Source organism: Dysidea avara, chromosome 7 (assembly GCF_963678975.1).
Source record: "Dysidea avara chromosome 7, odDysAvar1.4, whole genome shotgun sequence".
Lineage (NCBI taxonomy): Eukaryota > Metazoa > Porifera > Demospongiae > Dictyoceratida > Dysideidae > Dysidea > Dysidea avara.
Window position 1 is genome coordinate 25,983,233 of NC_089278.1, and position 71,393 is coordinate 26,054,625.

Genomic DNA, 71,393 nt, shown 5'->3' on the forward strand with positions numbered 1-71,393 from the left:
CGGCATTACAGTATTTGCTAAAAATTAATGAGGAACATGGCAAAATAATTGCAGCTATGATAAAATAGCTAGACTATTCATAATAGCATTTTAACTGAAATACAGTCAATTGATAGAGCCAGCTATACACACTACTTGGTGTGGTCACAGCTCTTATATCAAATACTTTGTTCCTGTTATGCTGTTGGCCAGCGAGATGTAAATGAATATAAAGGTGCATAGTATGGTATCGTAATATTGTCAGCATGATTTATAATCCAATATTGGCAATAGTATACATAATGTGTAGGTCTTTAATATAGAGAGGGGGGAGGGGCATGTGCATTTGTTAGCATTAACACCATTGCATGCAGCCATTTCTTGGCCACCACCTTTGACTTTCATAACTTTTCACTAGCTATTGAAGGGCGCACCCTTTTTAGAGCTTAATTGGTTGTTTTTTTGATGTGGGTTTTATTTCTTTTTGTAGTCTGTAGCTAGCTGACTTTGGGGTCTGTAGCTGGCTTTGAGGTCTATAGCTGGCTTTAGGGTTTGCTATTGCCTACTTTTCTTCTGATCTACAGACACAGTGATGATTATAATAACAATCAGTAAAAGGTTGGAAAAAGTTGACAACTAGAATATGGAGTGCAAATAATACGTAGCTACAGATACAAAATTCCAATACGTAACTGTATAACTACAATAGTTACTTAACTACAAAACTACACTGTGTATATAACTACAAAGTACAATACTTAAACAAAGTCTCCCAATTCACCTTCTGAGGTGAGGGCATACTGGCAAAGAACCATCTTAGCATTGTAATGCCACAAGTTTTAGTAGCAACTGATGCATAGCAAACTTTGGTTGTAGACCATTAACAGTGGTTCTGTCAGCAACTGAAAAAAGGATGGTTGGGGCAAATGGTGACCAGACACCAAAAACCTCACATAATATACAAAGGGGATAAAATTTCCTCCATTCTTGTACACAGATTCTGTCCTTAGCAGCAGTATATAGCAACTGCCTAAGAAGCAGCAGAGGAAATGAAAACAGTGTTGCACCTGACAGAAAGGTCAAAATACACAGGATGACAAAGAAGAAAATCAGGGTGATAAAATAATATCTCCTGCTGTGGTTTCTGTTGCACACATACTTTGCTACAAGATCACCTCTGGGAACAAGATATTATTAATATTATTATATCAACTGCTGATCATTCTTTTCCAGGTCATGATCATGATGTTGAATGCACAAGGGACTATGAGAACAGCCCTAGGAGATGGTCAACAAACTGGTCAATAACAGACAAACAAGTACAAAGACGTGATAATGGAAACAAAGGAATCCCAAGCCTACATAGAATAATCAAATATCATTATACACTACTCTAATATAACAGTTACTCCTCATACAAACAATATCTCTTTAACCCGTACATTATAGTGTATAGAAACAGTGTCCCCACCGGTAATACTATAACACATTAATAGTCATGGTGCAAGTACAGTTAAAAAAAAGAAATGTAAGTACACAGAAAGAGAGAGTGGGCTCTTCTCCAGAAAATAGCACAGTATAATGCATTCAAGAACCTCACCAAGCAAGACACCAAATCATGGGAAAATTACATGATCCCAGAAAGGCTGGTTTAGCAGAACATTATGAGTCACACAAGCCTAAACTGAAAATATAATTGTATTGCTTTATTTGACCTTTTCGTAATATTATTGTAATAGTCTAATAGAGAGTCCATTTTTTTTAGGAATTCTAATAAAATGCACACAGAGTGTTCTAGAATTTCATTGATGGTTCTATGAAATTATGAACTTTAATTAATTTTATAAATTTTAGCTAAAATTTTATTAAATGAGGTGAGCAGTCGTGATAGCAGTGACTCATTGGTTAAGGATTTGGGTGTAGGGGCGGATCTAGGGGGTGGGCTTTGGGGGCTGAAGCCCCCCCCCCCCCCCCCCCTTCACTTTTAGGCTTTACGTAAGGCCACTCCAAATAAATTCTCTGTTTCCCGTCCACCGCCCGCATCTAGTTACTGTCAGCTCTAAATATTCCATTATTCCGTATTCTTCCATTATTGTCCGGTTATTCTTGCATACTGACAGGCTCAGTAAAAGCCATCTCGAAACAGGGTCAGCTCACGTGTCAGCAGTGCTATCAAGTCGGCACAAACTTCACGTTTGTGTTATTTTTGCAACTTAAAAGGAAGGAACAAGTGTAAGCATGCTTTTATGCAGCTTTTTATGGTTATGTCAGGCAAATAATGGCTTGAAAAGCTGCCAATCTTATAATGAAATAATGGAAATGGACCGCCCGCCCGCATGCAAATATGCTTGAATCCAGGACGGGAAACAGAAAATTTATTTGGAATGGCCTAATCAATATGCTGAGGATTATAGTGAAATTTTGTCTTAGCATAATTATATGATCACTAATAATACAAATACCCATAAACCCACCTTATAAACATCTTTCCTAGACATTATTAGTGGATTTATGCTAAAGGTTATGCAACAAGGACCCGGATCCAGGGGCGGATCCAGACTTTTAAAAAGGGGGGCTCCACTTTAGAATTGAAACTTCAACCTAGCTGTAAGTTGAGGACCAAAAAAAAAAAAAAAAAGGTCATCACCTGCTGACAATAGTTGCCCCTCACCATAGATGCCCTCACCAACTATATTTATAACTAGATACATAGCTTGAAACACTGCTCCTCAAAAGACCACTGTGACTGCTCTATTAGAGTATCTCGATTAGAGTATCTCAATTTGACTGCATGCTCTATTAGAGTATCTCGAGTAAGATATAGGCTCTTTCAAAAGGGGGGTTCCATGGAACCCTTTGAACCCCCCTGGATCCGCCCCTGGGATCAGCATTGGAGGTATACAAGATCGAGATACTCTAATAGAACAGTCACCAAACTACTCTAATAGAACATTCAGTGTAAACAAAAAAGTTGGTTCTGTTATGGAATTTTTCCAAATCTGCCTGCGCCTATACATACAATGAAGTGCATTGGTCTGCATAAAAGGCTTGTTCATCTACTTGTGTAGATATTACTGGTACCAGTATAGGTACACAATTTCCATTGAAAATGCTCTCGGATTCAATCTCGTATCATTCAAATTTCAAAATTTTCCAGGTTTCAACATTATTATTCTATCATGCATGTAGCTAATTGTGAGAGGGTGTATCATGTGCTTGGTTGTCTGAATCTAGCTACCCAAACCATTCCATTAACAAATGCTGCAGAGAGCCATATATATCTAAAGGCAGTATATAAAATATCTACAGGCAGAAATATGCATTTTAGCTATGTGGAAACTATGATGTCTCCAAATTGCAGTATTTTAGCATCTATTTTTCAAAAATTTCCTGGGGGCATACCCCCAGACCCCCTAGTTCTAGTATGCGAAGGTGTGCTTTGCATACCTCCATCCAAGAGATTAGTACCTCGAGTTAGCCCCCCCTTTTATAAATCCTCGATCCGCCCCTGCCTAGTCGTCACAGTTGTGTGTGTTGAATTTTTGTAGTGTTCTTTGTTGGCTGACACCTTGTAGCGTTACATTATTGTGTATACCTTCTATAAAAGTTTTACGTATTTTGATCATTCAGTTTTGCAACAATCGCGGGAGAAAAGTTTCGCTGATTGCATGCTCAGCGCACAAAAAAAAAAATAATAATAATGCTCAGCGCTTCTAATCGATAAGCGCCTGAGACTGCTTTTATTTATTATTTATTTATTAAACAGCACAAGTGCTGAAGGTCTGTAGGACACCTGGTCCTACAGCCTGCTCAAAGACTTTAGCTACTTAAGGTGTGTTTGAAAAGTTGGAGAAAGGAGAAAAAATCCATGACTGGACCTAGACTACGTTCCTTCTATGCTTCCAGTCAGCCTCATGGCGATTCTCGAACAAGACGACAGAATAAAATCAGCAGTGCAGGATTTTGGGGGATAGGACTTCGAGTTAATTGAACCTGCTCCAGAAGATTTACTATGTAAAATATGCCACTTCCTGTCACGTGACCCAGTGCTAAGTACTTGTGGTCAGAGTTTCTGTGAAGGTTGCTTCAATAAATCAGATATAATTAATCGTGACAAGTGTCCCTACTGTCAGCAACAGGATTTCAAGGTGTTCCCAGACAAGAGAGCTTTGCGTCAAGTCCTTGACCTTCAAGTGTATTGCCCCAATAAGAAAGGAGGTTGTGAATGGAGTCATAAACTGCGAGCACTAGAAAAACATTTAGAAGAGTGTCCACAAGCAGTAGTGGAGTGTCCGTATGATATTGTGGGCTGCCAGAGTGTTGTTAGGAGGGCAGAGAAGCTGAACCACTTGAAGGAGATGGCAGAACAGCACATGGAATATAATTTGAGTGCTTCACTAGGAAATCAGAGAGAGCTACAATGTACAAAACAGCAGCTGAAAGCTACAGAGGAGGAATTGAAACGTACCCAGAATCAATTGGAGGAAACAAACCAAAGCCTGGAGGGTGTTAAGCAAGCAATGGAGGCAAAGTTGCAAGCTAAAGAGCAGGAGATAGCAGATGTTAAAAAAGATCTTGTGCAACTCAAAGAATTTCTAACTGTCAAGGAAAGAGAGATTGCAGAAAACAAAGAAAAACACAAAGAAATTGTAACTAGGCTTGACAATCAATCACGACAACTTGAAAATGAGATAGAAAAGTTGGTAACTGTACAATATTATACTATACACAAGAACCAAGCCACTTGGTCAATCCTTCTAAACACACTGGCCACTGCAAGTGAATCAGGCAAGCAAGTATTACCAGTCATAGTCAGGATGAATGGCTTTTTATGGCAAAGAAAGATAGTGCGGTGGTCAACAATTGGTGGTATTCTGGTGGATTTTATAGTCACAATGGAGGTTATAAGATGTGCCTTGGAGTGGTAGCTTGTGGCTACTATACTAATCCTGAGGAGATTTCAAAAGCTGACTATGATCGTGGCTTTGTTACAGTTAGCTTGTTCCTTATGAGAGGAGAACATGATGATCGGTTGGTGTGGCCCAAACCAGTTAGCACGGTGACATTTCAACTTTTCAACTAGATTTTTGATGCAGATCATCTCGATCCATTTGTATGTCGGTTTGATGGTCACACAAAAGGCAACCAACGGGTCACGTATGCACCGATATCACACTGGGCCTGCCAATCTGCTTACCAACTAATAAGCCATGATCAATTAGGGTATGATGGTAAAAAACAATACCTTAAAGATGATTGCCTTATGTTTAAAGTGTACATATAAACCATTGGTCTTTCATGTTTACAGTGGTTTCTTTTGCAATTACGAAATATCTGTTAATTACAGTTCATCAATTATAGCTCACGTGATAGACAAAGACTATTGTGTTGGGGGGTTTATAGGCGCAAATAGCGTAAAACGTGTAGCTAGTGAATCGAAATGGATGCAAAGGTGATCCTCCTTATATCCGCCTGCCTAATCACTGTAGTACGGGCGGAGATGTTCACAGCATTGGCGCATATGAGAGGCTTGGCGCACCTGGAGGGCGAGCTATTCGAAGGTCTCAAGAGTTACATCGCTGCGGAAGAGACTAGACTACAACAGTTGAAGAAATTTGCCAGTGAAGTGGAGTTAGCTCAGACAGGTGTACAAGCGAGCAGTGTTGAGCAACACTTGAATGATCCCATCAACTCTGTGCTATTGATCACTCGCTTCTACAATGGCTGGAAGAAACTTAACGAAATCGTCTACCAAGACAACAGTATAGGTATGGTCAGATAGTGTGCGGTACAATAGTCAAGGTGGTGTATATCATTTAGATATTGTTTGTTTGTTTGTTTGTTTGTTTGTTTGTTTGTTTGTTTGTTTGTTTGTTTGTTTGTTTGTAGATAGATAATTAGTAACTGAATATATTTTGGGCAGAACTTGAATATGACAATGACCTACTATTGATTTTTTTTTGTCTGTCCAATGAATCGAACAAAAAATTCCAAGTCTAGTGGTGTGCCCTACTCTTTGACGGTGAACGACAATTGCAAACCCCCTTTTAAAACTATGAGTAACAAACACTAATTGGACTGATCCACACCGATCCCCCATAGGCCATAGCACATTCATTCACCATTGTGACTTAACAAAGAATCACATGAATGTTTTGTTATGTGTATCCTTTATAGTATTAAACTTAGACAGTTTGCTATCTCAAACTTGGAAAAGAATGCTCTGCAATCAAAATGTATTCTATCATTTGATTGATCGATCGACCAAATGACAAAAAGAAAATACAGTGTGGCTGGCAAGAGTACAAAGGATTGGTTTTAGTGTATACACGCTAATGTTTACCACATGAGAGAATGTGAATTTTACACATGAACTATACCAGAGTCCATGTTTTGACTACTGTACATATTGTACACGCCACCTAAGAATGTATAATTTCCCGGACAATAATACATGGCACGTGCCTGTATAAAACCTTGGACAAAGGTTATTGAGATGTGATTGATAACTTGCATGGGAATACATCTAAGATGTTTCCATTTTGAAAGACAGTCTAATAATTAAATGTAATTAGTACTATTTGTTTACAGTATACAGTGCATGTATAGTCTGTAACCATAAACAAACAAATTGTATGGTTGATGGATGAGGAAGTACTTGTGAGAGTTTGTATTGCTAGTCAGTTTTCTGTTTAACAATTTCATATTAACCTGTGATGCAGCTGTGTGAATTTGTATGTGTTCCCAGGACTGAGAATGTCTGTATGTCCATCTGTCTGTGTGTAAATGTGTTGTTCAAGGTCCTCACTTAACAACCAAGTTGTTAATGAGACATCCTCATTAGCACGTGTACTTTGTCACTGCAGACCACCTTGATGATGGACTTTGTTCAATACTTGTTCATCACAATCTCTATGAGAGTTTAGTTTACTGAGATTGTTAATGTTTGTAATATGCCTTGATGGCCATACACAAGTTGAATGGTGTAAATGGATCAGATACAACTCAGCACAAAGGCTTATAATGGTTGTGCTGAAGCAGGGGATGTATACTAGAGTGCATGTTTCCGTGACACGCAACATGACTGTATTCACTTACTAACTGTTGTTGCCTTTGCAGATTTGATGGCCAATATATCACTTAATGATTATCAGATGCCGAAGGAGGAGGATTACAAGGGATCATTTACTGCCCTAAGAAGATTGCAGGATACTTACCGGCTTAAGCCAGTTGAGATCAACTCTGGTCAACTAGGTGGACTGAATATGACTGCTAGGGATTGTTATAATGCTGGTATGTGTAGTATGGTGTGTGTGTGTGTGTGTGTGTGTGTGTGTGTGTGTGTGTGTGTGTGTGTGTGTGTGTGTGTGTGTGTGTGTCCATCCACCATAGTTATGTACTCTCCTGTATTCCATGTAGTGGTATATCACAGCAAATTTATTCAATGTCTGTCTGCTGTGTAACAGGTAGAGAAAACTTTTTAGCTAATGAATGGAAACACACTCGTCAGTGGATGCAAGAGTCACTAAAGAAGAGCATTGAAGATGAAGAGCAAGCAAAAGATGTTGATATAGTGGACATTTATGATCACCTTTCTTATTCAGAATACAAGGTACGAGCTAACAGTGATAGATTATCCATGACTACATATTTATATTGTATCTGTTTATATAATATGATGTTATTCTGTACAGTTGGGAAACATCAAGAAGGCCATACAGTATTCCAGAGACTTGCTACAGAATGGTATGACCATGTACTGAATTATATGTAGTACAGTATACTGTATTTACGTTAAACGCCACAATGTTTATTACCTTAGTTTCAAAAATTGATGTGGCAAAATTGCCCACTACTTGATCTAAAATGATATTTAAGCCTTTAGTTTTGAAATTGATTGTGGTACCACTCAAGTGTGGCTACTATTGAAGGTGTGGCATTTAACCAAGGAACCAAGGAATTACGAGTGTTACAATTAGGTAGCTTTGGTCAGTTTCAAAGGTATAAGTTCATAGTTCACAAGTTTTGTGGATTTAGTTTACTTATAGTACACCCTTACATACGCATGCTCTGGATGCTATGGCAATCTGTTGGCTTGATCAAAGTGTCCTTACATGTATTAGAGAGGCTTTTGAGTTTGAGTATGTGTACAATAATACTAATAGGACCACTAGACAAGTGTATGGGTTATCAAGGCATTCAGGATATAGAAAGTTGTAGTGGTGATTCAGCTGGGCCTGTAGCATTTGTGTTTTAGCAGTTGTCATGTTTCAGTTAAACGTCTTTTCACAAGTTTCTGGTATGCACCATGGTTTTTCTAGGGAGAGTATTTTGCCTCTTATGAAAGAGTCTTTTGCTTCATAAAGTCCCAATATCAGGTGTTAGGAATTCGAAGTATAAATGTAACACTAACATTTATTATGTAACACTAACCTTTAGTACTGTCAAAATTGTGTAAAAGTGTCTCCAATTTAATCTCATGATAGCTATTGTACAAAATTTCCTGGGTTGACCCCCCTTCCTTGATATCAGAAACTCCTTTTGTTTTGTGTGTCCCCCCCAAAGTCAAAGGTAGAAAAATCACAAGCTTTTTGTTGCCGCTTTTATTGTTTTGTAGTTGGTTTGTAACCATGGAAATTTTAACAGTGAAATCTTTTACCCTAAAAACTACCTTTGCATATAATTTTTATTGTCCCCTGAGGCTATATGATTTGTGTACCTCTGTATAACAATGACATCTGCCTAAGATTTTCTGGCCATATTTAGCCAGTGGCAGGATTTTATATACAAGTGGCACATTTGGGCAATAGCTATTTTGGGCAGGCAACCTTATTATTCAGTGACCCAATTAGAGCTGGCTTCACTGTAGGGTATCACTTGCTTAATACAGTGATTATCTACACAGAACCAGATCACAAGAGGACTCTGGATAACCTCGGTTATTTTCAGGCTGAGCTCAACAAAAATCCTGACCAGTATGAGAAATATGTGGATGACGATTACCGAGAAGACACTACTGAAGAGCATGACAGATATACAGAATTGTGTCGACGTCCTGACTTTGTTGTAAGCCCACTGTATAGCTAGCACACACCTTATGTCTTGTTTATAAGACATGTACCCTTTAACCGCTAAGGATGTCATGTAGAAGAATATTTGTACTTCAGCAACCATTTGATAACTACGATATTCTTTTAGCATTAAGCTAAGCCAATGTATACACAGATTTTGACAGCATAATTTAAGGATATGGTAGGCTGATAGTAGCATTGAACATACAATACCATCATAGTACAGGGATTGTTGTTAGGCATAGCATAACAAACGAACGGGTTCAGGTACTTGACACATTTTGCTTTAAAATATTCATGTACTGTATACGTGTACAAAGTTTCAAGGGATGTAGTTTTTGTGTATTTCGCAGTTGCTTTGCTGTCCACAACATTTTCATCCTCAAAAATTCTGAATTTGGAAGTTACATGCTAGGATGTTTTGTAATATGCTCAGTGACTGTTCTGTTGCTGTACCATATATGAACAGATTTTTGAGGAATGAAATTTTTGTGAGTTATATTGTTGTGTATCACTGAGGTTACCTTATTATATTGCATTAAGCTTACTAGTGGATAAAAGCACAGAAAAAGAAAACTGAGCTATTGCAAGTGTGTAGGTCTCAAAGATAATTTTGCAATAAAATGATCATCATGACCTGACTAATTCAGCACATTTTGTATCTGTGACCACCATATAATATTTATAATTATTTTATTTTACACAGCCACCAGAATTACATAGGAAATACATCTGTTTTTACTACACTAATCATCGTAACCCTCGTCTGTTGCTGCAACCAGCCAAAGTGGAGATAGCTAACCTCAAACCTCGTGTGTGGATGTTGCGTAGTATCCTGACAGAGACTGAAATGAACCGACTCAAAGAAATAGCTGGACCCAAGGTGGGTTTAGTGGACAGGTGTGCTCACTGCACATGCAATACATACATGCCAGAAAGGATTATAATGGTTGGCTGGAAGTTATTTACCTGCCAAATAACTCAAATCCTCTATACCTACTGGATTGGTTAAGAATTGCCTAACAATTTGCACTAAAAAGGGTTGGTGTACTCTTATAAACCACTTTAATAGGACAGGCAAAGTACTTCTGAAAAGGTGTACATACCTCAAAGTTTTTTTTGTAAACAGATAGGATTGGACCTTGCTTTTTATGCAAGCCTGCTACAAGTGTCATTAACATGTTCAGTCTAGGATTTAAATGTACGTTAGGATCCAGCACATAGCAACATTGATGGATGGATGGTCCGCAAGTAAAGTAATGCACACCATTGCAAACATTTTATAGCTCATTTTGCAAGAAATTAGTGATGTATTTATAGTGCGAAATAATGTCTTGTTGAAGATGTAATAGTGAGGGTGCTGAAATAGCTTTGTGAAGTAGGTTTTTGTACAATCTCAGAAGCATGATGTCATGAACTCCAAAACTTTAGGAACATTTCCCCCAGACCTTACTAGCTATGTACAGTGTCAGACCAACTTAATTAATAGTCTGTTAAATTATCGAAAAGTTGTTGTAATCCTCTCTGTTAATCACACGCACTGCACACATGCACACACTCGCACGTACACACCACACACACACACAGACACACACACAGACACACACACAGACACACACACAGAGTCACCATTTCCACATCAGGTGTAATAATCCCTAATAAATTTCCAATGTATAATTATAATTCTGCCTACTATTTGTTAAATAAATGAATATGTATATGAAATTAGCTAAATCGAGCTACTGCCAGGAATCACCGTACAGGCCGGTTCGAGCCAGCAGACTATCGGATTAGTAAGAGGTAAATTAGCTCTTCTCTCTTAACTGTTAGCTTCTGCGTGCAACTGCCACCAATCCTGACACCGGGAAAGATGAACCTGCTGAGTATCGTATTAGCAAGAGGTGTGAGCGCTTGTGTGTGTAGACTACCTTCACTCCTTCATGTGATTTGTCTGCTTTGTGGAATAAATTCTGTCAGTGTTGGTGATCAATTAATATCAAATTTCAGAGCATATTAATGAGGCAGTTTTCTTTGGTCATACGTTCATACATACATCATTCAGTATGCTACGTACCATGTAAAACTATGTGTGTATGTATGTTAGTACTCTAGTGTTTAAACCCTCAGAAAATATGTATCTGTCATGCATTAGAAGTATTAACACTGCTGATGTAGATGTGTTCTCAATTTTGTACTTAGCTACATCGTGCAACAGTACATAACCAACAAGGAGAATTGGAATTTGCTTCATATCGTATCAGCAAGAGGTATATATAAACACATAGGCTCAAAGTGTCAGTGTGCTATTTGCTGAGCAACATTTCTCTTCAAAAATCCATCTTAAAATCCATGAAGTTGGGACATAATTTAGGTGTTTTTTTTCTTGTTAGGATATAAAATGTTTTTTTTCCTTTCCCAGTTGCGGAGGGCTTTGGTTCGTAGTCCTGAGGATGGCTCTCTCTCAGAAGCTTCATACAGAGTCAGCAAAAGGTTGAGAAATAGACACATACATTTTGTAGAACAGTGAAACCTCATAAGTGGTCCAGCCATAACTAAGGTGCACCATACTCCATGACTTCATTGATAATAATGCAGTTTGCCAAGTTATTTAAAGCTTAGATCACAAAGTTGGGAAGGGAAATGCTGAAGTTTTTTTTTTTTTTGTTTGCTACCCAGTTGGAAAGGGCTTTGGTTCATAGTGCTGTGGATGCTAAACTCAGACCAGCTACATAACAGAATCAGGAAAAGGTTGAGAAAATACCCCACGTAGTTGTAGAACAATGAAACCTCAGTACATTGTTAATAAATAAAATTAGCCATGTCAAGAGCATATGTAGGTCCCTAACATAGCTAAGGTGTGTATCATGGCTTTGTTAATCAGACCACCTCATTACTGAGGCCTTATTTTTGGTTCTGTACGTGGCAGTAGTAATGAGGTTTCATTGTGTTGTGGGATCTCACAACTCTGTATCTATGTACGTATATATGGATTGAATGCCTGCATAGGTACTTGTGTACATATGTACGTACGTACATTCTATAATTGCATCTATAAAGCCAAACAAATGTACTTGTCCATACATACATTGTGTATGACCCACGTTTGTACTCGTACATAGTATGTGCTACAATTTTTTACCATTTTCAAGCATGTGTTATGAAAAAATAATACGCTAAAGAAACCTGCCTCGTGAGATAGTGTTTGACTTGAAGCAAGACCACACTGACACTATTTTGTCTGTAAACTGTGTATGTGTATGTAGTCCACTTGGGACAATATGATAGTTTGTTTTTTTTTGCTTGTCATTTATGACTCTAAGGTATTTGCACTGTTACGTTAAAGCCTTACAATAAAATGCAGTGCCTAGTGGATTACTGCACCAAACCTTGGTGATGGTGGTTAAGACAGTTTCTATCCCAGCAGCCCAAAGTTTGGGGTATCTTGGCTCACACCTCTTGCTATGGCAACACACATACTGCACTGGGAGTGACAAAATGGTCATAACTGTCTTACTGTATCAAGTTATCTGTTTGATCTGCAAACAAAAAAGTTTTTTCTAGCATGAAGTTAGTAAAAGGATACAGAGAATAAATGGACAAGTGAAATTGACAGTAGATGAAGTAACTCTGTGTAGCCATGTGTGAGACTGTCACAGCTGATGCAGTATGTGTAATATCCTTCTACGTTACCGTTCAAACGTAACATCACACTCTCCCACACTGCTTGATTGCGAGTAATTAAGAAACTCACTAATTAAAGGGCGTGGCACCCATTTCCTTCTTGAGTATTCATCCTGTTTCGTACGGGATGAATACTCACAAAGGAAACAGTTGCCACGCCCTTTAATTAGGGAGTTATTTAATCACTCGCAACTGAGCGAGTGCGACGTTACGTTTGAGCGGTACTGTATCTTCCTGTGATGTTCTGGTAGCAGTAGTAACTACAATGTGTGTTTACTGTAGATTAGTGTTAACTTGTTATGCATTTTCTATAGTGCATGGTTGGGAGCAAGTGATGATCCACTTGGTTATGTGAAGAAGATAGACCAGAGGATTGAGGACATCACCAGCCTTGATATGAGCACTGCTGAACAGTTACAGGTGAGATATTGTTATTTAGTTTGTCATGTAGCGTGCTAAATAAATACAGCAGTACATGATTAAGCCACCAACCAACAAGTTAACCTACCAATGCATGGAACTTAGTATTTCTTATTCAAATATGTGACCTGCTAAATACAAATCTGGCTAGTTAACGTTTTTTGCAAGTTTCTTTAATTTTTGTCTGGGGAGATAAAGTATCCTCATCTGTTAAAAACTTTTGTGATCCCTACTATACAGTACAACTGTACTATTATGGGCAACAGTTGAATTCATTCTTGCTTTTCATATACTACTAGGAGTGGCACATAACACTATGTACATGTAAACCCTCCTGTGTAGTAGTGACACACATGTACATCAGTTGCTACATCAAGTGATATTTTCATACCGTGTCATCTTTTCAGGTGTGCAACTATGGGATAGGAGGCCACTATGAACCACACTTTGACTTTGCTAGGGTAAGTGACATCCTTACTATTCTTCAGAGCTAGGTAACACACAATGTTTTGTTTGTAACGCAGAAAGAAGAGGATGCTTTCACTAGTCTTGGAACTGGAAACAGAATAGCTACTGTACTGTTCTATGTAAGTCTGTAGCAGTTTGTATATCAAAGTGTAAACATTACACCATCAAGGTAGTCTGACTCAAAGATGCAAAGTTTTATGTTCTAAAACATTTTCAGAATAGTCGTCTCTGTTCTATTAGAAATTTCATTATTTTTTAGATGAGTGATGTATCACAGGGTGGAGCTACTGTATTTCCTAATGTTGGTGCACGGATACCACCAGGAAATGTAAGAAACATTCTACTCTCTAATTTCCTATAATATTATATGTATGCATCACTGTAGGGTGATGCAGCATTCTGGTGGAACCTCAAGAGATCTGGAGAAGGAGACTATTCAACACGACATGCAGCTTGCCCAGTATTAGTCGGCACTAAATGGGGTAGGTAACTTTACGCCTTCGTTTTAAAGAAAATTTTGGACCGTGTCTATTAAAACTTTTTTTTTCTTATAGTGTGTAATAAATGGATACATGAAAGAGGCCAAGAATTCAGAAGACCATGCGGACTGTCACCATCACAATAATCAATTTGTTTGATTTTGCACATAGCTAAATGAATATTCCACTAAACTCTGCATTTTTGTTATATACATCTATAATGGCTGATCTATATATATTTTCAAGAAAAAAATATTTGTCAGGAATTTAGTGATATTATGCAGCTAGGCCCAAGGTGTCAAGTCACATTGTAATATAATTACCTTTCAATCAGTGACCAGCCCACTTTGACATGATTCAACACAGTCTTAACTGATTTTGTTCTTTTGTGTTCAATTTCTATAGTTCTGCTACAGACTATTGTCTTCAAATTTTTCTGTTTTACTTTTTTTTGGTGGTGGTACCGTTTATCTGGAACAAGGTTCCACTTGTCTAATGTGTGTTGTGTTTTCTTGTCAGTGTTTTGGACATGCAGACATACAGATTCTGTGTATTCGGTTATGTGCTGCTGTGATGCTAACTAGCTTGTTCAGTGAATGTGTATATCAGCTATGTAAGGTTTTGCTGGGGGGAGGCATCCACCATAGCCTTTTGCTTCAATCTCTTCTCCAATTTGGGTAATAAAATACTATCATGGATTATAATATTATTATGGACTCTTGATAAAAATAATGCAGGATATAGGTGACTGGATTTGTGAAGAGTCACTCATTTTTGCCAGTGATAGGCTCACTGGGGAAACAACAAATTAGCTATTGGTAAAAAGGTAATTTTTAGATGATAATCATTTGGAAATGAGCAATTAAAATGCATAATAATTATTATCTTGAGATGCATCTGTTGTAATTACTGTCATTCTGTTTGACAGTGTTACAAAAAGGCATACATACTACTGGCTGTTTTATACAATGCAAGTATGAATTGAAAAATATTGACTGTTCTATTATAGTAAATCTTTCTTTATACAGTGACATTTTCTGCATGTTTACAAAAAATATATTTCAGTGGTAAATGCTTCAGACACCTTATGCTCTAATATTTTTTACTACTCACCTATTGACTGTTCTATTAGGGTAATTTATCTTTATCATCATAGAGTGCATAGGGGCTTCATTTAATGACCATGCATTGTTGCAATTCTTAGCAATCATCGTTAAGTCAACTACGTACTGCAGGAATACCATGTAGTGACTTCACAATTAATTGTCTGATGACAAACATACAATTGTTGTGAAAATAACTCTTTGCATTTCTTTGCAGGATATTGTTGATGAATCAACTGGAATGTGTAGTAGTTCAAGCTAGTCTCTTTCTTACATACATGTCATGTACCTTGTGTACACAGAACATTACATTATCTAAACAGTAACTAGCTACAGTATACTTTTATTACAATGAATCATACAAAAAAAAACACACAACAAAAGTAGCAAAATAAACACAAAACAAACAACAGAATCAATTAACAGTTTCTTGTTAAAGGTAAGTGTAGAGGCTGCCACAAAATTCATAAATATGCTAGCAGAAAGGGAATTCCACCATGTAGAAGACTAGTGCTGAAAATGTTTCTAAGTTGTATTTACACAACAGTGCATCCAAACTGGAAGGTGGAATTGAGAGGAATGCCACCAAAATAATGGTCATGAAACAGTATCAGAAGTGTGGTACTATCCAAAGTATTATTGCATCTGCATGTATGTTTGGTATAAACTGCTTTTCCATGTACTATGAGAAATGTGCATGAGGCTCTATATCTCCATACTAAGAATCAGAATCTCAGCACATCTGCACAATGATATATAAGATAATTTCCCACAGAGCAGAGTTCAGGGTGAAAATAACCAGCATCGTAATAATTATTGTCAGTAAAGCATTTTAAATATATTGGGATGTTTTATTAGAGTGCATTTTGCAAGAAATTAGACGCTTGATTTTTAACATCCAGTTTTATTGCTCAATTATCTGATGTTTTGTTGCTTTACCTCCAGCCTCCACCTTTTTGTTGATTTCTAGCTATATGTGACCTAGAAAATCCACACACCTTTAATTATCAATCCAGTTGTCTAATGTGACACAAAAAAATGAACATCGTGTAGGCACCGCACTTGCTATTATTATATCTTGAGCATGTATATACCACATGCAGATATGAGATATATTGTTGCAAAGCCTATACTATACATTATTATCATGTGCAGCCCTGAGATTAAATGAATGATGATGGCAGGATGTTTGGTAAGGAAGGAGTGTGGGCAATCTGGCAATGATAGATGATAGCAACCATTGTGATAGCTACATTTTGTTAGTTCAGTGATCAGAAATTTGGGCTAGTGCATGGAACTGGTATCATTTGATTCCGAACAATCACCTTGTAGCTATATGTGACCAAGCACATGGTAGAAATTTGATGCTGTTAATTATAATCTATTTAGTTGCTGCAGGATCTTGCTATGGTCAAGTGGATGGTATGTCCAACGGGCATGGTAGTCCACATTCCACAATGATAATAATTCAGTTGCTGATGCTAACGATCATCATGTCTCAGTATTGTCATCTCAATGCAATTCAGCGGATCACGTTATTGGGGTTTATAGTGTCACTAGCTAGCTATTGTGATTAATGATCAGTTGAGTGCATGCTACTGATTCAGTATAATTTTGCAACTTTAAATGCTTATGCAAGGGGGTGGCACTTCAGTACTGTGCTCCGATTTTCGATCTTAGGTCAAAATGGTCAAACTCGAAAATAAGCTTTGACTGAGACTTTTGACTTTTACTAAGGCTTGACTCTTGATCAAATTTTAGTATGTTTTTGTTTGCATTAGCTAAGTATCAATAGTGATAGCTACTGGTATACATCTTTCAAGCTGTGGCCAGTGTTTGTCCATTTTGGCCTGTGCTTGCCCAGGCTTTGACTGACTGCAAGTTTCTAGCTTGACTTTTGATTTTGTTTTGACTGACGACGAAGATCAGAATTGGAGTGCCACCCCCTTGTTATGTGGACAAGTAAAGTATGGTAGTGACCACCTGGCAACTGGTGGCAATTTTAACACTATCGCAAAAGTTTGGACCTCGCACATAATAAGTTATACTGTAAACAAAATTTGCGTTTTAATTAGAAATATTAAAGAAGGCGTTCGCATCGGTCGCACTACGTGCACTTAACAAATGTGGTTTTATCTCGGGTTTGATAGTGTAATGTAAAGAATCAAAGATGGATAGTGATCTCCCCCTTACTAGTGACAGTGAAAGTGTTGAGCTGGTGACGTTTCTTCGTCATCGCGCTGAAGAACAAGACTCTGAACAAGAGGAATTAGAAAATGTACAAAACGACCTCGAGCCTGTGTTAAAGGATAACGAAGAAGGAGTCTACAAGTACCACGATGCCATAAACTACATTGGATTCGGACTGTTCCACATTATACAAATGATTTGTATGGGAGTTGCTCTGTCTTCAGATGCAGTCGAAGTGTTAGTCATATCGTTAGTATTGCCACAGCTCACACATGATTTGAACGCTACAGACTTGCAAAATGCCTGGCTAGCGTCAATCATATTCTTAGGTATGTTTGTAGGTGACTTTGTGTGGGGAGTACTAGCAGATATTGCTGGTAGAAGAGCTACAATGATATTGTCATTGAGTATGAATGGTTTGGCAGGATTTTTGTCAGGCGTGGCACCAAACTATCCCATATTTGTAATTCTCCGTTTCATTGGTGGAATAGGAATTGGGGGATCTTTGGCTGTGATTGCTACATATGGATCAGAGTTTATTTCAGCTCGATGGAGAGGCAAATACCTTGGAACTTTGGCCACATTTTGGACTGCTGGGAAAATTCTAGTCGGAGGTTTGGCATATTTCATTTTACCACTTGGATGTAAGGTCACTATAAACATGGGATCCCTGGAATTACATAGTTGGAATGTGTTTTTAATGTTAGCAGCCATCCCTGCTATTTTGGGAGCCATAATGTTTTTTTTTCTACCAGAAAGTCCACTCTTTTTATTACAGATACGAAAAGATAAGAAGGCAATCCAAAGCTTCCGTATCATGCATCGCTGGAATCGAATGTGGTGTTTTAGTAAAAATAAGTCGTTTACTATTGAAAAAGTGATACCTCCAATCAAAAGTTGTGATGTCTTTACACCAACAAGATTTGTAGTACTACCAATTATAAAATGGTTGCCAAAGAAAGTCCAAGATGGATTATGGCGACCGTTGCCTTTGTTTCAGCTAAAGCTGCTGCGTCGTACTCTATTATTAATTGCAATCTACTTTCTTTTATCCATGGGTGCCTATGGTCTGACTCTTTGGTACCCTACTTATATTAGCAATTTGGAACAGGGTGAGTGTAAGACTGAAGTAGCTCATCGGACTATATCTGATTTTAACATATGCTCTGACAGTGCTGAGATTGATCATGTGTTTGTCAACCATTCTACTATAACTAATAGACATCTGAAGAAGGTTGTTTTTAACAATGTGACATTTCATAGGGCTACATTCTACCGTTCTACTTTCAGAGACTGTACTTTTACCAGTTGTTCATTTGTTTCAGTGAACTTTACTGGCAATAAATTCATCAACACCTGTTTTACCAGTCCCACCAGTCTTGATCAGTTATCGGATGATTTTGATGGCACACTTTTCACAAACTCTTATTTTAATAATGTTCCAATGGCTAACTCTACTGGACATACTGAACCATGTTGTTTACATGACGAGTGTAAAACTAGTTGTTACGATGATGAGAATGTGGACTATCAGAGACTATATTTGGAACTATTTTATGTGGCCCTAGCCTCTGTCCCTGGTTCCATCCTAACTGCCTTTATGGTGGATGTAGTGAGAAGGTCTTATTGGCTAGCTATTGTGTTTGTAGCATCAGCTGGTAGTTGTGTGTTACTTTTTTTCTTTCAAACACCTACTTTAGCTGTGGTGGCTCTAGTTGTGTTCAGTTTTGTGTCAGTTGGAGCTTGGAATACTTCGTCGCTTATTGCTAAGGAATTGTATCCTACAGAGCTGAGGTATTTCTTTGAATGCACATATGAACATGTGTAATTTGTGTGTGTGTGTTGTGTGTACACATGCTATGTGTCTGCAATGTTCATTATGTGTGCATGGTTGGTGCTATTGTGGTTGGTGCTATTGTGGTTGGTGCTATTGTGGTTGGTGCTATTGTGGTTGGTGCTATTGTTTGGTGCTATTATTTGGCAGGTGCAGGAAGCAATAAAGCAGTTATTACAGCTGCAATTATACTTTCATCAAACACCTGCAAAAACCACTGTCTCAGATCATTAGACCCTTGTGACTATCACATGGGAAGATATCATAGAGTATTGTGAATAGTAAATGTGTAGTATATAGCATCATCAGTTTTTGCTAGCATCACGATGACATTTCCTACCCAACATGGAGTGTTATAACTACATTCTTTAAGGAAGACTTCTAGGATAATGGAGTCACTGTACAACTAAATGAAATGGCCAAACTTGCAATTGCTATTTGTGCATACTTTTAAATTTTTAAATATGCTGTAATGTAATTAATTGCATATGGAGGGTCAATCATCAATGCAGTGATTACAGTGAAACTTAACAATCAGGACACCTGTGTATTCTGTACACTTGGTAGTAGTTCCATAGCATCCTTTAGCTTATATCTGGAAGATCATAAGCAGGACACTTTTGGTCAGTCCAAAGGTGCCCTTAATACACAGATGTCACTATGCATTCTACTTTAATAGTTATTGGACCACTTTTTATTGATATGGGTACATAATTATTACTGAAGTGATGTATTTGTGTTGTGGTGTTTGTTGAGTAGTGTTGTGCATGCGTAACTGTACATGGGAGATTGCATTTGTATTTCACTGGAACCCCCAACAAGTGCAGAGATTGTGAAAAGGAAAGTCCCAGTTGTATAATAACAAGCTCCATTGTATTGTACATTTGTGTGTGTGCGTGTCACAAGATTTAAGTGTCTGAGTGGTGCACAGGCATGGAGCCAAACACTATAGTACTTGTTTTCAAGTGCTTTGAAGCATTTGTGCTTGTCCTGGTACTTAAGCCCTTTATGCAAAAAGTATTTATAAGCACTTTTCATACACAAGGGCTGCCATCCTTTAGCTTTTAAAGTCTCTCTTCTGTTAAACTGGAATTTTTTCCAAGCAAACAAAGCATTTTATTTCATTTGCTGTTATGGTCTTCAGACCTGACAGAAGTAGATTGAAGGATGAAAGATTAATGTTTGTTCACTGTAACAATAAATACTAAGGAATGACACTAATTATTATTTACATTGTTACCAAATTTCAAATAGTTAGAGTGCTTATATCGAGCACTTTTTTGGTGCTTCATTTTGTGCTTGGAGCATTAACTTTGCTGAAGCATTTGTACTTGTGCTTGAGACCCAAGTGCTGTGCTGCATGCCTGCATCGAGCATCCCAGTGCTGTTTCGCTGGGTGGCAATAGCTGTGTTTCACACAGTTGCTGGAGGCTTTGTGTGTGTTGTGGGTGTGTGCGTGCGTGCTTGCACATGTCTGTGGGTACATTTGTTAGCATACGTGTATATGTGTTAGCATGTTTCATGTTTATTGTAGGACTACATCAAGTGGGATGCTACTGAGTGTTGCAAGAATTGGAGCCATCTTGGGTACACAGATGTTTGGACTATTCATTCATGCACACCCAACAATACCAATACTAATGGCTGCATCTTGCTTTGTAATTGGAGCCATCTGCTGTATACCACTACCCACAACCACCCAGAACACTCTATTAGAGTAATGTTTATGATGAAGTGTCATGTATACTATAATTTGCGTTATAATTATTCAATAATTCTTTTATTGACTTGCATTGCACCATAGATAATATGGATGGCATTGATGCTAAATGTCCCATCTATGATTGCACACTATTTATCACGTGGGTAACTAGAGTAACCGCAAAATTTAGAATTGATAATAGCAGAGTTTGAGGGTGTTATCGATTGAGCTCGTGTTTACTAATTCGTATGGTGATGAAGAGGTAGTATTAATGGCCGAACGAGGTGATAGAGAAATTTCTTATCCCGACAGTGTTCAGTTGGTGGTTGGAATAGGTGACAGGTTACCGCCCCCAGGTGGTGAAGACTTGGCGAACCGTTTGGGGAAGATGCAACTGAATTCTGGACCACCAGGCAGCATGAATGAAACACTTACGAAAAGCCGAGGCACGAATCTAAAAGGTAATTACTGTACGCACAGCAGTAGTAGACTAGTAAATATGGTGTGCAATATTAAGAATTGGTTATTTTTTTAATTGTGCTTTGAATTTTACACCAGATACGTTTTCCTGTTGCTTATTATTATATAACATTATATTTCATTTTTGGTTTAACTTTTGACAATTCTTTTACAGATAAACAAAGTGATAAAAATGATGACAGTGCTAATACTGGTGAAGCAGTTTGTGCTGTATGTGGACAACCTTACGTTCATCCAGTAGAATTACCTTGTAATCATATTTTCTGTTACCTGTGTGTCAAGGGGGTACTGGCACGTAAGCCCTCATGTCCATTCTGTCGTGCTTCAGTACCACGTGACTTTGCACTCAAACCGAAAGTGGTGGAACCCAAATTACTAGAGACAGCTGTGACAAGTACAACAGATGACAAACCACAGTGGTATTATGAGGGACGTAGAGATGGATGGTGGCTTTACGATCCCAGAACTATAGAAGAAATAGAAGCAGCTTACAGGGACAAGAAAACTAAGTGTATTGTTCAAGTTGCTGGATTCAATTATGTCATAGACTTTGAAAAAATGGTGCAGTATAGAGAAGATCGTCCTGAAAGAAGAAGAAAGATTCTTCGTAATGACAAGGTGGATTCAACTACGGTTGTGAAGGGTGTAGCAGGACTCTACAGCCAAAAGTAACAGTGCTTCATTCCAATGCACTATTGGTAATTTTAAATACATACACAACAACCACAGCGTAATTACATTATTTGTCTGATTTCTATGCTATTTTGACCACTTAAGTTTACAATGTATGAGATTTTTATAAGGAAAATTATTATGTTGTTTGGCAACTGTGTGTAATTTATGAGACTAATTCCATTATAATTGTTTATCAGTAAAATGGTAGGATTACGTACAGCAACTAAGATTACATTCACCACTAAAGTTTACCCACAAATAGAACATACAAAATTAAATATACATACCCGTTATGTCTTTGGGACTTTACTGAATCAACTTCCATGTAACAGAAGACCCTTGAGGTATGTGCTTTGAATTGCTGCTTGCAATTGTCAGATATGTGGGCTCAAATATAGTGTCTTTCAATTTTAATGCATAGATATACACTGTAAATGTACCGTTTCATCTATGTGTACTCTGTGTGTGTGTATATTCAATACACTTATTATATACAGTCCGAGTTAACTGTTTAAAGTTAGCCATCCTATTGTGGGTCAGGGACATTGATCAGTCACCATGGGACAACCATGGAACACTAAGATGTTGATCCTGGACATGACAACACCAGACACTGGACAGCAACATCTGATATGTGAGCACAATTGCTGATGTTCACTTCCTGCAACAGTGTGTACAATAGTATAATCACATTACACGGTGTCTTGTCTGTATGCGGGTAATGTGCATGTACACACAGTATGATACTATATCACTGATTTGCATGTACAAGTGTATAACATCAAGGGTGCACTCCCTCACATCCATACAATACATACAAGTGTATATGTAAGGTTGTTACACTGTGATTAGTATCTGTCAGGAATGCAATACAATAATAAAATCCAGATCAGTAATCTGCACAAAATGTACTTTAGAAAGTGGAAATACATTTATTTGTACTAGGCTCAGGATAATAACAATGTGTTATGGCATTACCTGTGGCACTAAAACACTGAAGTCATCTTGCCCTAAAAACAGGTGTCCATGAACAAAAGAAATACTGCGTTCAAGTACAGCACCAAGTCAGCCAAAAAATACAAGTACTATGCACAACATACACTTAAAGTACACAAAATATGTATTACAAATGCATCACCTGTTACAACTCCAACATACACAACCTCCTAACTACTCATAGACACATTCTTTTAGATGCCAAGTTTGTAGCATGGCTCCATATTGTGGTACCTGATTGAATTTCAAAGGGTATATCCACGGGCAAAATTGCTTTGAACAACCTCCACAGTTAGGACTATATAGCCTTAAAAAGAAATTCCTTGGCCTTGAGATAAACATTTGATGGTGAAACCTCTTAAAAAGCAATTTCTCAAAATCACCGAGGCAAAGAATATGGAGCCGACAGATCTGGCTCAAAATGTATATTATTTTTCCATGACAACCACATAAATATTCTACTGTCTTAGTTAAGAGGCCAGTAAAAGTATTAACAAATTGTGTACTTGGCATTCAGAATGGATATATTCTTCATTACAAAGTGCGAGAAAATTTCATATGAGTTATGCATTAATTCACAACCAAGTGATCTGATTGGTTGCACCTAATTCTCGTACTCTGGCACAAGTAGGTAAGCTACACTGGCCAGATCCTTAATTTCTAATTAAAGGGCAGCGCACCAGACTACGTAGCAGGTAAATCGATGTAGATGCATAAGGTGAAACCTGTGTTCTGTCATGCACGTACAGCTAACCTATGAAATCAAATCCACCAAATTTTTCAGACAACTTCATCAATGGAACTTCCCCAGATCATAGGCGTAGCCACGGGTGGGCATGAGCGGGCATTTGCCAGTTCCTTTCCCGGCCATCATCAACCTTTTCCCAACCATCACAAGTTGCTTGCTCAACGCTAGTTACGCTACACTAGATTCATGGCAAGTGCAAACAACCCTGTGATAGTTTATAGACAGTTATACCACATACCACATTGTTGAAACTACGACAAAGCAATCCAATTGATTAACATCACGTGATGCATTTACAGGGGGAAACCCTTGGAAAGTCCCTTTCACACCTCAAGTAGATGTACTTTGGGATTTTCAAAATGGACTCAAAGTCTTGTGCCACAGTAGAAGTCAGTAAACGTCAGATTCTACTTTTGTTCCAGTTCGAGCGTGTTTTAGTGAATTAGTCTACTAAGGAAAATGCCGCACAACCAAGGCATGTACACTGCAGATGAAGTCAAGTGGAAAAGGAGCAAATGCTATTCTAAAGCACAGCTAGCTATAGACCTTGTGTGCATACGCTTCAAAAAAAAATATTTTTTTTTGATAATGAATGTGAGTGTGTCTTTATGCGAGGGGTCCGACACTTCTTGAAATCTCGTACGCTCCCTGCAGTAGAAATCAGAAATCAAGCCTCTAACCTCCGTAATTCTCTGTAAATTGGAGAATATTCCGTAAACTAAAACTTGTGTAGGCGGAAATCAGTAGAAATCAACCTGGAAATCAGAAATCATGGTAGAAATCTGGAAATCTCATACGCTCTTTTTGAAGTGTCGGACCCCTCGTCTTTATGTGTGTGTGGAGTTGATAGCTATACTACATCAGAAATTGGCTGGCTACGCCCCTGCCCCAGATCCTATCTGGCTATAAATGTGGTCACAAATAAAAGAGAATATGTGAAATAGTGGTCTGGCCATGCGCATGACTAGTTGCACCATAGTTACACTGCACTAAAAGCACTTACTGACCTTGGTAAGTAATGGTTCCTTTACTGCATGCTAAGCATTGAGGTCTATCTTCTGCAGTCTCCTACATACAGCAACAGCAGCTACCCCAACATCAGTTACACTGCTCTCACTGAGGTCCAGTGATACCACATTGGGGTGTAGCACTAACAGCAAACTACAGAAACTATCGAGGAAACTATATATACAATGAATACGTCGGGAGGACTACGTATATCAGTGCTTTCTGTACCACTTACCAGTGCCAAGGGGGGTGTCACCACTGTACAATCTGCGCTGACAGCGAGCGAAAGATGGCCGATTTTACACCATAGACAACGGTCAAGTATCAAGCTGTTTTTTCAGCACGAACAAGAGTAAATAGTGCACGAAAATATAGCGAAAATAAACGGAACGAGGTCATGGACAAGACGGTAAAGTCACTGGTGAAAATAAAATCGATAAGTATCTTTTACCCACAGCTGCAACGCGAGGTCTAACAAACCATAGTATTAACTTGACTGGCTAACATCTTAAAAATGTCTATTTATATGTTACCATGACACTGGCTACCGCTAGGGAATTCTGACCGGGAAAAGATTTTCTTCTGAAAGGAGATGATAGGTAACTTAACATCGGGGGAGAAAGTTCAGTACGCGAGCAACACAATTAACATGGCGTATGATAGCAGGCCGAGGACTGTTGTGTGGAACACGAAGATGCTGGTAGAAATTTCTGTGAGTACATTTGACTCAGTTAGCTAGCTACCAACTCCACGAGTGTGCGTTACGAAACTATCAGTTCTCCACTCGTTGAAACGGGAAGAAAGCTACAGAAGTGTTTCTGTGTAAGGAGCTAGTCTACCGAGTGATGAGAGACTACAACACCTGTTTGCAACTTCTGGCTATATAGCGGTGGTGGTGGTGGTTTACCTACAGCAAGGTGGTGTGTGTCATATTCCCAACCTCTGAGAATGGAGCATCTTTGTCTTTGAAAATACCATTATGCTGGTCTGGTCATGATATGATATGTTTCTTCCAGTTGTCAGTGCTTTCCACAAAGTCAAAGAATACTATCAGAGTTATTGTAGATATCACTTTATGACTGGTAGGTGGTTAGATAAACTTGAGGTTAGACTTTCTCTGTACAAGTAGCCAATATGTGGTTAGAAATTTCTATGCCATTTTTATCCCAGTCCATATTTGTACAAAGCTAAAAGTGACATTGCTGTGCTGGAACAGAGTAGCAGATGTTTTTGAATATTGTAAGTGGAGACTTCATACCTGCTGCTAGTGCATGTAGAATATTTAAATCAGCAATCAGTCAAATATCTTATGATGTTAGTGGACAGGGATCTTTATGATGGAGTGAAGAAAGTATATCAGAAACCCACTAGAATCATGGATTGTTAAGATACTGTTTTTGGATGCTATTTGACATTTCTCTGTACCACCAATTCTCGCCTTGGACTTCAAGTGATACATCTTGACAATATTGATTGTCATTGATGACACATTTGTGGCACCTGGAATGAGTGTTGATGATATGCATACTCTAGTAGTAGAAGTTCTATGAAAAGGCATCGGGTTTAACCTTTAGTTTAGGCTATGTTATTATAAAGGAATAGTAGAAGAAATGAAGGGTATGTATTTTAATGGTAGCTGTTAGGAATGCAAAAATATATCGTGTATTGGCAATATGTTAAGGCCATGATATGTATCTAGAGGTGGGCGATAGCAAAATTTTCACAAGACGATCGATAGTAATGAAAATGGATAATGATATGTATCACTATAGTATCTAAATGACAGATCAGTAGTTAGCTGCTTGAACAATTGAGAATTTTATGAACAAAGTTGCATTGTTTACACCTAATCATTGTTCCTTTCTTGTGAAAAGACAAGAATATGGTTCCTGAATAGAACTACTTAGTAGTCATTTAGAAGTGTTACATCCATCATGATAGTGTAGACGCTAAATATCACAATATGATTTGAAAATTTATATCTCGATACTCGATGTTTTTCACTATTGCCCAGCTCTACATGTATCAGTACAAGATGTACTAAATTTTAATGCCTAACATTCTCATGAATCAAATTATTGTGTGTTGTAGATGCTACCTAAATGATTTTAAAAATGAAAAGGGTCTCCATTTCCTAAAAAGTAACACACTTATGTTTATATTCCACTTTGTGTCATGCGATACATTGCCATATCGTGATACAATGGACTCTGAATGAAGATAATATTATACTGATATACCCAAATACTACAGTCACATATCATGTTGGTGCTTGTCTGTGATCAAATGCTGGTTTGATCTGACAATAATTATGTCAAGGATAGCTAAATGTGCAGATTACTTATCTTTATCACAGGAACAAGAGAAAGAATTTGTTATGTGTATGCAACTATGTGTCTATTTCAATTGTTTTGTTGTCTATATATAATTTTGCAACTGTATGACAGGGTGATTATTCTTACAGGGTGACTTGTTTGAGCCCTGTACTGTACCTCTATAGGGTGACTTGTAACATAGCTGAACTCTCTACAGGACAACTTGTTTGTAACTCTGTACTCTCTATAGGGTGACTTGTAAAGTAGCTGAACACTTGAAAGGGTGACTGATAACGTAGCTGTATTCTCTATGGAGTGAATTGCAATGTAGCTTATAACTGAACTCTCTACAGATTGACTTGTTTGTAACTGAAGTAGCTTGTTTGTATCTAAACTCTCTACAGTGTGACTTGTTTGGAGCCCTGAATTCGCTATAGGGAGATTTGTGGTGTAGCTGATCTCTCTACAGGGTGACTTAGCTGAACTTATAGCTGAACACTCTAATTGAGTGACTCCTAATGCAGCTGACTGTTTTAATAGGTTGACTGCACTATTAGAGTATTTTGATTGCACATTTGCTACATGTAGCTAGTTGGTTTTGCATTACAACTCAATGATTTATCTTTTAAACCACTGAAAGGCCTTTAATTAATACCTCATTCCTTAAAGTGTTTTGCCTGGTAGGTGTGGAAAGTAATCATTTTTTTATTAGCAAAAACTTAGTTGAGTAATCGTTACGCATTACAACAGGCCATCTTATACTACAAAAGTTAGTCAACATTTCACAGCTGACTGGCCGGCTGCTGCCTTTGAAGCAGCAACCAGGTGATTTTCCTGTGGCAATGTAAAAAGTTGATGATCTCTTTTACATCTCTGTTTATAATCATTTACAGCAATAGTGAAACATTTTGGCAGAAGCTAGTGGATGAGAAAAACAGCCAAGCTGTAAAAAAGGTGCAGCCTTTAAAAGCAAGAGTGAAAAAAAGTTGTAGAATCAAAGGTGCAATGATGTGAATTTATTTTTACAGCTGTGGCTTGTCTGTTTTTGCATGGATACTTTATTTACAACCATGCATGATATCAATTGACCTGATCATGATAGTATGGCATGTGGTAGCTAAAATGCAATTCTCCACTACATATTTAAGTTCACATACATGTCATAGGCACCAAGTTACAATGAAAATGTTGCATTGACCACTTTATAGGATTTTCATATAGGCTAACAGTTTTTCATGGGTCATTATATACAGTCATAGCATTAGAGACAAATTCACGACATTTTCATGGTGCTGATATCTGGTCAAAATGGTTCTTATTAAGTCCACAACTTTTTAATGACATCATTAAAAAAAGAAATTTTAATTTAACGGCATATTCAAGGTTATTTCAATATTTTCAGTGTGAATCCATAGAAATTTCATGGCTTTCTGAATTAGTAGCGCAGCTTCTTGAGCTGCATGACACACTTCTGTGTGTCTTGATTGTAAAATTTAAGGTCATCATTCAATAGAATGTTGCACAATACATCCATTAAATTCAGTAAGTACTTTGCAGCTTATTTTTGTGGATAAGATCATTATCTATAGTGAGAAGGTTGACTACTTTTCCATAACAATACGGTACACTATACTTAGTACATGAACAAAATAAAGAAGTCTTGTAATCTATGGTATTCACTTCATCTACATGTGACCTGATATATGCTACACAAACAAATGAGGTAAACTGGTAATCCAATTTATCCGTCATATGATCCGTTGCATGAGCTAATGAGTAATCTGTTTTACTTAATCCATGAAGTGATCCACCCATATCAAAGCATTTGCCAAATATTCTAGATTTCTTCATAGATTTTGCCTGTTTCATATAACAAAGTGTCATAACACCTGTGTACTTTGTTTAACAGGCACAAGGTTCAAAGAAGAGAAAGCTAGACAGCTAGGGACCTTGCATTGTGAAATGTATGTGTTCAGAATGCCCATAAAAACATGTGTTTTCAGTATGTTCTACAATGTATCTCTCTAAACTAACCTGTTAAACAATTTGTACAATCAGAATCTTATTAAGCATCCTTCACTGATATAAAGTTTATAATAGAGCGGCTAAGTAACAAATTTTGATGAAATTGTTCGCTTTGTGATAACAGCACCAAATTTCTGTGTAAGGGTATACTAGATACTGTGCCATGTCCAAATCATAGCCTTAGGCATGTTTGAAAACTTTAAAACTAAGTTATAAGCTGGTCAGGAAACCATACAAGTGCAACTAAAATCTGTTTTTGCTTGAATAGCATCAGTGTGTTTCAAATTTACAGCTGTAATGGAGTCAATATTTCAAAAAGTATAGGCACAGTCCAATAGAAATAATATTTTGCACATCTATGGTTTTGTATACCTTGACCCTCCATGCTTCTTAACATTGCAAGCTAATGACCGGGATGGACACCTCCCTTGATCAGTTTTTGGATATGACCATCCCTTGCTTGTCTATGGAGATTTAAAATTTACAGTGGTTTGCGGAATGTTTGCAACAAAACCATATAGCGCCAACCAATAAACGTGATCTATCTACTTTGAAATGTGCCAAATTTCAGTACATTTACTATTGAACACTTTCATGGCTTCCCAATACATTTTCTATTAGTTTATTTGATATGATTGGTAACTTTAATGGCACTGTATCTAATGTGAAATACTATAAATACTGTACCAAGTTTGGTGGTGCTTTTTCAATAAGTGAATGATTTCTTTTGCTTAGCTGCTTTACCATTAGTGAATTTGGGTAAGGGTAACAACTTCACATATGTTTTGATATGGTGCATGAGCAAGTAAAGTCTTATAATCTATACCATTACTTCATCTGCTTGTAATCTACGCTATTACTTTAGTTGACTACGTGGAAAAATAATAAAGTGGTTTAATCTGCCATGTTTCATTCATTGTGATATGGAATATTATGACAATGTAGGTGAGTGTTCCGACACTTTTTTACGCACAATCCACTTCACGAAAAGTTACATGAGGAATTTGCTTATGTGGGCTTGCTCAGGCTTGCCCCAATAAGGGTTAAACAGGATGTGCATCAGCACATTCCTAGCTGGCTACATGACTACCTACATAAACAGTTCAATCTTCATGTTGAAGCTGACAATTACATAGTGGATAATGCATACTTAACCTGGTTGTGTATATAGTGTACAGGAAGTGTGGGTAGTGTGCATGAGAATGTCTTTTGTGTGTCTACATAGCACTTTATAAATTACCATAGTTTAAAGGGCATTATCAGTTGACTGGTTTATCCTATTAAACAGACTATACCAGGCAGTTAATAATACAGTGTGCAGTTCTGGATGGCATCCAGTGGTACAAATCGTATGATTCACTTACTTTGTTGGAATAGAGGTAAAGAACATAGACCAGTTTCAAAGTCTGCATGGGATACTTACTGGGACAGCATTAATCCTAAGCCTGATATTGTATTTCTTCAAGAGGAAATGCATGCAATAACGGGATCTAACAATTTATTTATCAAGGGCCAAAGAGATTATGAAGAATATCTAAATTCTCCAGAAGCAGCTGTGATGGTAAAAAGTACTATTGCAGTCGCAGATTTGAATTTCTCTCAGTTAGTCTATGATGTATTTGTCAATAATGCACCAGATCCGAGCTCTGATAAGAAGTTGGATGATGAATTTACTAATCCTATTACCACAATGCTAGGTAATATGTTTCAGTTCTTTCGCAATCATGGGGAATGTATAGATTCTGGAAGTGCTGACTTCAAAAAGAAGCAGGAGGCCAATCGTTCACCTAATAGTAGCGCTATTACAATAGATATCATTAAGGATTTAAAAGATAGAATATGCATAGTACCTCTAAATGTACAAGAACTTAGCATCATTGCTGTTTCATTCCATGCTAAAAGCAAGACTGGTGATAAGGGAAGTAAAATAACTAATCTGTTCAAGTTTCTGGATGAATTAGGACATTCAACAGGGTGCTGTGCTGTTGTCGTTGGAGGAGATTTCAACATTGATCTTCTCACAGATGGTAAGGGCATTGATCTGTGTGGTTTCATTGTACCACCTTATGATCCAACAATACATCGAGCAATACATGGTCGAGTGTATATGTGCATCGACTTTTTTGCTTACAAGAACTTCTTACCAAATACTGGTGTAGAGGTAGAACAAGTTTGTTCAAAGATGATAATCAAATGTCCTGATTTAGTAAGTGGTTCATCAGGAGAATATCATATCAGTTTAGAAAAGTACAATAATGATAACTATAAAATGTTACGAATAGCATCTAATCATGATCCACTTCAAGCTAGATTAACACTTTATAATTCACCACCTCATACACCACTTAATTCACCACCTAGAACACCTCATACATCATCCAGCACACCTCACTTGTTTGGAAAAACACTTAGTAGCTACAAGAAGAGGCAAAGAAAGTCAGCCAGAGAAATGAAGCCAAGATGTTTGCTTGAACAGAGTTCTGACAATTTTCATTTAGAAGATGATGATCGGGAAGATGACGACTATGAGGAAGATGATGATGAGGAAGATGATGATGAGGAAGATGACGATGAGGAAGAAGATCAAGAAAAAGATGATGATGTTGCATGTTTACAACAAGGAGTTAAGGGTATTAATCTTAGTAGTGCATCTATAAGGAAGCCAAGCACATAAGAGTCTAGTAACACTGTATATAGTTATAGTAATGCATGCAATTATACTCATTAATTACAAATCTGTTTGCAGTAAGTGGTTTGAGCATGTTGAATACTAATAAAAATGATATATCCTAATATGGTACATGTATGAGGTTCTCTTAGTGACCTCCCATATGGAGATAGGTATCTGCAAGAGTTCATAATAATTATTTGTGTGGGGGTTAGGGTTAACCTATACAAATATTGTAAACTTTTGGTATCTGCATATCTCCAGCAGCACACCTTCACACTACAGATTATCACCTCACCTGACAGATCAGTTGTTTTACTCCTGCAGCACACCTCACTAATGATCACTGATGTGTCAAGTAGTTTTGCATATCTCTCTAATGATCTGCTCCCTCAGGAGGCATAGTGGGTCAGTGAGCTTTCTTTTGTAGGTAACAGTGCAGGAAATGATTGTGGGTTTACAATTTGTGCAAAATATGATGACATAGTGATGCTGAACCTACAATCAATCAATCTACATTAATACATCCCCAAGTCAGTTAGAGACCACCCACTCAGATCTTCGTGGCTTTTTTAACATCACAAAGATCCTTGTGGTGGGTCTCTAACAATAACTTGTTGTACAGGTATAAGGATGGGTAATACTAGGATTTTTTATTTGATTTGATATTTGATACTTTTTTTTTGTAGTATGGGGTGTCTATTATCTATGTTGTAAAGATCAATGCGATATCAATGTGACTCAAAAGCTGTTGAAATGAAGTTATGTATACAGCACAATTTTTTTTATTTTTGCTAATTATAAGTATAAACAGTGCTGTAAATAGCTTGATCAAGCATTACTGTGCCATCTAAAACTTCAAATAGCAGTCACTTCCCATTTGCAATAAAATCTTAATTGATCATGTGAGCTACCTGTATTAGTATTGACTCTTGTCGATACTCCTTTTGAATTGTACCTGATTGTGTCGTATTGATACAATTGGTACCATATCGCCCATCTCTAATAAGCTAGGAAAATTTTACAAGCTAGTAGGCATCATTACAATAAAAAGCATTTACATATGGGGGACAATTGTGAAGCTAGCCATTGTTTATTTTTTGCAGTGACAAGTCACTTTACATATTAGTCATGCAACTTAACACATGCCCCAATTATCAAAGATTGAAATACAAAGTCGCCATTCTGTCTCAAAAGTTTTCAGTTATGTTCCACCTATTATACAGCGTTACAAAGAACAACAGTACAAGAAATGCCTCTGCAGTCAATTCAGTCACTATATGGCCCATTTTACTTCAGTTCCACCTGTTGTACAGCATTACAAATGAAGAACAGTATGAGAAGCTGCCTCTTCTGTTACACTACTGAAAATAAAGCACTGAAGCTATATGCTGTGAGTTACCATGCACCTACATGGTAGTGCAGGAAAAATGGGAGGACAAAGGTATGTCCATGATGCATGTATTGTAATTGCTGCAGGTTGCACATCTCAAGCCAAAGCGATGTTGGAACAATGCAGAAATCAAGCCGGTAGCCTTATCCATATAGTTGAGTTACGCTTAGCTGGAGGCATCAGTCAGATAGACAATCAGTCAGATAGACAATCAGTCAGATAGACAATCAGTCAGATAGACAATCAGTCAGATAGACAATCAGTCAGTTAACAGAAATTCAATTAAATTAAAGATTTCATAGAAACCTGTTTGAAGGGTTTGAGGTCACTCTGAAGAACATTTATGGACCAAGCCCTAGTTGATACTAAGACTTACAAACATGGTGTGCAATATTAAGAAAACTTGTCATGTTTACTTACTTGTGTGCTAATGTGCATTTCTTTACTCAAGCACATACATAGCATTTTTGTTTTGTGTTTGACACTTTTTTTACATAATAGAAAATAAAGTGACAAAAATGATGACAATGCTAAAACTTTGTGGAAAACCTTGACGTCCACCCATGCAATACACTATACCCTGTAATCACATTTTAACTGTGTGTCCAGGGGGTACTGACATGTAAGCCATCTTATCCATTCTGCCATGCTTCAGTATGTGCCATGTGACTGCACTCAAACCAAAAATGGTGGAACCCAGAGACAGCTGTATACATGCATGGTATTACAAGGACAAGAAAACTTGCTGGATTCAATAATATGTCATAGACTTAAAAAAAAACGGTGCATTTATAGAGAATACCATGCAGCCTGAGCAGGGCCGCCCAGAGAAATTAAGGGGCCCAGGGCAAAGAGTTAAAGTGGGGCCCTTCACCCAAGTTGTAAAGTGAAGACCAAAAAAAAAAAAAAAAGGTCACAACCTGCTGGCAATGACAATAACTACCCATCACCAACCATATCTCCTTATCTATAAGCTTGCTACACTGCTCCTCTGAAGAATACTGTGACTGCTCTATTAGAGTATTTAGATCTGACTGCTCTATTAGAGTATATCGATCTTTTAAACAGGTATTCAGGGGGCCCTTCATGGGGCCTCCTGGGGCCCCTTTCAGGCTGGGGCCCGGGGCAAAATGCCCCAGTTGCCCCCCCTGTGGGCGGCCCTGAGCCTGAGAGAAGAATTTCCCTACAAATTAACTTCTGTCTTAATTGAACCAACTGCATAAACAGAAGATCGAAGTGTGCTGCTTTGAATTGCTGTTTCTAAAATCTGTGGTCAATTATGAGTGTTGTATATATATATATATATATATATATATGCTACACATAGATATAAATGTACTGTTGTGTGTGTATATGTTCAATGCATGTGCTATAGTTAGTTCAATATACAGTCCAAGTTAACTGTTTAAAGTTGGCCATCCTGTTATGGGTCAGTACAGTCTCCCTACATCGATCAGTCACCATGGGACAACCATGGAACACTAAGATGTTGATCCTGGGACATGACAACACCAGACACTGGACAGCAACATCTGATATGTGAGGACAATTGCTGATGTTCACCTCCTGCAAAGGTGTATACAATAATGATTATCTTAATGCTGTATTGGATGATTGCACAGAAGTTAAGTGACTTCTTTTCCATGTAACATATAGATTTTTAGTACCCGTTTGTTTCCTTACTGCAATATTAGTTTATCCCCACGGTGAAGAGAATGTTTGAGAATACTGTCCTACTAAACTAGCAAATCACTGAAGACTGAGCAAGGATATATAATGGACAGTGCTCCTTCAACTGGAAGGCAACTTTTGCTTGTTAACATGGTGACGCATGGCCAGGATGCAGTTGGAAATTCCGAGTGGTACTCCATTGTCTGTTCTTAGTTTTTTCAGATGTGCTCACAGAGTTATTCTCGAGGTTAACAGCCATGCTGTTTAATGCAACAGCGCTGCTCTTGCTGGCCAAGTTGACTGCACACCATACATAGCGTCTGGGATAATCTTTGTGGTTGAATACAAAAATATAGCTTGTCTATGCTATGCGGAAAAGAAGCTGTTTAACTTCTGTGCAATCATTACAGGACTAATAGGTGTTAGATACTCTCCTCTCCATATTAATTAATTCTTGGTAGTATAATCACACGGTATTTTGTCTGTAGGTATGTAATTTGTTTGTAGTGCACACACTGTGTGTGTTGTGTGTGTGATGTACTGTATGTTCACTGTGCTGGTTATGTACCAATCTGCATGTACAGATGTAAAACATTAAGCGTACACACACTCACATCCATACAATACATACAAATATAAGTTCATACCTTCAAGGTTGTTGCATTGTGACTATCTGTTAGCAATGCAATACCATCATCAGTGATCTGCACATAATATTAAAAAAAAGAAATTTTAATTTTTACGTTTACATTTGTGTGAGAGATATGACTAGTACAGAATTTTTGCTTTAGTTTTCACAGTCAGAGCAGAAGTAACACAAAGTACGAAACATATCCAAACACATAAAGGACACACAGCCTATATACAGTATGAAACTACATTTGCATGACCTGCTGCAACTCCATTGTATAGAACTACCTTAATTACATGCACTAACTAAATCATGAGTGTCTACAAATACATAATTTATGTATCTACTGTGAGTCCTAACTGTGTTCATTGTATGGCCCCATATTGAGACGCCCATTTGAATTTCAAAGTAAGTATTTACAATTTTTCTCAGTGCCGAACAGCCCTACTCCACATTTATAATTTAAAAGGAATCTGAAAATCCTTGTCCTGCAGAAATTCAAATAAACTACTTTTTAGCAAATGTTTCAATACCTCAAAGAATACAGTCTAGCTCCATACAGTTACCATGTCTTTACCTCTGAAAGAGGCAAACCCTCTATAACATTCACTAATAGTCCCAAAATGCCTGCCATGCAGATAGGGATTCCACTGTATACATGTACAACACGTCACAGTGTAACACACCTTAGTTCTTGACAAGTCCAGGGACTGGATGGTACGACAGTTAATACTGAGACACTCCAGAGCCTGATCAGTGACCTCAGTACAACCAGAGATGTTTAGAGAGGACAAGTGGGGACAGTTCATTGCCAACACTTCCACACAATCATCATTAACTTGACTACATCTCCTCAAGTGTACTGTCCTCAATAACTTACATGACTGGAACACTACACTGAGACCTGTATGGGACAGGTGAATAGTGTGTAAGAATACACACCAATGTATATACTACTACATTTTAACTCCAATCATTACAGTGATACTTTAATACAACAGTGTATCCATCGACCAACCCGTGTGTGCAGTCTCCCTGGCACACCACACAATGTACAAATGGGCTACATTGAAATCTAAACTAAGCACTTATATTATGCAGACATTATCATTTTCAAGTAAACTGGATTACACTGTAGTCTTGCATGGCCAGACCGCTAGTTCACCACCCCTTTTGCAATGTCATTGGTCAGCAGTGTTGGACTGCTACTGTTAACTGTGATGAAACGCGTTACAGTTATATATTACTTCAGTTTAAAAGTAACTAGTATTTTATTACATAATGTATAAAGGTACTTAGTTACGTAATAATATTATAGTAATGTGCTAGTTAAGTAACCTGTTAGTGCTTCGTTAGGTAATAATACTATAGTACGAGTAGTAACCGTTACTAATGTAAAGTATCTGTTAGATATTACTATATAGCATGAAAAATGTAGTGTATCATATTACTGCATTCTGCATTAAGTAATAATACCCACTGTTGGTCAGTGAGATAGGGTCTGGTGAAGTTATGTTGACAAATTTGCAGAACTGCCATAGCTTGCTTCTTTTGTGTTCTTGCTGAATGCTATATTATGTAGCAGCCTTGTTCAAAGGTTTGTGGTAAAATTTATGCTCTGCTATATCAACAAACAGCTACCTAATGAGATCAAATCCACCTGAAAAGAGTCAGCAGATTCTATCTTGCCAACCAACAACATCACAAATAAAAGGAAGCAATGGCCATGTGAGACTAGTTACACTGTACTATATACAGTACATAAGCACTTACTGACCTTGGTAAGTAATGTTAGTCCTGGTCCCTTTAATAGCATTGAGGTCTATCTTCTGCAGTCTCCTACATACAGCAACAGCAGCTACCCCAACATCAGTTACACTGCTCTCAGTGAGGTCCAGTGATATCACATTGGGGTGTAGCACCTACATCAAATTATGCAATGAATATGTATCAATGCTTTTTGTAAAGTCACACTTGCAGTTATGAACTACCTTTATTAGGCTATATACTCCAAATAAATTCTCTGTTTCCTGTCCTGGACTCAGTTATATTTGCATGTGGGTGGGTGGTCCATTTCGATTATAAGATTGGCAGCTTGCCAGTATTTGACTGGTACAACCATAAAAAGCTGCATAAATGCATGCTTAAGCCTGTGTTTTTGTTCTCAAATATAACGTGAATTTGTGACAACTTGATAGCACTGCTCGCACGTTAGCAGGCACTGTTACAAGGCACTGTTACAAGATGATCTGTACAGAATGCAAGAATAACCGGAGAATAATGGAAGAATATGGAATAATAATATTTAGAGCTGAGATGTGGGCGGTAGACGGGAAACAGACAATTTATTTGGAGTGGCCTTAAACTGAATTTGAGGGTTCAAATGTGTACCAACTATTGGGATTGTAGGGAGGCTAATTTGCTATGAACATAATAAAAATGCCTGGTTCAAAACCTTTTGTATTGCCAGCGGCAGCCATCAATGTATGCTCAAACACAAGTAAACAATTTCAAGTTAAATATCAACTTACCAGTGGTAGGTTACTATCCGTGAGTAGGCCTCGTTTGGACATCATATTCAAACATTTTGACTTGATATAGTGTGGAAGACATTTGAGCACATCTTCGTGAAGCTGAATATCTTTCACTACCGCTGTTAAGGCGAGGTTTAACAAACTGGCTACCATCTTAAAACTGCAATCTCACCCTGTTTACGTGTTACCATAACACTGGTTAGGGGAATTCCGTAATTTTGCATGCGCCTTTTATAGACCGAAGGAAAGAAATCTTTACCCAGTTTTGTCCTGAGAGGAGATGGTTGATAATAATGGGAGAGAAAGTTCAGTACCCAAGCAACACAACATGGCGTATGATAGCAGGACTGTTGTGTAGAACACGAAGATGCTGGTTAAAATTTTCTTTGTGGTCGATTCTAATTGCTGCCCTCCTGTGTGTGTTTGTATACCATTTGACTCAGCTACCAACTCCACGCGTGTACGTGACGAAACCATCAGTTCTCAACTCTGTGTACTCATTTAAACGTGAGGAAAGCTACAGAAACGTTTCTGTAAGAAAATCCATCCTTGTTATTTATGACCTGACCAGCAAAACTGTATTTCAAAAGATAAAGACATTGCTCCAAGCTCAGAAATTGGAATTCGACACACACCACCTTGTTGTGGGTAAACCGCCTCCACCATTAGCCAGAGGAAGTCGTAAACGAGTGCTTTATTCTCTCATCATATTTGCATCACTTGATGGCTTCCAACTATTAACTTCTTTTCACAAAGAATACTATCGGAGTTATTGTAGAAATAACAAAATTGGTATTATCTTTATAACTGGCAGGCGGTCAGGTAAACTTGAGGTTGGCAACAATGCAGAACTTTCTTTGTACAAGTTCACAGTAGCCAAAGATGGAGTTAGAAATTTCTATATCTATCCCAGTCCATATTTGTACATAGCTAAAGGTGATATTACTGTGCCGTCTATTACGGGAACAGAGTGGACATTTTTAAATATTGAAAGTGGAGACTTCATACCTGTTGCTAGTGTGGAGTATTTGAATCAAGACACCCAACAATCAGTCAAATACCCTATGATGTTAGCGGATCGAGGTCTTAATGATGGAGTGAAGAGAGTGTTTATCGGAAACCCACTAGAATCATGGATTGTTAAGTTACTATTTTTGGACGCCATTCGTCACTTCTCTGCACAACCGATTCTCACCACGGACCTCAAACGATACATCTTGGTTGATATCGATGATATATTTGTGGCACCTGCTGGAACTAGAATGAATGTTGATGATGTGCATGCTTTAGTGGCAGCTCAAGAGAAGTTCCGTGAAAAGGTACCGGGTTTTACCTTCAACCTAGGCTATGCTGGCTACTTCTATGATAAAGGAATGGCAGAAGAAATAAGAGGTATATGTAAATATTTCTTTGGTACCCTTTAAATATCAAAGCCAGTTTAAAATGTACCTTAAGTATTTTGCTAGTTTTCAGTATCTGAATTGTGAGTAGTTATATCAAGAGTTTTTAAGGATCTCCTTTTTATATTGTGAGATCTTGATGCTATCATTCACTTACTCATGGTACTTTGCATAATTATGATGCATATGATATGTGTAACAAAAAGGCAAGAAATTTGTCATCAGGACATTTTAAACGTGTCATGCAGATGTTTAGACAACAAATCTGTCATGGCTTATTATATTAACCCTCGGGGCGCCGAGGGTTACTGTAGTTGTCTTGTGTGGCTCTGTGCGATTTTTGTTACCACTTTAACTGCTGCATATACGTATACGCCATTCATACTGTAGGTTAAAAACAAGGTGCCATTAGACTTCTTTTGATGAGTTTAACAAATGAAACATGTGGGTTGTTCCGCAAGCACTTTGTTCAAAAGTTATGATAATATTTGCTGTTCGTTTTGGCCTTCCTCACTTCTTGATGGAGTCTCAATGTACAAGAGTGATAGCAATAAATTCTTTTCAACTATAGTAGTGCATTACATCTAGCGATACTCCACTGATTCAGGCAAAGGATCGACAAACTTGACAAAACCAGGCACGAGATTTTGAAATCTTTAAGATTTCAAATGAGATTTCAAGATCTTAATTATCCTTAACTTATCTAGTGATTTATTTCAGGCCAGGCTGCAGATCCCTCGGATTTAGACTAGAAGCTTCTTGGCTCTAAATTAATGAGCCTTCATAGATTATTGTAGTCGGTAACCCTATATGGTAAAAAAAGGATAGTGCCTAATGGGACTAATATTATCCACGTGTTGTCACACAAAGACTGCTGCTTGTTTGTGCAAATTGGAGCCAAAGCTACTATAAGTTGTTCATTAGGTACAAATTGCATTTTTATACCTGGTTTATGTGCTAATTGAGGTGATAATTGTGACCCTGCTATAGAAACAGGACAAAGCACTGAGCAAATGTTGTCACCTGGCACTACAGATCTGGAAACAGTATTTCCCCAAGGGTTTTGCACAGTAGTACTTCATTTATTTGTGTAGTTTTCTATTGTTTGATGCGATTAATTGGGTGGGATAGCTGTCTTCTTGCAATTATAGATTACATTTAATTTCTTACCTTGTTGTTAGGTAATGAAGAGTTGGTGAAGAATGCAGACAAGTTCTGGTGGTTTGGTCACATATGGAACCACTATCAACCTCACCTGTCACAGAACAAGGAGAACATAATTGAGTTGATGAGGCAGAATTATGAGTTTGCTGAGGTGAGGACCAACTTGTTGTGGTAGTACTAACTCTTTCACTAGCAACGTGGTTGTTGTATATGTGCAAGCAGAAAACTTAGTAGAGTGAGATAGACCTACACAATGAAAATTCATCAACTGAGTGTGGTGCTTGACTAGACATTTGGTGGCCTGTGTTCAAACACTGGGGTTGGAGGGATTTTTTCCTTTCTTTGGCCAAATTTTCTGTTTTACCTTATTTGTAGCTAAATTAAGCTAACATTGTGAAGTCTCCTATTCTGTTTGTTAGGTTAGGTGATCCAAAGGCAGTAGTACATGTTGCTGTTAGACCTTCAGTGCTGGCCACTGAAAAGCTTTAATAATAATGACAACACATGTACAGATGTAAACTTTGTCAATAGAATTATACATCAGAAGGCTCAGACATCAGTGGTACAGGGTTTAGCCAGGTGGTCTCCTAGAATTCCAACAAATTTAATATTGCCAGTGTAGATAATGGGATTACTACAGTGTGGACCAATCATATCTGCAATAAGCTCACTATAGCTATATTATGACTGGTCTTTTAAAAGTGGCTGTTAATTTAGGAACAATTTCTTAGAATGTCTGTGCAATTTCATTGTGTCAATGTCATTTAATCCTCACTACTATCAATCGAAAAAAAAAATCAGTAAGTTTCTATTTAAAAGTCAAAGAGAAATACTTAGTTCTAGGAACTGATTTCCTTCAAGCATGCATGTTGTCTATATGGTATATTTGTGTGTATTAAAAAGCGGTAGTATGAAATATTGCACCAAATTAGTCATGACAGGTGATTTGGTATATGAATTGAAATCATCATAATCCATTAAATCAATTACTAAGACTAGAATGCAGCTATATAGCTGTATGTGGCTCTAAAATGCAAGACAAGACACCTGAGAACCCTGAGTGTGTGGTGTTCATCACATAGCTAATCACTTTTAGTGGTTGGAAAGATGTTTGAACAAACTTCATGTGTGTCCAGTAGTCCTCCAGTCTAGTGAATAGATACACCCTTCCTGTGCTAGAATGGTGCATTTGTTGAGTTCTTTATTATTGAATATTTATAATCACATAACCAAATGTATGCTCTGGCAAAATTTCAGCCTCGTATGCCAATAACTTGAAGTTACAGCCTTACAAAGTACCAATAACAGAAAGATCAATTTGTACAGCAAGTGTAGGGAAAATAAATTACAGGCACATACAAAATAGTTGTAATTTGCAAATGTAATCATATACAGAGTTGAAACTTGCACCATCATGTTCGCATAAATAAGGGAATTCATTACTGGATTTGTATTTCCTTGTATCACCTTTCTTCACTACATACAGAGACAAAATCTACAAAGAAAGATTGATCGCGTATGATTGTTTCGATGTCATGAAGCAAATGTCCATAGCTCGTGTATCCAGCAATAAAACAGATTTTCGAACTCCTCTTGAGTAGGCGATTAAGGTGATATCCAAGTTTTACTGTTAGACGTACTCTTTCTTCACCAAGAAAAAAGCATTTTAAAAATTTGCAGATTTTTGGGGTATTTACCCATTGTAATCACTGTAAATTTAGGCTTGCACCATTATGCTGGGTTTTCGCAGGATACAATAGCATTCAAATGAGTTTAAATATTAATAGATAATGGAAAAGACAATACTCACCTATTGTTAAATTCACAGGGAACAAATCATCTCTACTTATAGACATCTGTCAGGGAGCAGACTATATGTACATTTGCATGTATGTAATATGTATGTTTGCAAAATGCAGGCATCAGTCAGCCCCTGTATATCAACCATTTTGTCTTCCCTTGTAGAAGCACATGCTACTGTCTCGTACTAACAGTTATGCAGTTGCCCCTCACCACTCAGGGGTGTACCCAATCCATCAACCATTGTATGATGCATGGGCGGAGGTGTGGGGTGTCATGGTAACTAGTACGGAGGAGTATCCCCACCTGAGACCAGATTACATGAGACGAGGATTTGTCCATAATGACGTCAAGGTGAGGTGCAGTACGTGTTGTAGCAAGAAAATAGACAAGAACCATTTTGTTTTCCCTACTATACAATACTGCTAAATTCCATAGTATCTTGATCGTTTAAGTTGCAGGAATAGAATTTGAACTGACACATCAGCTGACACCCTTACAAGAGGTTTTTTTTTTTGCTGAGCCTGTACAGCATGCAAGAATAACCAAAAATAATAATTGAAGAATACAGAATAATGCAACATTTTAGTGCTGATAATAAAGAGATGCGGGAAGTGGATGGAAAACAGAGAACTTATTTGGAGTGACCTTACCCCATTCATACCCAATTCCCTGTTATATAACAAGCTAAAAAGAGTTCAGGAAAGTGATAAGCAACCCGTCATAGTGCGAAATACAGACCTTCATATTAAATGCGTGGGCAGCTGATAATTTTTCATTAGTTAACTTAATACCAGCAGTTACTCCACTGCACTGTTATATATCTAGACCAAGCTACACTGTTAAATTGCACAAAACCAGACTTTCACATTTCCGTGAATTGTGCAATGAAAAGTAAATGTTGTATCTGGTATTGCATTACAGTCAGAGTATTGTGATATTACGATATATCGATATGTATTGTACATCATTAATGATATGCTGACAGCCTGGCAGTGCCTGGTGTTTTGAAGTAATTAATTTTTGATGAGGTAACTACTACTGTACATATGTATACAGAGGTTTGCGGAATGTTTACAACAAAACTGTATTGTGGCAACCAATAAATATGACCCATCTACTTTAAAATATGCCAAATTACATCACCACAACTTTGATAGGTCACGTTTCTGGTGACTTCCTGTATTGCATAGATTGTGCAATTCTGTGTATGTGAAGTCATGCTTTACCAGGAGTGCCTTTGGTGTAACTCCTTGCTTTATGCATATACCTGTTGCAGGTGTTACCAAGACAACTGTGTAACTTATACACCAAGACATACAAGTATGAACACTTTGCCACAGGCAAGGAAGGCATCAGAGAGATGGCTGAGGGTGGATATGTGTTTGAAGTGTTAATGAATACTCCGGTAAGCAATGTTCATTCACTTGATTGATAGACATTGTTTGTGCTGTATGTTGAGAAGTGGTGGTATAGTGGAACCCTATATATTCTGGAAACCTTGAGATCATACTGCAGTTTCCTTATTTTAGTTATGCACAGTACAAGTACATTAATACAAATGGGACCTGATTGTCAAGGTGTCCCAGGAAGCAGAAGGGCAAACGTACATAATCAACTGAAATAGGTTTTTAAATTTTGGGAGCCTGCTCGTGTTTGCCTAGCTTTCCTACTTTGATTAAACACAATTTTGGAATTCCATTGCACACTGCACATATATAATTATATGTATGTATGGTAAACTTGCCAAATACTGTATTTGTCTACCAACCTTCTTCACATGCAAACTTAAGTCATGCCAGACTGTAGTTGTTTACAGTATATGCTTGTTTGTACATATTTTGTGAGTGTGATGTTCTGACAGGTTTCAATATTCATGACTCACATATCAAATTATGGCAATGATCGACTGGCATTATTCTTGTTTGAGCACACCATCAACTTTATCCAGAAATGGACCAACCTTCAACTGGTCACAGAACCACCACTGAAACTGGCAGAGATCTACTTCAATTTGTTCCCATCAGAAAAATTACCAGTGTGGACTGTGAGTATGTGCTAGAAATAGAAATACATATATGGCCTTATAAGTATACAATATTTCCATGATGAAACAGTGCAGCATCTATTAGCAAAACAAAAGAATATAATACAGCTATTTATTGTTCAAGGGTGGGCGACTAATTGAAGGATGCATTCATGAACTCTGCAAAACGAAAGTTCCAAGCTTGTTTTTCCTCTTCAAAGCAGTCAAGCCTTTGAAGCAGCTAGTTGAATGAAACTACAACTATTTTGTAGGTGATCTAATGTGTATGTGGTACTGACAAAAGTACCACAAAGATAATGGCCAGAAGGTTGCTTATAAAATAGTGTAACATAAATAAACATCATGTCTTTTATAAAGGTGGCCATAACTCTTTCATCCTTTGTGCTATAAGGCTGGAATAAATACTAATCAACTTAGCATGTAATTACAAATTGAATTATATAACTATGGGGTCATGTGATAAGGTTAAAGGTCAACAAGATGGTAGTGCCTCTTCAAGCGACTATAGGAGCATGCAAGGAAGTGTTCGTGGTGATGTCACTTGTGAGTTCCTTTGATAGAAATATTTGCCACTACAAGGTAGAGTATAAATGGTGACCTTAATTTGCTTGCAATGAATAGGCTATTCTTTACTTGTGTGGCAACTTGTAGTGTGCTTAAGGAATTTAAGGGATCATAGAAAAAAGTAAACAGACAATTATAAGGAAAGAAGTTCGATTAGGGATCATAGGAAAAAGTAGGGAAACAAGGGAGGTCACCTACACCTGCAGTGTCCACTAGTATATCTGCAGGTGTAGGTGACCTCCCTTGTTTCCCTACTTCCCTAATCGAACTTTTTTCCTTATACTTGTTTGTTTACTTTTTTGTAACATTATTATACCACATCAAAAGAAATTAGAGTGCCAGGGTTAATGTTTTCGTCTGAACGTGCATCTTAGCTATCAATTACTGACTTGAAAGTGAATGGCCATTATGCTTCACTTTCAACTATGTTCAGCCCATTACACAGCACTACAAATAAAGAACAATTGGAGAAGTACCTCTGTAATCAATCACCACAAGCACTCCCCAATTATCAATTGCGAATTCGTAAGTGGCCATCATGCTTCACTTTGTGATTTTCTGTATGTTTGAACATGGTGTACTGCATTATAATCCATGTAATTTATGCAATATGCACCTGTATGCAATGTTCAAATGGACAGAAAATCCACAGTATGTTCAGCCCGTTTCACAGTGTTACAAACAAAGAACAGTAGGAGAAGCACCTCTGCAGTCACCATGGAAAATACAGATGATTCCCATAGAGAAGCCATCGTGCTAGTTACTGCTAATTGACACCTTGAACTGTCAGCAAAAAGAAATAGGACACAAAGGGAGGAGGTAAGTCCATGATGCGTGCATTGTAAATACTGCAGTATGCCAAAAGGCACTTCTCTGGACAAAGCAACGTCGAACAATGAAAGAATCAAGCCCGTAGTCTTAGCTGTTTTTGAGTTATGCTTGTCTGAAGTCAGTCATGCAGTAGAAAATTCCACTAAATAAATTTAAAAATAATTTGTAGCAACTCTTCAGAAGCATTTCGGGTTGTACTGAAGGCACTTTTGGGCTTGGTTTATACCTAACCAATACTGCCAAGGTGGCATGAAGGTATCGTGAGGCTGGTTTTAGGGTGATATTTTTGGCCAGAAAAGTCCAAACCTTCATGATCCCTAATATACAGTAGATTAGTTTTTTTATGCATAAAATAAGTTGTGGTTTGATGGGTTAAAATAAAACAGTAAATCTGAAATCCTGTACATAGTACTTCCTAGACCAGCAATGGGACTTAGATTTGTGAAAAGGAGTCATGCACATTTGATTCTTTAAACTTGAAAACCCAAAGCTATTTCCAGAAACATAATTTTCTTCATCCTTTATGCTATGATGCTGTTCACTGCTACCCAAATAGTTTTTTTTTTTTTAATATGAAGTTTTATAATTTGTGTGAAAGACTCTTGTCTGCAATACCAGAATACATTCAAATTATGCTGCAGTGTTGAGTGGCAATTATAGATAAGAATTCTGTTCTGTCCATATAGTCTCCATGTGATGATCATAGACATCTTGATATTTGGATGGGTGATAAAAATTGTAGTCAACTGCCCAACTTTTTGATTGTTGGACCACAGAAAACCGGCAGTACTGCTTTGGCTTCCTTTCTTGGTCACCATCCACTGTTGGTTGCTAATAAAGATAACCCGGTGACATTTGAGGAGGTACAGTTTTTCAGTGACGATCAGAATTATCAGAAAGGAATTGAATGGTTAGTTTTGTTTGTATGTACATACATATATAGCTGAACATTGGCATGCTTGCACACACACACACATACGCATGTACACACACGTATGCACACACACACGCACTCACACATGCGTGCACATGCACACACACATGCGTACACATGCACACTTTGTCTGTTCACATAACATGGTCTTCCAAATTGAAGAAAGCAACACTAGCGTAAAGCTTTTATCTGCCACTTTTGGCCACATGTACTAACATCTGTGCACATAACATGTATCCAGTAGTGCATATTATTGTTGTGTGGTTTCCTATTTTCAGGTACATGAGCAACTTTCAGTATCCCAAAACCAACCAACTGTTGTTTGAAAAGAGTGCCACATATTTCACATATTCAATGGCTCCCTTCAGGGCAGCTACTTTACTGCCTGAGGCTAAAATCATCATCCTCCTTCATGACCCAGTCATCAGGGCATACTCCTGGTACCAAGTGAGTGTCAAGTACATCATGTATATTGAGTGGAGGTAGTCTATTAAGGAAGGCTACTGTTTATAGTTGGAAATATGTGTAGTGATTGTTGCTTGGGTTAAGAAGTATTCCGCTTACTACTCTATACCGTATAGCGGAAAATATTGGCGGGAGAAATTTTTGGCGAATTGATCATTGGCAGAAATTGGCGAATAATATTTTGGCGAATGTATGACATTACTTTGCCTACGCAATTTTAATCTGACTGCGTAGGCGACGAAGCTTACTACAGTTCAATGCCTCTCATTTGAATCGACGCGCTCTTATGCAAATAGCTAGCTCGAGAGCTAGCTGTAATTAAAACAGCATGCACTAGCTCGCTAAGTCACTGGGACGCGCGTGGCAAGTGAGGCGAGGGCACTGAGCTGAATCACTTGAGCTGAATTGCCCATCTGCCTGAGCTATTAGTAGTCTAAAACCATACTGTATTCAATGGGATAGGAAGACTAACCACTCACCGCGCTGTAACAATATTCACCCACTAATGAACAGCGTCTACTACACTTTCAGTGTTTAGAAAAATGGCGAGTAAAATTTTGGCGAATCAATGCACACTCGCCAAATTCGCCAAAATTTTCTCCCACCAAAATTTTCCGCTATACGGTATGTAGGTGACTGCTGTGTTATGACATCTTGATACACAAAGTTTTGTAGCCATTATTTTGGACAAGCACATTTTGATTGCTTTGTGTATGGTGTACATAATATGCTGAACCTCTCATAAAGTGTTTGTGTTTTATTAGCACATGAGAGCTCACAGTGATCCAATAGCACTGGAGAACTCGTTCTTGTCAGTGTTACAAGCTGACAGCTCCATTGCCAACACTGCACTAGTTGGTCTGAAGAAGCACTGTCTGGAGCCAGGCATCTACCACCTGCACATTCAGCGATGGTTAGAATATTACAATCGTCACCAGGTAGAGGAATGTGTGTGTGTGTGTGTGTGTGTGTGTGTGTGTGTGTGTGTGTGTGTGTGTGTGTGTGTGTGTGTGTGTGTGTGTGTGTGTGTGTGTGTGTGTGCACGTGCATGCGTGTGTATGTATGTGTGCATTTAGTGATGTGCAATATATCGATAATCATGATATATTAATTTTTATATCGTAATTGTGATAAAAATGTAATATTGTTATATCGTGATATCTGATGGTGTAGCAATTTCATTAGAAAATGATGTTCAAGACAGTATTAATTACTTTATAACAGACATACTTGCAGAGGAAAGTACATGTTAGGGACTATTTATACTCAAATACTGGCAATTTATTACCATGACTTCATGCAATTTGTTAATTTATCTTAAATCCCAGTGCGTGGGAGTATCAAAGCGCCACGCTGGATTATAACTACCATACAGCTAGACAGAGCGGCGCTGCTACTGTACGATATATTAGTTATCACTGGGTGATAACTAACTTATCGCCCTGTTGCGGAGTCACTCAGTCTCGTTCGTGACATCATAATAACCGCGAATGATATTGTTTACCAATGGAACAAAGAGCCAAATAAGGAAATATTGATACAAAACACCAATACAAGCACTTAAACCAGCTAAATCTTACAAAAAAAACTGTTAATCCTTTACATAACACTACAGGTTACCAATATGATAGTTTAACAAATGTCAAGAACAGTCTGTGACGATTTTTGCTCCAGCAATCACTCCCAACGGTCACTATGGTGAAGAACTAACTTCCTCTAGCTTCATCGTTCTATCTCGGTCTACGGTAGCCACTTGTTGGTCTTTTTTTTTCTCTTGCATACCACACAACACCACCATACCAACTTCTGACGAAGGCGAAGCGTACCTGGAACCACTGCTTCGTAACACCGCCCTTCGCTACAGTTCGTAGACAGTATGCAAGGTCTCTCTTGTAGCTACGAAGTAGAATCTCCACACAATTCGGACGAAATCTTGAGCAGTGACAGAAACTCAAACCGGAATTTAATTTACTATCCGTAAACTTCTGCGCACTGGGATATAAAATAGTTATATCCCGTATACTCGGATGATATCATTGTTATTACACTTGTCCTCGGCTCCACCTTGGACTATTGTAATAACAATGATATCACTCTCGTAATGGGATATAACTATAACTTATCGTGATAAAAGAAGAGAGCAATAATCATAATAGGCAATATACAAAATTTCCCATATCGCACAACTTATGTTGTGTACTTGTGCTAACTTGGTTTGTGAGTTATGTATGTGTGGGTGTTTGACACCATGTGATGTACAGTATGTGCATACCAAATTAAGTAGCTTTTAAGTAGTTCATTATTTTATTTCAGGTCCCAGTTTACTGAAGAAACTGTCTAGTACTAAACTATGTATCTAACTGCAACCAAAGCTGCCTCCTTCATCATCTTCTTTATTTCACAGGTACACTTTGTAGATGGAACAAGGGTGATAACAGACCCAGTGAAGGTGCTACATGACATTCAGGTGTTCCTCAAGGTCACTGACCTGATGGACTACAGCCAATACATCAAGTGCGTTACTAATACTGTGTATAATAACAAGGGTTCATAATATTTTAGGGGGGGGGCCTACAGGTGTATATACATATATATATATGAACTCTTGCTAATAAGAACACACTAAAGGGAAGGGTACATAATGCTACTGCCTGGCAGTCATCTTCATCTAAATGCAAAGTTATTGTACATCCATATTTTAATATTCTAATTTTGCTTTATCAGTGATACCATATTTCCTTAGTTAAACACCATAGCTGCACTTGAGTGGTGCCACGAATAGTCACCACATTGACTTTTGGAACTAAGGTGATAAACACTGCAACGTTCAACTAAGTAAATGTGGTATATTCTGGTGATGGTTCAATTAAAGTGTTTTTAAGATGTGTGTTTACTCATTATTATATTAGTACTGCATAGTAGGAATTCCTAAAGAAAATGATGCCTCCTAATACTGCCATTCATCATAAAATTATTCTATGCAAGTTGCTAACACCTGTAATTCATTATTATACGCATCATTGAATCGAAGGGTGTATAGGTAAACTTATTGGATTTTTATGTAACTGTACCTAACTTATTCATGACAGCTGTTACTTTTTATAGGTGTTATCTCACTGTGGCTGTTTAGCTGATAGAGCCTTTTCCTTTCTACCATATCTTTTTGTGCACATTTTTTCGAACTTAGCATTTGATCATAGCGTTGTAGCACTCTAATATAGAATAGTCAATAGTGTTTTGTAAACTATCCTACTAGGTTGCAAAGGTTGGGTACATGTATATACAACCCTGTAGACTGGCTAAGTTGTTAACACTGAAAGCTAGCTGGTAAACATGAAGAAGATCACAAAGTATTTTAGTTAACTGAGATGTGGGAAGTTGTACCAATATCATGAGGATAAAAATCACATTACTTGATATGTGGTAGTTGCAGTATGTTTATGAAGCTGGAGTGTCCCCATTGTTGGAGGCTAAGGATATTATGAACTTACATAGGTCTTCATCCTGACAGGTATACTGCTGTATACTCATATCCAGAAGTTGTAGGTGCAGTTTCCAAAGCCTATAATAGGCAACGCCATTTAACTAGAGCACTTTATGGTAATCCCCTAATTTGTCCTTACAAAATACTTGTCGTATGGGTTCATGAGTACTCGATTGTCAGCACTAGAGAGTACTCGAATACTACTAAAAATCCATGCCTTAGGTAGGGTCTTCGCTCAGTGGGTCACGTACGCCATATACATGCAATTTTTTGAGGTACAAATTTTTCGTGGATTAACAAATTTCATAATTTTTGTGGTTTTATTTTCATGGATTACTCTTTTTTTTTTTACTTGGGTTGCCTATTATACTAGCACAATTAAAAAATATTATCTCAATCATGTTGTGACATCATTGGAACACAGGTTTTACATATTTGGTGATGATAAAGTCAGGTGCTTGGTAAATCAGAAATTTTATCACTTCCCCAACTAGTTTGACACCTTTCCCATCTGACTGTGGTTGATTTACAATAGATTACTATTATCTCAATAAGTAAGTTCATTGCAATAGGTGATTTCGGTATCTAGATATTTTTATCTTTTTATCTAAATTATCTCCCAGCCCTACTAGCTTGTTATACTTTATTAAGGGGTGTGGTTTGCCATGTCTAGTTTTCTACAGCAAAACCACAGCTTATTGCAGTTAGATTATTAAGGGGCATGTTAAGAGAGTGGTGGTGTGTTCTGACCATTTAGGGTCCATGCAAACATTTTATAAATGCAGCTACAAGTATCAACTCACTTACAGTTGCTAAAGAGCTTCAAATAATCTTGTGGCTTCTAAATACGCTCTTCTAAGGATTTGTGTCAATGTGGAAAATTAATGCCTTGGTATGGTTTCCTTGCATGAAGAACATGACTGTGTAATTGAAGATAAAAGGAAAGGCAAAGTACAGAAGGCTGACACTCATCAAACCAGAAATACACATGCCAGTAGTGAGTTCATTACTGTGATATGAAATTGTAACCATGTGCTTCCTTGTTGGGCCTCTAGCTTTGTGATTGTGGTCAGCCAGGTGGGCAAGCAGGCAGGCAGGCAGACTGAAATTTGGGTATTGGTGATTTTATAGTCTTTTAATGCTGGATTTGAAGTTAGGCTATTCCTTATGATGTTTCTATGATGGTTTTTAGCTGCAGAATTTTAGGTGGCGTCCATCATTTTAAGGGGGAATCCTACTACGGTGCTCCCTGTATTATCCAAACACTTGATTATCCGAACAGTAGAAATGACTGCTCTATTAGAGTATTTTGTCTAAAAATGTATGTTCTATTAGAGTACAGGGCATAGGGCTGAATAGGCTTTCTTCTTGATTATCTGAACATGTCTTGGTCCCAAGGGAGTCGGAAAATTGAGTGAGCACTATCGTACTGTTTGATAGCATAGAGCTAATCTTGGTCATCGTCAATTTTCAAGGATGAAATGTCATGGACAGCTAAGCTACCACACCAAAACTATGTTCCTCAAAAATTTGTATATATGCAAAAGTTTTCACCAAAAATCATCATAGAAATCCTTTGCTGGTGACTATCCTTTGCATGACAAAAAGCACCTTTACAGAAGAATTTTAGTGTTTGTAATATCAAGCCTGCTGTTAAAGACATGAAACCTAACACAAGGCTGAATATTGAATTTTTTAAAAGTCGACAAACCCCATTTTCGGTCTGCCTACCTACCTACCTACCTGCCTGCAAGGCTAGAGGCTAAACAATGCAATCTATACCCCCCACCCATTTTACAAAACACTCACATGTGGTGTGTGCCTTTTAAGGTATTATTGAAATTAATCCACCATTGTTACTACATGTATCTTGTATTTGCTCAGGTTCAGCAAAACAAAGGGATTTTACTGTTTCACTATGAAAAATGAAAAGCAGAAATGTCTGGGACCAGGTAAAGGACGTCATTACCCGGGCATGTCTTCAGAAGCCAGATCACTGCTAGTAAACTATTACAAACCTCACAATCAGAGACTAGCTAATTTACTACATGAACTAAAAGTTCCCTTGCCAGAATGGCTAACAGCTAAATCATAAAAAGATATTGTATATTGATATTATTTCTATTGTATATAGTAATGCAATGAATAAAGTATAACATCAATGTATTACATGTGTAGCCACATAGCAGTGGATTACTAGGTCAGCAAGTATTAGCAGTGTTTGAAGGCATAATTAGTAACGTGCAGGATATGTGCCTTTGATTCATGCATTACTTGCTGCTCTGAAATCCTTAAACACCTGGTTTATTATGAGGAGAACAGGGGTGGATCCAGAGTTTGGGAGGGGGAGGGGGAGGGGGGTGCACTTTGCTGAAAAGTTAAAGAGCAAAAAAAAAGGTCACAGCAATAATGGCTGCCCTTTACCTTGTGTATATACTATAAAGTATATGAAGGTCCTTATTCATAGTTAAGCTACACTGCCTCATGAACACTGTGACTGCTCTATTAGAGTATCTCGATCTTGTATGCAATTTTTTGAAAGGGGTGGGGGGAGGGGCACCCCACACCACTGGAGAAAAAGTTTTAAATCAAGCTTTCACTGGAGAAAAAGTTTTAAATCAAGCTTTCAGAATAATTTAGGGTGGCCATTTCTGTTGTTCAGAAATGTTCTGTATCTCAGAGTAAAGAATGGACCGCACTGTTTCATTTTTTGTAGTTGACTTGCAACACAACTGCCAATCTACTATGTAATGGCGCACCAGCTGAGCTGACTGCTCAGTATCTATAATCTTGAAAAACAAAAAAAAAATATTTATAATCTTAAATTTGGTTGCATGTAGTTTTTTTTTCTGAGGATTCATTTAAGATTAGGTATACTGGGCAGTCAGCTCACCTGGTTTGTCCAGCCGTTGATCATGTTCTACAAAATCTTTAATAATTTAGTGGAAGTTAATTTCAACTCTCACTTGTTCCCTTCTGAAACACCGACTAGAGGCCATCAATTAAAGTTCAGACAACTGCAAACAAGAATCAATTTATTTCAACACTCATTTTTGCCAGCCTCAATCCATGATTGGAATTCTCTGCCAGCTGATGTAGTTATGTACCTCTTCTAGTTTAGATAAATTTACTGACAAACTAAATAATTTGTAGCTACATGCACATACACACATTTATGGGGTTCTGTGCATAATCAGCAGTGTTGGGAAAGTTACTTTGTAAAAGTAACTAGTTACATATTACATGCAACTGAACTATTTAGTTACAGTTACATATTACTCATAAAATAAAGTAACTATAATAATATTACATATTATATTACTTTGTGTCCACAGCCTTAAACTGTCACGTGCATGTGAAACTACCACCTTATCACGTGACATGATTGCGTTGTTGGACCATAGATAATATATACCTCCGGACACGGGATTGGAAACGCTCATAGAGCTCTGTAGTGACTATCCATGCCCCGATGTTATTGTCACCTTGAAGTGTTAAATTCCGTAAGACGACGTAGTATACGTGAATGTAGCGGAGTGGTTTAGGCACTAATTTTTGAAAACACGAGGCAGGCTTCTCTGAATCTCGCGGGTTTTTAATGGTGTGCGGCTACTGAAAGATGATTTTATAAGGGTTAGTCTTCTGGTCTAGATGAGACATCTCTTCAAGGAACAACAGCGAAATTTGGTAAGGAATTACATCGTTTTCAGCATTGCTCCATCTTTCCCGTACCCATAACTCTTTACCCTCTGCATAAAATTCGCTAGTTTTGCAACTGAAGTAGTGGCTTATATAGTTGTATAAAGTTATGGTGTTAAATTTACTATTGTATCTTTGTCGTATCGATATGGCAATTTTAAAGGATTTTCCAACTGGCTAGTTTGGGTACCATTTGCTGCTGGTAAAATGATGCTGTAACATTTTAAATAAGCTGAAAATTCAGTATAAAGTTTGTTACACACAGTTTTATAATTTTAAAGATAAATTAAAGCTATTTATGGTGTTTTTTATTCCAAAGGAATGCCACTGGAAACTGCCAGGGGAGTAAGAGAAAAACCTATGATTTAGAGTCCATTGATTTGAATCAACCTCAAGAAGCGAAGGAGACGCAGCTCAAACTAAACTACATGATACAATCTCATATGCCATTCCATTACATTTTTACAATACATTGATTTTGTATAATCACTATAATAATATATATTTAATTCAACACAATTTGCTTCGTAGTGACCTAGACTTTTTTGTTGACTTGTGCTCTTTTTGCTTATACATTTCCACTGTGTTTTCAGCAAATGCAAATCCTCGGATAGATATCCACAACTCTACAATACTTTCCAGACACTTTTGGGCGAGGGAGTCATTCTCATCCTGGCCTGCCATACACCAACTAAATAACACATCATCATCATTAAGAATACAGTTATCCACGTGGCTCCGAAATGTATTATCCATACTTGTCACATTGTTTAAGTGGAAATATCTCCGGGTACATAATTCAATTGTATAAAACAGCTGGTAAGCATCTGTAGTAATTCTTGTCAGTCCACCCCTATCAATGATAGCTACCCAATCATTGGCTGGAGCTTCTGGCTCATCTTCATGATCACTTCGTGGACTATTGTCTGTTAGCTCCTCCAGTATGTGGCAGATGTCCTCATGCTTTTTCTGCTGTTTTAAAGTGCGGATCACATACCCACCAACATAGCGGACAGCATTCTCTTCCTCAAATGTTAACATTCCACTATCCTCACTACATACTTCAGGTTGAGGAGTTGAACTATTAACTATTTCTTTAATTCTCATCTCAAACATCTCATCAGTTACATGTTGATAAAACAAAGGCTCTTTATCAACCTTTAAGAGCCCCAAAAAATTAATCCACTTCCCATTAAATGCCTCAGAAGTAGTGAGCTGGTGATATTTGCTCCTAAGTTTATCCTGGTTAATCATCCCAGTACGCTTTTTGGATTTCGTGATCACTTCATCCAACACATTCATTAACCACAAGGCAAATCTCTCACATTCAATGGATGGCTGATGGAAGTGCTTGATCAATTCTTGAGCGATTCTCAAACAAGTCTTCGTTTCATCTGTTGCTATTGCAAAAGAATTGTCAGACAACACTCCGGTTAAAACTCCTCTAATCACACGGACAGGTAAACAAACGTCCGGTTGGTTAGCTCTCAGTTCCTCAGATAATTCACCGTGCTCTCCATTTTGTTCCTGTTCACTACCCGATGTTTCATCACGAGGTTCATCAGCGTCGAATCTTCATCAAACAAAGCACTTGGTTCCTCGCTCAGTTCTGCCATCATCGATGCCATGCTTTATTTTTCAGTCTCTAGTTCATGTATCGGATACTACAACTTAAGTTTACGGCAATCCGGGGTGTGGAGGTAGGTGTGAAATGTGTGCGTTTCCAATCCCGTGTCCGGAGGTATATATTATCTATGGTTGGACAATGTGCAAATCTTAGTTATAAGTAAGAAGCTGGGGAATAAGCTTCATCCAGTAGGCTTCGTTACTTCGTTGTGGCTAGGCGTTACTCAGAGGATAACTAACGAGATTAGTAACTTCGTTATCTATATAATAATTCTATAACTCTTTTCCAGCACTGTCCCGTCGTTCTTGGTCGGATTCCAATCGGATCGGTACCATTCAAATCTAAAATTTGAGGCGAATCTTTTGATCCGGGATTGGTGGCGATTCGTTAAACTGCGCGAAATATCCTTTAAACCACCGTAGCTACCCTAGGAAGACACGAATGTGTCCAATACTTTCTGGAGACCTTTATCGTGTTACCAGTCTGCCCCATCCCAGCTTACACCAGACGTTTCTCTCCCCCTGTGGACGACAGAACGAGAAACAGAAAATCGAGGCCAAAAATTTTTTAAACAAAAACTCCTCCCTGGTTTTTCTCCCGATTAGCTTCAAACTCGCTAGACCAACTACCCGTCCAAAACAATGTGTCATAAGGTGGTTTTCGTGTCTGTCATTACGTGCTAACCTTGGTTGCGAGATACTTATCACTGTCAATGGCCATTATAAGTTTACGATACGCGTGTACGGCGTTCCGGTATACACGCGTTGCCAATAGACCTTATTCATTTAGAACAGCAAGCGCCCTCTGATGTCACGCGAAGCCATACAAGGGTCCACATTCACCATGACGATAGTGTTTCGGACGCCATTTTGAGTTCTGAAACTGGGCAAGCACGACCGTTGCTATCATGTTACCATAGTTATGGTACTGCAAATGGCGAATTTGGCGGAGAATTGTGATGTTACCATGGTTTAGGTACTGCAAATGGCGAACATTGGCGGACAACTCCTTCGCAACGGGTTATAAGCGCTACGAAATTAATTCAGTGAATAAGGTCTATAGCAAATCAGATGACGTATTGGTCTAAAAGCTTACAATGAAATAGGATCAATCACTTTTTCATGATTTAACCAATCACATCAGCGAATTTATCACGTGATCTGGTGTGTACGCTATCATCCGGCAACTAAAATAAATTTTTTTAAACACACCCACCAGTATAAAAGGAGAGTTTCGTAGTGGGTGTGGCAAGTCTATGAGCTATGATCGGGCTACTTGACAGTCTACAGAGGGCTCGCTGGGAGTACACACTCTGCATGCTGTGCTGTCCACTACAAGGATAGAGAAGTGTCGACACGAATATAAGCAGGTCAGGGACTACAGACAGACCTAAAACGGAGGATTACCAGCAACACCACTGTAAGGGAGAAGGAAACAGTCGTAGTAGGTGTGGAAATTTAACGAGCTATGATCACTCCAATCAGGCTACCTAACATGAAGATTCGCCATTATGAGAGAGGAAGAACGGAAGATTACGTTCAACTACTCTAATTGAACATACATCTACCATACCAGGCTACGAATCGTGGACAATATGTGACCGGATTTGCGAAAAGGGGTCTTCCGCACACATCCGATTTATCAACTTTGATGACTCATAACTTTTGAGTGGAAAAGGCTATTGACTTGAAATTTAGTCAAAAGTGAGCATAAACATAGTTTAGTGGATGGAAAAAGTTTCAGGTTAATGTGTTTCCTGAGCACTGAGTTATGGTTTTCTGAGTTCATAGAATTGGATGTGTGTGGAAGACCCCTTTTTGCAAATCCGTTCACATATCATGAAGTGCTATTGCAGTCTTCAATGTGCAGGGAGACACAAGAATGCCTATCGCAAGATTAAAAACTCTATAAATAGCAAGATTAAAGTAGCACACAATAATTATTTTAATAGAATGTTTGACAACTCATTTAATGGAAATCGTAGACAATTTTGGAAGTATATTAGAGCAAAACGTAAGGACTACCATAATATCTCCACCCTAATTGTAGATGGTGAATCTATCTCAGATACAAAGAGTAAAGCCAATGCATTAAACAACTATTTTGAGTCAGTCTTCACTAAAGAAAACTTATCTAATATCCCTTCCATGAATGGTTGCAACAACCCTGTGAATGCTCTGCCTACTATGCCAAGTATTACATTTTCAGTGGCTGGTATCCAACATCAATTATCCCTATTAGATACCAACAAAGCCAGTGGGCCAGACAACATTCATCGATATATCTTGAAGAATTGTGCAAACGAAATATCTCCTATACTGCAAGTTATATTCACTCAATCACTAGACACAGGTATACAACCTTCCGATTGGCTCATGGCCAATGTATGTCCAGTTTTCAAGAAAGGAAACCGTACTAGTACCGCAAACTACCGACCAATATCATTGACTTCTGTATGCTCCAAAACTATGGAACATATTATATATCATTCCATAATGAATCATTTAAACTCAAATAGCATTCTCATTGATACCCAGCACGGCTTCAGATCCCAGCACTCTTGTGTTACCCAACTTATTTCACTGATAGAAGACTTGTCACATGCTCTAGACCAACAGAAACAAACCGATGTCATTCTCCTTGACTTTGCTAAAGCGTTTGATAGTGTCCCACATCAAAGACTATTAGTTAAATTAAGACACTATGGTATCAACGATCACATCTGTCAGTGGGTCAATACTTGGCTGACCAGAAGGTCACAGCAAGTAGCTTTGGACGGTACTTTTTCTGACTCGATAGCTGTTCACTCAGGAGTCCCTCAAGGGACGGTTCTCGGCCCTTTGATGTTTCTTCTATACATTAATGATATAACAGAACATGTAAATTCGCCACTACGGTTATTTGCTGATGACTGTTTACTTTACAGAATTATCACCACCAAGGAGGATGCCATTCAACTTCAGCATGATCTTGATCAACTACACGAATGGGCAACTAAGTGGCAATTAAGATTCAATGTAACCAAATGTACTATTATGCGGTTTACCAGATCATTATCACCAATCATTTTCAACTACAAGCTAAACAATCACAACTTGGGTACATCAAACCAACACTCCTACCTTGGTGTTATATTGGATAACAAACTATCATGGTCTCCACATATTAGTAATATAGCTGCTAAGGCCAATAGAACATTAAACTTCTTGAAACGCAATCTGAGTTGCTGCTCGTCTAACATCAAAGCAACAGCCTACCTTACGATAGTACGACCGTCAATGGAATACGCTGCAGTCATCTGGGACCCATACCACCATAACAATATTCAACAGCTAGAGAAAGTACAGCGTAGGGCAGCTAGATGGGTCCTAAATGATTTCAATCGATTCAGTTCAGTCACAGCTATGTTACAGCATCTTTCTTGGCCAAGCCTTCAGCTGAGACGTAAAATATCCAGATTACAAGCACTTTTTAAAATTATACATCAAGATTATTCACTGTCAATTCCTCCTCATTTTATTTCAATGACAAGATCCACCAGACTATATCACCCACATCGTTTTATTCTACCAAATTCATCTACCTATTCATACCAACAGAGCTTTTTCTCCAGATCAATTAAGGATTGGAACAACTTACCATCTTCCATCATTGAGAGCAACAATATTGACTCTTTTTCAGCGGAACTGCAAACATTGTATGGAACCCAATAACTGTAATCTTTGTAACTACGTAGCTAAATTCATTTTATGATTGCTTTTTTTTTTCCTGAGCATATCAGCTGTGCTGTCTGCTCAGTAACAATAATAATAATAACAAGACACATTTTCGCTCCTTGGTAACTCCACAGGGAGAGCTGAAACTTCTAGAAGCTCTATTACTTTATCTCCCTTGAACTACCCTAATCGTGATATCTACCCTAATAGAACACACACAACCTCTCTACCAACAATCAATTTTCAATCAGTCGATCTCTCTAGAGTAACCACTTTTCATATGAAGGATTCATCTTGGTAATGCACCTTGATTTGGAACGCAACATAATACAACTCTTCTCTATCCAAATCCACATGGTTGTGTTGACCTTGCTCAGTACAGCTGATTAACTTGAATACCCATACTCAATACTGTACTGCAAACACACTTTGTCATGCAATAAGTATACATAGTACCATGACTAGGATGTAGAAATGTAGCTACAATTCAGTTACTCAAATTGACTACATTAATATACAAAATGTATGCGACAAAAGCAAGTTGAATTAGAACATAGCTCATTGTGGTGATGCATCAACTATTGGTAAATTGATCCTCATACCACACTCATACACTTTATGTTAGTTCATGCAACATCATCAAAATGAAGTTGAGTACATCCCTGCTGCTCAAAACCAATCTTTTTCATGTATGTGCATGGTTGTATTGGGACACATCTTGATACACCACCTTCATTAGAACTGTGTTCTGCATGAGTACTGCACAGATGTGCAGTAATTCCCTAACTCCACCAACATTATAACTAGATGTTAGTGCCACACATAATTGAGGAAATTATAGCTAGCGTAATTATGTCTTTGTTGGTATGTAATGATGTGATTACGCTTGATCATTAGTAATGTACTAATTCACACAATAGGACATAACAATTGTCTTAGTATCATGCGCATTTTGCGCGGGTACCACTAGTTTGTAGTAATAATATTAGCTACGTAATATTAGACTCGTTACAGTAACTATATTATTTAGGTAACGCGTTTGTAAGTAAAGTAACTTGAGTTATATTACCTGTTTTTATAGTGTATTTCGTTATATTACTTAGTTACCACAAAAGTAATAATATTATGTAACGCGTTACTTATGTAATGCGTTACTCCCAACACTGATAATTAGTAAACAAATGGCACGCTCCAGACCAAATTACATACCCCTGGAACTCTAGATGAACTGCAATAGCACAATACACATTTCATGCTTTTGTAACTTTGCCAACACACCAAGCTAAATAATAAATTAAAATGGTCGCAAGTCACCGCATGCTGTCAGGGCCTCTATACTGATGCATGCCTACAGAAGTCTGTCTCCAGAAAGCATACCTGAGACAAAGTTATTGTGAAAATTGTTAGCTAGATAGTGTAAGTCATCTTGTGCTGGTTTAAACAAGATTTTGAAATCTTCTTTAAGCTTGCAATCTTCACTGACGTTTTATGATTTTTATCACACATGCACAATATTATCTTCTAATAATGAAGTTAACTTAAGGTGCAAGAGTCTTAACTATACGGCACCTTAAGTTTTAATCATGGGACTATAAAGAATTTGAACACAAAAACACACATAACTATTATGATGCATTGGTATCAAGTACTATATACATGTGTAGCAAATTCATCTTCCCTGTTCAGTTCTTTAATGTTAAAATGATAAGATGATATACATATCCGCTTCATATAATTCCACTTGCATGTTTGAATTTCACAAAGAGTAGCTCAGTAGCTGTATCAGTTGCACATGCGTAATTCGATAGTAATCAAGCAACCTCAAAACTCGTCTGTCAGTGGTTGCAATGTTAATTAGTAAATTATACTGTAATGATTCCAGGAAAATTTTAAAATTGATGGAAACAATTTCTGTTTAACACAGGCTTGTGCAGCGCTCCTCAAGGATCTCACAGTTTTAAAAATCCATCAATGGATGATGGAGTTATAAGCAATTTTATCCTTTAAAAATGGTAAAATTTTCTCCGCTTCTATCCATTGAAAAAGTCCCCAAAAATGGCACAACTGAACAAATGTTTATAACTCAGGTTTGCAAAAACATTTTCAACTTCTGTTTCCTGCATGATATAAATACTTCAGTACATGGACTATAGTGCAACCATCATTATAAGACCCTCTCAGTAAAGGTCACCTCTGTAGAAGGCCACCTAACAGTTATACAATGGCATAACAACTTGCACTTGGTCTGAATGCAAACACTCTGTACTAGTCACAAAATACAATGTGCATGCAAAACAAGGACTTGTACTGTTCATTTATAGCTGCTTATACAGTTATTTTTACTGTTACTTTTTAGTTCCTTGATAGCTACCAAAGTGATGCACCAGACAACTTGGTTATTTATGTTGCAAATATGCTGACTTTTTGCATACTAATAATCAAAACTACATAAACAAAAATGTTGCACTTGGTGTAACTAACATGTGCTGGGTCGTTTCTTGCAAAGACAACATTACATTGTGGTAAATATATTGAAAAACAATCTTAGAATTGGCATAAAATACCACACACACATTTATAGCAGGAAACTAACAGCACCATCGTGTTCCTCATCTCCAGAAACCCTAGAAACGATCTAATTATTTGATCAAACACTCGTACGGCAGTGCATCGATTGTGCCATCTTCCCATTGGAGGATTCACGGAGAATTAATTTTATGCAGAATTTACGGAATTCCGGAATCGCTAATTATAGCCACGCCTTATTGTAATATTGATTTAAAATGGAAGGGAAACATTTGAAATTATTGGAACATCATAACGAAGACGTACGAAAATCACTAAATATTTCCTACCTACTTACTAATTTAGCAAAGCAGAATGTCATTACTCTGAAGGATGAGCAACAATTACGAAAACTAACGGAGTCCCTTTCCGCTTCATTGTCTGCAAACGATAAACTCATAGACATCCTAAAGCGACAAACACCGCAAGGATTTCAAATGTTCTTGGAGATATTGAAAGAGGAAAAGGTTCACCAGGATCACGAAAAGTTGTACAATAAATTGTATCGAGCGAATTGTATTTAGAATGGGGAAGCGATGGGCAACATCTTGCCTTGCATCACGGCGCAGCTACGCCTACTCAATATTCCGCGAGCGGAAAAGTATCTCAGAAACAATCTCGAACTGGGTCAGCTAACCAGTCCTACGTTGATCGCGACGTCGACCCTCCGGCTCGACAAAAGTCGGACACAGCAACATCACTACCACAAAACAAAACAAATGAGCACCCTCCCATTGCAAATAGATCTGGATCGACTGCCACATCCCAGACATATGGAAAAAAGCACCTGCACCAGAAATCTCCCTATAGCCCACGCAGTTATGGTGATATTAATGTTGATGATGTCAACAGCAGATTGCAATGGCATGTAGAGAGCTTGAAGGATCATATCGACAAAAGATTTATAAAACTAGAAGCTACGGTGGTTGCTATTTCTGGAAAGGTGAATACCATAGAAAAGATCCTGACTATGTCACCAGGAATTATGCACAGCAGCGTGTCCAGCTTTTCGCCCAGCCAGAGTTCCAGTAGACATCACTCTAGTAGTACTCCACCTCATGGCAGCTCAGTGAGCTTATTTCCTTCACAGAAGATTAAAACAAGCAAACCTGACAGTATGGATGACATGTCAGCAAAGTCAATGCCTTCTTTGGAGGAGACAATGGAAACAACACCTAATGCAACTGTAACCATGCCCGTACCAAACTATTCTACAATGCCTGGTCTACACACTCAAAAGGTAAGTAGTGCAAGCCATGTAATTTTTCAGTTCATTATCACTTTCTAATGTTTGAATGCTCAGGGCATATAATCCAGTGTATTTTTAACATTGCTGTTCCCATGTTTCCATTATTTAGGGCACTGCACGGAGGTATAGGTTCACACCTATATATCTAGGTGTTTTGAACACTCAAAATCTTAGCTAGCTATATTCAGTGGAACCACAATGATGACCATCAATACAATGATGACCATCAATACAATGATGACCAATAATACATAGACAGAATAATGTAGTAGCATTTGTATTGAAGAGTTAATATTTACCCATGTAGTTACTTATCAATAGTTACTTTGTCGTACATAGTGCAAAAGCACAGTACTAGCTGAATGCACTGGAAAACAAATACATTACATATGGTGACTATGGTCCATGTATGAACCCATATAAGTGTGTTTCTATGCCATATCGAGTCACACCACAAGTTGTGTTTGCTACATATCAGTGTCATGCCGCATATGATGTACATGTTAGCTGTTACGAGCAAATCTGTTTGGTGATTCCAGCTAATAGCTATATAATATAATGGCATTATACTACCAAAATCATACAGTACAGTAGTAGTGTATATTAGGGATTTTAGAGGCTAGCACCTTTTCACAAATAGCTATTGACCAGAAATCAGCCTCACAATAGCTTCAAGGCATTTTAGCAGTTAGAATCAAGCCCAGAAGTGTCTCCAGAATAGCCAAAATTGCTATAGAATTAAAAAAAAATTTTAGTGGGATTTTCTGCTGACTGACTGACTGACTGACTGACTGCTAGCTAGCTAGCTAGCTAATACCTTCAGACAAGCATAACTTGATAATGGCTAATGCATTACTTCAGCCAGGCTGGTACTTTTTGGCATACCACAGTACATATCAAACAATTAAGCGACTTTAAAAATTTTTTTTTTCGTTTACAAGATACACGCGTCTACACTGGAAGCAGGTTTTCAAGGCTCTGCCATGGAGCATCAGATAACTTTTAAACCTTTTTCCGGTTCTAGCATGAATGGCCAGGATGACATCTACTTTCACGTAAAACGCAACAGCTTAATACGGCCTTTTTCATGGTACAAAGTAGGGGTTTTAACATTACACATAAAACCATTGGCAATGAAAATATTGGCTCACCCCAACAATCCAGGCGCGAACTTTTAACGAATTCCGGTGATACAAGGCTAGATCGCTCCTTGCTTGAATACTTCAGCTAGTTATACCGTTCGTGACGAACGTTATACATGATACAAATAATTTTATAAAAATCACCATCTCAATCCAATAGTCGCATACCGCAGCTGAGCACTAATCATTAGTGACGCGCGCGCTATATTGCGTGGGCGAGTTGCAATGGAGAAGCATTCCTTTCGTGAATGTTTAATTCATCAACTTTTCAATGGTCAATAGCCCTTGTACATCATGCTAATAACACGTTAAACTATTTTGATCACATGATCCAACTTTGTAAATGTAATCAAATAAATATTAATTTTTAAAAAAAATGGTCAATATAAAACTTTCAAGTTAGCTGTTTGCAGATCTCCAGCATGTAAACCTGTGGAAAAAACGGTCACATTTTATTTGGTGAATTTAAAAAAATCTTTATCACACACACACACACACACCCACGCACACACACACACACACAAACACACACACTCACACGCACACACTCACACACACACACTCACACACACCCACTCACACACACCCACTCACACACGCGCTCACACACACACACACCCACACCCCCTCACACACACACACTACACTACACTACACTACACTACACTACACTACATATTCACATAAAAATAAAACACTACAAGGTATGGTGAGGGTTATTTACATTGGTTAATTTTGTGGTCCACCACATATAGCAACAAGGGAAATGTGTATCTGTGATCAAGAATTTAATTTAGATTCTAATATCATAATTAGATGGTCAGACTACCTTTGTCAACTAGAGATGAACTGACTTTTGGTAAAAAGCGAGGGGTAGCCAATGCCTTGGGACTCTTGTACACTATGTGAGAAATCCAATCAGAAATACACAAATATTTTAGAAACCAAATCCTAAATCACGTAAAAATAATGGAGAAAGTGAGTTTAACAAAGTAGACAATGATCGATCACGAATAGCTAAAACAAGATGTAGATCAACAACTGTACAGGTAGTTACTAGTTAGCAATCTCACTAAATGCTTTTAAAATACATAAAGATTGGGACTCTCGTACACACCATTTGGGTGCTTTGCGTGGGCGTTGGAAACCCCTCTGATACACCATTTCGGTGTTTTGCATGGACGTTGGCTACCCCTCAAAAAAACAAAAACAAAAAGACTATACAGAAGATGAGCCTGTACAGAAGATGAGCCCTGCACAGCTACGTGGGCTTCTTTGTACAAAGCATACACTCACCTTATTTGCACAGTGCCCAATCGTCATCATGAACGCTTCCACCTCCCACCGTGCACTAAAGTAATAGAAACATCATTAAAATAATAATATAAGCATTAATATAATTATAGCATAACGCAGCAGCTCAACATTACAGTATGATAAACAAACCAAAGTATTTATACAGAAAAGTACGTCCTAGACATTTAATCGTCTTTGAGCAAGGCCATTTTAACGAAGGTACAAATTGTGCGTGGGCGGGCAATTCATTACATTCTGTTATATGTGCTATACAGGTGAGCATATAAAAGTTGCTAAAATTAACAGGTTTCTGTAGAATCACTTTTTAAAAAAAAATTTTAATTGAACAAACAGTACATTTTCATACTATAGCTGAATGACATTAAAATATATTGAATTGTTCTGATATGATGTACAATGCACGCATCATGGACTCACCTTTGTCCAGCTCGCTGTCCTATTTCTTCTTGCTGACAGTGTAAGGTATTGATTTGTGGTAGTGTGCACATGGCTTGTGGCTTCCCAGTGAATTTTCTGTGGTGACTGGATTGATTGCAGAGGGGCTGTCTGAGAATATTAGGACCCCTGAAATATTAGTTCCTCAGTCCAGAAGACTCCAGATTTCACTGAAATATTTTTACCCCCCTGCATAGGACTTTAGGAATGGTTAATATGCATTTTACTCTTCTCACCTTCTTTGCTCTGTTTACAGCAAAGTTCGCAACTATACAAGCACATTGGGGTGTATTTTATTATTTATTTTCCAAAAAAATGTGCAGCCTCAGTTGGAGGATTAACGCACATAGCTATGAAACATGCATACAAAATGTTTTACAATATGATTGATTATGGGATTATTAATTGGTAGGGGAAAGTAATAATAGTTTCAGTCATAGGCGGCGGAAGTGGGGGGGGGGGGGGGGGGGGGGCTAGGGGGCTAAAGCCCCCCCTCAGAATGATATCACACCGAAATTATCTTTCTTGGAGTGGGGCTGAAAACCGTGATAAAGATCGAGATACTCTAATAGAGCAGTCACTCTAATAAAGTAGTCAGTGTGTAGCGAGCTATGTAAGGATTTTTATGTAGTTTATCAGCTAGAAATGGTAGCTGGTGAGGTGGAAAGCTCTTGTCAGTTGGTTGTGACCTTTTTTTTTTTTTTTTTTGGTCTCACCTTACCAAACTATAAAAATAAGTCTGGGTCAGCCCAGCGGAGCCCCCCCTCATATCAACTACTTCCTCCGCTGCTGGTTTCAGTTGGTGCTTAAAAATTTGTAATGATTGTTGTTGGATTAGGTCAGGTGGGAGTAAATTCCACAGTCTTATTGATCTAGGGAAGAATGGGTTACTGTACTGATTGGTCCTTGCATAGTTATGATGGATGAAATCTTTGGTCGTGTCCTCTGGTGTTAGAAGTGACAGGGACTAAATCAACAGGAGATATATCAATGAGATTATGAACAGTTTTGTAGAGGAGGGTGATACTGGATACTTGTCTGTGGTTTTCTAAACTGGGAATGTTAAGGTCAATGAGCATGTTGGTTATGCTGCTGAAATGCGAGAAGTCAGCCATAATAACTACTTAATTAACGTTTAGTTTGCTAATCATGTACATTATACTCGTGATTGAGGTCTGTACATTATACAGTAATAATAATGAATCTAGCAGATTGCCTTTGCACTCGTTCAAGCTTATCAATGTCTCTTCTGATGTGAGGGGACCAGACAGGGTTGGCGTATTCTAAGATTGGTCTTATCATGGCATTATAACATTTCAATTTAATTTGAGTTGGGCAGGACTTAAGATTTCTCTGTAGGAATACTTTGACTGATAGAGCCTTGGATGTGATGTTAGTAATGTGTGTGGACCATGACAAATCATTGATGATTGTACGTAACTCCTAAATATTTAGTAGATGAAACTTCTTTGATAGAGATGTCATTAATGGTGTAGTTGTAGGTGATTGGATTGTGTTTATGGGTAATTCTCATGAATACACTTTTATCAGGATTAAAAAACATACTAGATCTAGTGCCCCATTGTGATAAGGAGTTGAGATCATTTTGAAGTGATAAACAGTCAGATGTAGAGTGAATAACGGTGTAAAGTATGGCATTGTCAGCATACAGGCCAATGTTGGCATTGATTGATAATGGTAGGTCACTAATATAACATAAAATAATAGAGAGGCTAAAATTGTTCCTTGGGGGACGCCAGAGTTAACTGCATGTGACTCACTGGTTGAACCATCAAGAATTACTTGTTGATGCCTACCGATGAGGAAGTTTTGTATCCATGTTAGTAGTTCCCCTCTAATACCATAGTAGGACAATTTGTTACATAAACGGTGACAGGGGACTTTATCAAATGCCTTAGATATATCTAGAAAGGTGATATCAATTTGAAAGCCAGAGTCAAGAGATTTAGAAATGTTATTTGCAGTAGTAATAAGTTGTGATTTGCATGATCTTCTAGGTCGGAAGCCATGTTGTTAGTCGCAGAGAATATTTATTGATTCTAGATGGGAGAAGAGATGAGTGTGAATTAGGTGCTCCATGATCTTGCAGCTGATACTAGTTAGCGATATTGGTCTGTAATTGGATGCAAGTGTTTTGTCTCATTTTTTGAATACAGGTACAATATTAGCATGTTTCCAGTCCATGGGAAGTTCTCCTTGATGAAGTGATGAATTGAAGATCAGAGTTAGTACTGGAGCAATTTCTTGAGAGGCTAATTGAAATAAGTGTGATGGAATTTTAAGCTCGCTTCTTTAATCTACAAAGTCTTTTGATGTAGGTGGTGATCCATGGTTGGCTTGATGTCTTGTTCGGAGATAACTTGCTAGGAACCAAAGTGTCCAGACAGAAGTGACAAGCAGATTTAAAATCAGTCCACAACTGGTTGATCGGAGTGTCAGTTGTATTGGTATGCAGATATTCATTGCTAAAGTCATAAAAAAGGTTCTTATTAAGCTAGAGTCTGCTCTATTCTACAGGTAAGTTTTTCTTCTCGGTGTACACTGGCTACACTAGCTATTTACTTGCTGGAATACTTGGTCACCTTTAGACACTGCATGCCACGCTTGCCACAAGTTCTCCGGGAAAATCTCAATCTCTCGGCTGGTGATGGTGAACTTCTTGTATAGTGACAAAAGAATTCAGGCTCATGACCTATCTCAAGATGCTTCAGCACCTTGTAGATGTAGCTAGATGGAGAATATTTTAGAAAAATTTGTACTAGTCCAAATATTAATTTTTATAGTGTAATACTTTGAAATACTGGTTCCCTAATTGTTTATAGTATATATATGCATTGAGCTGGATCCTCAAAAACATTTAATAACTCATGAATGCAATTACACACGATCTTGAAATTTGGCTCATTTGTAGCACTGCGTGACCTGCTAAAATGTTTCAAAATCTTTTGCTCTAATGTCTGACTTAATATTTACAGAATTACAACCAATCAAAATTTTCACCATACATCTCCTATGGGGAAGCCATAAAAGTGCAATGTATGTTATGGCCCTTTCCCAAACTTGAAATGGAGCCAAACTGTGCAAGTCTGTTGTTAACACTTTGCTGTCACCACTTATCTTCTGGATAGCTGAAATGTTAACTCTCTTGAGAAAAAAAATTCACTTTTAATTTTTAGCTGATTTTCAGGATCCAGCTAATCTTGTATGTACTATTAGAATGGGGTCCAAATACTTCAGAAGGGATAAAATAAAAAGAAGAATGGGTCCAAATATAATACTCTGAGAGGGGCACTCTTCTTTCAGCCCTTTTTTGTATGCAAAAATTATACAAAAATTTCTTACATGCAAAGTTTAGAAAAGATTGAAATACTCTAATAGAACAGTCATTCAGGTACATACGAAAATACTTTTACACGAGAATCTTTATCATGAAACTTTTTTGCATGAAAATAAAGTATGTTCTCTGAAATATTTGGACTCATAAGGGGACTTAACTGATATTTTAGCTAGCTAAATATCTATACTGAAATATTTGGACCCCAAATTCTGAAATTTTATCCTACCATTCAGGGGAATTAGATAATTTCAGAATTGGACTGGGGGTCCAAATATATAATTCCCTGAAATATCAGTCAAGGGGTTCAAATACTGCACTTTAGTGTTCCTATGGAGCACCAGTCCTGGTCTCAATGACTACATGATCAAACAGCATCACCTAACAATAAGGCTAATTCCCTAAGTGTCTCACAATCAAGGAAGGTCTATTTGCTGTCCTTTAAAATCATCCTGACTTAATTTTTGGCTGTGAATTGTGGCTATCCTCTGCTGTCTATAATGCTGAAGTTTTCCCTCCTGATTTCAATCTAATAATTATATCAACACAATAGAGAGGATGGTTATGGTGGTGTCTCCATTTGCTATGTTAACATCCTAGCTAGCTAGTCCCAAAAGAAATTTCGTACACTGCAGGCACCTACACGTGGGGATTGTGTTTGGGATAAAGGAATATTTTAAAAGGTTTTTTCGACAGGACAGCTGAATCAGTTTGTAGCGGTGATAGTATCTTGTTGATGTTATTGTTGATGGTAAAGTATATTAATGGTATGGAATTTCTGTAGGATTGTTAAACATTTTATAAACCATATGTAACCGAGCTTTCATTTGACGGACTTCTAGTGGCTCCCAGGAGAGATTTTGCAGTAAGGATGTGACACTGTGGGTGTGATTATAAACATTACATACATATCGAGCAGCACTCTGTTGGACTTTCTCAATATTGTCTATAAGATATTGTTACCAAGGTGACCAGAGTTATAACAATAATGCCAAATTCAGCTACATTACAAGTCATCCAGTAGAGAATTCAACTATGTACATTAGTCTCTAGTACACTACCATAGTTATAAGTCAGCTAGTAGAGAGATTAGCTACATCAAGTCTCCCTGTAGAGAATTCGAGCAGCTACAATATACGTCACTCAATAGAGAGTTCAGCTACATTACGAGTCACCAAGTAGAGAGTTCAGCCACATTGTGAGTCTTTCTGTAAAGAGTTCAGCTATATTACAAATCGCTCAGTAGAGAGATTAGCTATGTCAGAAGTCACCTGATGAGCTACAAACAAGTGTGAAAAAGGTTGTGGAATCAAAGGTGGTGGCCAAAAATGGAGCCAATTTTCAAAAATGATTGACCTTAGCATCATTGCAGCCATTTCCTGCCCATAATTTTTGATTTCAAAACTTTTCACCCTGGCCTTTTTGGAGGCCGCACCCTTTTTTTTTACAGTTTAGCTGTTTGGTATGTTGATAAGGGATATTTCACAATCACGAAAATTTTGTCATTTGAATTTCACATTACAAAATT

General features: G+C 37.8%; 8 protein-coding genes across 13 annotated transcripts in view; 7 read left to right on the top strand and 1 right to left on the bottom strand.

The window, feature by feature from the left end:
• Nucleotides 1–3,847: 3,847 nt before the first annotated feature.
• Nucleotides 3,848–5,062, top strand: LOC136261125 (TNF receptor-associated factor 6-like). The gene is made up of 3 exons (XM_066055095.1): nt 3,848–3,961; nt 4,047–4,813; nt 4,870–5,062. The coding sequence occupies exons 1-3, from the start codon at nt 3,848–3,850 to the stop codon at nt 5,060–5,062; spliced, it is 1,074 nt and encodes a 357-aa protein (XP_065911167.1).
• A 265-nt stretch (nt 5,063–5,327) lies between these two features.
• LOC136262379 (prolyl 4-hydroxylase subunit alpha-1-like) lies at nt 5,328–14,364 on the top strand. Of its 4 annotated transcripts, none has more exons than XM_066056627.1 (13): nt 5,328–5,747; nt 7,099–7,272; nt 7,446–7,591; nt 7,674–7,725; nt 8,885–9,045; nt 9,757–9,933; nt 10,881–10,951; nt 13,046–13,151; nt 13,559–13,612; nt 13,676–13,738; nt 13,879–13,947; nt 14,005–14,101; nt 14,174–14,364. In XM_066056627.1, the coding sequence occupies exons 1-13, from the start codon at nt 5,420–5,422 to the stop codon at nt 14,242–14,244; spliced, it is 1,569 nt and encodes a 522-aa protein (XP_065912699.1). In that variant the 5' UTR covers nt 5,328–5,419; the 3' UTR covers nt 14,245–14,364. The 4 variants fall into 4 exon arrangements, with proteins under 4 accessions (XP_065912699.1, XP_065912698.1, XP_065912697.1 ...); XM_066056626.1 differs by lacking the exon at nt 10,881–10,951 and adding an exon at nt 11,470–11,540; XM_066056625.1 differs by lacking the exon at nt 10,881–10,951 and adding an exon at nt 10,780–10,850 and having other exon boundaries at nt 5,329–5,747.
• Nucleotides 14,365–17,167: 2,803 nt separating this feature from the next.
• On the top strand, nt 17,168–21,064 carry LOC136262378 (synaptic vesicle glycoprotein 2C-like). The gene is made up of 2 exons (XM_066056624.1): nt 17,168–19,185; nt 20,760–21,064. Exons 1-2 carry the CDS (start codon nt 17,372–17,374, stop codon nt 20,944–20,946), a joined length of 2,001 nt encoding a protein of 666 aa, XP_065912696.1. The 5' UTR covers nt 17,168–17,371; the 3' UTR covers nt 20,947–21,064.
• Nucleotides 21,065–21,071: 7 nt separating this feature from the next.
• On the top strand, nt 21,072–22,284 carry LOC136262381 (E3 ubiquitin-protein ligase rnf146-like). 2 transcript variants are annotated; one of them, XM_066056630.1, is made up of 3 exons: nt 21,072–21,211; nt 21,263–21,388; nt 21,562–22,284. In XM_066056630.1, exons 1-3 carry the CDS (start codon nt 21,199–21,201, stop codon nt 22,077–22,079), a joined length of 657 nt encoding a protein of 218 aa, XP_065912702.1. In that variant the 5' UTR covers nt 21,072–21,198; the 3' UTR covers nt 22,080–22,284. The 2 variants fall into 2 exon arrangements, with proteins under 2 accessions (XP_065912702.1, XP_065912701.1); XM_066056629.1 differs by having other exon boundaries at nt 21,077–21,388.
• A 2,826-nt stretch (nt 22,285–25,110) lies between these two features.
• LOC136259737 (uncharacterized) lies at nt 25,111–31,848 on the top strand. Its single transcript, XM_066053258.1, has 2 exons — nt 25,111–25,243; nt 25,292–31,848. Exon 2 carries the CDS (start codon nt 30,502–30,504, stop codon nt 31,846–31,848), a length of 1,347 nt encoding a protein of 448 aa, XP_065909330.1. The 5' UTR covers nt 25,111–25,243; nt 25,292–30,501.
• Nucleotides 31,849–34,591: 2,743 nt separating this feature from the next.
• Nucleotides 34,592–38,286, bottom strand: LOC136259642 (protein AMN1 homolog). Its single transcript, XM_066053128.1, has 5 exons — nt 38,069–38,286; nt 37,315–37,459; nt 36,224–36,441; nt 35,554–35,610; nt 34,592–34,801 (listed from the first exon to the last, which is right to left on the bottom strand). The coding sequence occupies exons 1-5, from the start codon at nt 38,222–38,224 to the stop codon at nt 34,616–34,618; spliced, it is 762 nt and encodes a 253-aa protein (XP_065909200.1). The 5' UTR covers nt 38,225–38,286; the 3' UTR covers nt 34,592–34,615.
• LOC136259641 (bifunctional heparan sulfate N-deacetylase/N-sulfotransferase 4-like) lies at nt 38,262–52,922 on the top strand. 2 transcript variants are annotated; one of them, XM_066053126.1, is made up of 10 exons: nt 38,262–39,463; nt 40,653–40,786; nt 42,601–42,789; nt 43,715–43,843; nt 44,300–44,482; nt 46,564–46,787; nt 47,090–47,258; nt 48,041–48,214; nt 49,681–49,790; nt 52,645–52,922. In XM_066053126.1, exons 1-10 carry the CDS (start codon nt 38,365–38,367, stop codon nt 52,853–52,855), a joined length of 2,622 nt encoding a protein of 873 aa, XP_065909198.1. In that variant the 5' UTR covers nt 38,262–38,364; the 3' UTR covers nt 52,856–52,922. The 2 variants fall into 2 exon arrangements, with proteins under 2 accessions (XP_065909198.1, XP_065909199.1); XM_066053127.1 differs by having other exon boundaries at nt 38,263–38,578.
• Nucleotides 52,923–62,885: 9,963 nt separating this feature from the next.
• LOC136262036 (uncharacterized) overlaps nt 62,886–71,393 on the top strand; it is a 9,013-nt gene continuing 505 nt past the window's right edge. The window contains exon 1 of the mRNA XM_066056165.1: nt 62,886–63,607. Within this exon, the coding sequence (XP_065912237.1) occupies nt 63,338–63,607 (270 nt within the window). The 5' untranslated portion in view covers nt 62,886–63,337. The remainder of the gene's footprint in view (nt 63,608–71,393) is intronic.

Coding starts and splice junctions, on each gene's coding strand:
- LOC136262378 (XM_066056624.1), top strand. CDS start 17,372: ATGGATAGTGATCTCCCCCTTACTAGTGACAGTGAAAGTGTTGAGCTG. Junction 19,186..20,759: donor TTGTATCCTACAGAGCTGAG/GTATTTCTTTGA, acceptor TGTTTATTGTAG/GACTACATCAAGTGGGATGC.
- LOC136262381 (XM_066056629.1), top strand. CDS start 21,199: ATGGCCGAACGAGGTGATAGAGAAATTTCTTATCCCGACAGTGTTCAG. Junction 21,389..21,561: donor CCGAGGCACGAATCTAAAAG/GTAATTACTGTA, acceptor ATTCTTTTACAG/ATAAACAAAGTGATAAAAAT.
- LOC136262379 (XM_066056627.1), top strand. CDS start 5,420: ATGGATGCAAAGGTGATCCTCCTTATATCCGCCTGCCTAATCACTGTA. Junction 10,952..13,045: donor GAGTATCGTATTAGCAAGAG/GTGTGAGCGCTT, acceptor CATTTTCTATAG/TGCATGGTTGGGAGCAAGTG. Junction 13,948..14,004: donor CACGGATACCACCAGGAAAT/GTAAGAAACATT, acceptor GCATCACTGTAG/GGTGATGCAGCATTCTGGTG.
- LOC136259737 (XM_066053258.1), top strand. CDS start 30,502: ATGGCATCCAGTGGTACAAATCGTATGATTCACTTACTTTGTTGGAAT.
- LOC136259642 (XM_066053128.1), bottom strand. CDS start 38,224: ATGGTAGCCAGTTTGTTAAACCTCGCCTTAACAGCGGTAGTGAAAGAT. Junction 35,611..36,223: donor TGGACTTGTCAAGAACTAAG/GTGTGTTACACT, acceptor TATTATGTGCAG/ATCACTGATGATGGTATTGC. Junction 34,802..35,553: donor ACAATGCAACAACCTTGAAG/GTATGAACTTAT, acceptor ACACCTTTGCAG/GAGGTGAACATCAGCAATTG.
- LOC136259641 (XM_066053126.1), top strand. CDS start 38,365: ATGGGAGAGAAAGTTCAGTACCCAAGCAACACAACATGGCGTATGATA. Junction 43,844..44,299: donor AAGTGTTAATGAATACTCCG/GTAAGCAATGTT, acceptor ATGTTCTGACAG/GTTTCAATATTCATGACTCA. Junction 47,259..48,040: donor GGGCATACTCCTGGTACCAA/GTGAGTGTCAAG, acceptor GTGTTTTATTAG/CACATGAGAGCTCACAGTGA.
- LOC136261125 (XM_066055095.1), top strand. CDS start 3,848: ATGACTGGACCTAGACTACGTTCCTTCTATGCTTCCAGTCAGCCTCAT. Junction 3,962..4,046: donor TTTGGGGGATAGGACTTCGA/GTTAATTGAACC, acceptor ACTTGTGGTCAG/AGTTTCTGTGAAGGTTGCTT. Junction 4,814..4,869: donor AGGATGAATGGCTTTTTATG/GCAAAGAAAGAT, acceptor TGGATTTTATAG/TCACAATGGAGGTTATAAGA.